Genomic DNA, 66,375 nt, shown 5'->3' with positions numbered 1-66,375 from the left:
TGTACACTTTTATAGATATATTTAATTCAAATGTTAAACATATCAAAAAAATTTGTTTGTCCTTATCTCCCGCTTCTTAGTTTGTATTTTTTGTATTGTAACATGTATGTATGTATGTGTGTATTTGTATTGTTATTTAAAAATGTGTATATTGATTTGTAAATACATGATATACTGGACATATTCATTTGATGTAACATCTTATTTTTTTTTGTTTAAATTAATTTTATTTTCTTTCTACTACTTTTTTCTTATAACCATCTTTTGCTTACTGTTTTACCTATATACTATGTATTTTTGTTGTATTACCTGTTTATATTGATATATATTTTTTTCTTCTTCTCACTATCTGTAATTAGGACTTGTTCCTGTTGGATAGTTTAGTCTAAATAAATAAATAAATAAAATAAATAAATTAGATTAAGTTTTTCTTATGTATTAGCTTAGGTTAATATATAGTACAGGGTGTCTCAAGCTTTAATCCGAAGATTTTAATAGTTGATAGAAATCATAAAAAGGAAGAGTTTATGTGAACTTGTTTGTATAGCTGCAGTTTCGAGATACAGGATGTTAATGTTAATTCAAATATCTCAAAAACTACTTGGTCGATTTTAATAAAATTAGGCACGATTTTAGTAATAAGTAAGGGGTTAATTTGATGTACCTTAATTCGATATAATTTCAACATTCTAGGTGCCGAGTTGGGGTATGGGCAATGGGCATCGTAACTAGACATTTTAAAGAACAATTTGAGCACTGCACAGTTTTTTTAACATTAATTTTAGATTGGGTAAATCGAAATACAATTGTTTTGTCGCTTGCATTTTTATTATCTTCCTTCTGAACATCTGAAAAGGAATATTTCCGACGGAAGACATTTTAAATACAACATGGTTTAGTGTTTTTTATATCTTATGTACTTTTTGAATTTTAGTTTGAATTATTAAGCATTAAAATGACACACGCCTCCTATGTGTTTCTATTTATTGTGATTTCCAGTTTGAAAGGGCGGTAATTGATAAGAATTTTGTTTTTGCTCAGAAAGTATTAATTTTTTGGAAAAATTGAAAGAGCAAGAAAAGTTTCTAAATTCATAGGGCCACAAAACCGTAATTATCGTTCTCGAAATTTCGACTAAAATTATAAAATATCACATTTTAGTCACACATGTATTCAATTCTGAGAGTGAAGGCAGATAATATTTTATTATAGATTTCAGACCAGGTTAAAATTAAGGACAACCCCTTGCTGATCCCGTGTGGCAAAATACCCATGAGGAAAATTACTCTATATAGCTATATGTTTATACATGAGATGTTGATTAATAACGAATGGACTTTAATAAACTAATAGCGTAGCTACACACAAAACAAACATCGTTGGTGTTTCATTTATTAAGTGAGCTCAACATGAACTTGACATACTGCAGACAGAGAATCCGATTTTTAGAAATTGCTTATAAATGCCTAGCATACATAGCATTTGTCCCAAGATATAACTTTGATAAAAAAATAGTTGTTACATCGAAATTTCATAAAATGTATGGTTCAGCAGTGACCATTGTTGTCATTTTTAGCTACTTGTCCCACCTGTATATTTTGTGGAAAAGTGAACACAACAGATACTTTTCAATAATCCTTATGCAATTTTCGACATTTGCAGCTGTTCTAATATGTCTGATGTCTATTTTAAGCTCGACATTCTGGACTAGCAAGAAATGGGAAAAATTGTTTCAATGTTTCTTAACGATGGAAAAATATCTTGCCGTAAAAGATTGTAAGGAGAATTTTGTATTGAAAAATTTTTTCTTTCAGTTTATTTTAACCAACCTAGTGGTTATAAGTGTTTTGATCAACTCATTTCTTTGTAAGATTATATACAATCCATCTCAAAATTTGTGTGTTGCTGCAATAGAATTATTTAATTTGTTTCTAATACAAATCGCATGTATTAAAATAACTATAGGCTACAATATAGTTCTTGCAATGAAATGCAAATATCAAGATCTAAATCGTTTGCTACTTAGCAAATGCTGTGAACAGCGCTGGGATATGCTGAAAACTATCAGAACTATTTCCTATTTGTATGGAGTATCAGTTGAAGCTATCAGTATATACAGTAAACTGTTTGGTTGGGAAATATTTATGTCGATTGTACTCTCGACCGCAACAGAAACAGCATGTTTTAATTATATTACAGATTTATATTTTAAAAGAATACCTGGAGTGACGACAATTCAATCGGTACATCTACTCTCAAATTTTGTCAGTGTATTCATTATTTCAATGGTAAGTAACAGACAAGTTGTTTTATTCGGCTACTATTCTTCTACAGCATATCCCTTGATCAAAATTAACAATAAACAATTTTATATTGTTACTCTTAAGTAAATATAAGATTAAAATTGATGATACTTCAGTAGACTTAGATATAGAAGACATTTTTTAAAAATAATTCTTAGCAAGTCGTCTTCAAGGTCCTATAATCTTTTGAGTAAAAAAGTAAATCTAGACTGCTATAAGTGAACTATTTGTGTTAATTATGTCTAAGGAACATACTATTTAAATTTGGATACTCTCTATGCATTCTGATTGGAATACATGTATATGATCCCATGACAATCAAAATATAAGATCAGCATTTGTTGACATACTTTTACAAATAATATCTTTTTTAGATTGGTCCCATTCTCGGAATGTTCAGTTTCAAATGGACAGCAGAAGAAGCGGATAAGTTGACAGCCATTTGCTACAAGTACCAGGTCTATTTTCCAACCTTTTCCGAAGAAAAACAAGAGTTAATTAACCTAGCAAACCAAATTATTAATAACAAACCGATTTTTTCCGCTGCAGGATTTTTCGAAGTGAATTGCAAAACGCTGATCGCCCTGTATGGAACCACTGCAACCTATTTCATTGTAATTATACAGTTCAATCAAATGTAACTAGTCCATGATATCTGTATCTAAAAGATTTAATTGTTAAGTGGGTGTGTTTTACTGAAAACAAATGTCTAGTTTTAATTGTACTTAATAAATTTTAAACATCATAATCCAGTTAGTTTTATTTTCTCCTATCTGAAAAATGTTGCAAGAACTCTTTACTTCTGTTATGTTTCATTAACAAGAAATCTTTTACGTATCAAAAAATTGACAAAAAAGCGTTAACTTAAAATTAGTGAATGTGATATGATAACTTTTATCTATCAGAGATGTCAGTTTGTAAGTTGCAAAATTCAGTGAGCTGTTTTTCATGAAAAAAATAAAATAGTCAGCACGGGACATTTCTGTATTATTCCTATAGATTTGTAATATAATACAATAGATGTATAATACAATATAATACAATATATAATACAATATATATAATTAGGTGACATTATAAGTTTTATTTCTATTTTCAATATCGATTATGATAAAATTATTTATATGTGACAGTAACGAATTGTTTAATTAATTAACTACCTACAAATAACTAAATACAAGTTATAGACTATTTATTTCCGAAATAGTATTGTTAATATCTACATTACCTATCTAAATAGGTTTTTTTTCTTCATTAAATGTAATGGCATTTGAATCGCTATGGTAATGATACAGGTCTGGTAAAGACAGTTATTTAATGAAGGTTTTATATTTTACATTTAAATACATGAATAAATTACTTATGTTATGCATTTAAATATATGAGCAAATTACCTTTGTGCATTTGAAACTAAATTGTTGATAACCAGCGCACCGAATCACTGCCAGTGGCCGTACCTATCATTAATGTCTCGCAATCGATATTAGATCTATATAGATTTCTTGGCGGCTACTTTCATACTTTCCTATATACGTAAACATGATTGAAAATGCTGATAATTATTTAAAACAAATTTCCAAATTTGTACTATGTATATTCATTGGCTGATAATATTTTACCGATGTCAGCGCCCTCTCGGGGGCTTTGTGGATAGCATCTACTCTTTTAGTTAGTTGTCTTCCTAGATTTTTACCTTTGGTGTTTTAATTTACATTTGAAAGATAGATGGGGCACGGTAAAATTGAAATGTCAAAAGTTAAATCAGTATTATTACAATCGTATATTTTTATGATGTTTTCTATTTTGTACTAAAATGTCAAAGTTTCAAGTGGTAAAGTGAAATTTTCTCACATAAAATTGTTGTGGAGGTTATGTAGTAGTTAAATTTAAAATACGTATACTGATTCTAACATCGATTAAAGAAGTCGTATAAAACAGGTTAATTTTCATATTCTTCACTTATCAGTCGTCGGATTTTAATTGAAAATGGAAAATTTAAGGTATGTTATAATTATACGTGCGTGTTAGTAACAATTTATTATCTTATATTTAACATTGTTTAGGATTTACATCGCAACATATAATGTAGGAACCAGTGGGCCAGATCAAGACCTACGAGATTTGCTCTCATTAGTAGATATAAAAAATGAAAAACTACCGGACTTCTTTATTCTTGGCTTTCAAGAAGTTAAGGCTCAGCCCCAAAATATGCTCTTAGACTCTATATTCGATGATCCTTGGACCTACGCTTGTAAGGAAATTTTACAAAAAGATTATATTAAGCTGAAGTCTATGCGTTTACAAGGCTTGCTTATTGTTGTGTTTGCCTTAAGAAAACATTTATTAAATGTAAGAGAAATTGAATCTGAGTATACTAGAACGGGATTAGCTGGGATGTGGGTAAGTACTTATCAACAAATATTTTGGTGTATGTATATATCCCCAAATTGTAAAATTTTCCATCTAGAAATTAATAGATATATTAAAGTTCACTATGACCTCACAACATGTGTAACCAGTTTAAAGAAATCTGCAAATTAAAATCTTTTTTTCAATTGTAGTGTTATAAAATTACTCCTATAATAGTCCTCCAGAAATCTAGTTTGTCCATAAACAGTAGGAAATACATAGAATTATTTTTTTAAGTTGTATGAGTTGATATACCTACTTACTGAACTTAACACATTTTTTTCTTTAATTTAATCGTTGATTAATGGTTGTTTATAACTTAATATTAAAGGTATTTAAAAATTAAATATTTAAGTATATAAGATTTTATGAACCTCTAGTAAATAACAGTTTTTGATTAAATTTACATAATATAAAAGTTTATTAGCTTGTTAGTCGCCAAGGTATCTACATAATTGATTTCTTCTGAATATTTCAACATATTTCTCTATTTTTTAATAAACATCCTATTTTGGATTACTTTAAATTCCTCTTAAGCTGTGATAACTATCTATTCATCTGTTAGATTGAGTTGGCTTATTTTTAAAATTGATTTTATTAAAAAATATTCTTATATTCTTGATAGCCTAGGCATTTTAAAACCAAGCATAATCAAGCAATAACAAATAGGTAATAAATATAATTTTAGAGACTATTGTACTCAGATTCTTTAATATTACATAAATTTCATTATATTGATATGTAAACACATATGTATGGAAAACAAAATTGTTGTGTAAGATTGGTGATCTAGCTGTATTTTATGTAATATCTGACTACCACAGTTGATAATCGTTAACGTAAATAAGATTACCTTATTTTAATTATTATTATTCAAATTAATCTAATATGCATATCTATGCAATCGTTTAAAAAAATTGAGATTGATAAAATCATTATGTATAAATTAGTCAATTATTTATCGTCTTACAATATTAACTATAAAAAATAATTAAAAAAAAAACACATGCATACATTGTTTTTGTCATTTTCTAACAAAAAATTATTTTCAATACAGTGGAACCTCAGTTATTCAAGATGGACTTATTTATTTGAGTTTTCAAATACTGGAACTGGTTTAAACAGTCCGAGTCTTGTATTATTTCCTAATTATTCGAATTTTACGACAGATTTCCTGCTCTGAGTGTTACTTATTTGCGATATAGAACAAAATAAGCAAAAAAATGTTATGCCTATTGAACAAAAAAATCTGTAGTATCCAGGTTTCCTGTTATCCAGCATAGGAATTGCCCATTTACCTTGGATGATCAAGGTTCTACTGTACTTGTTTTTTATAGCGATATGATAGTGATTGTGAAGTTTCCAGATCGAAAATTTGAGCCGTTGCATGTTTTATTTTTTGAGGTCATTAATGCTAAGTAAGATATTATTTTAGGGCAATAAAGGTGCTGTCAGTATTAGATTAAGTATTTATGGATGTTCATTGTGCTTTGTAAATTCCCATCTTAGTGCCCATGATGGACAATTGAAAGACCGTGTAGAAGATTACAACAGTATTATTAAGGATCAACAATTCCATGTGGAAGAAACATCGAAGATTTTCTACCACGAGTAAGCAAAACTGTTACTCAATTTTATGTAGTTTTACTCTTATACTTGCCTTTGTCATTTGAATTTTGCACGTTTAGGTACTGAAATTTAACAATTTAATAATAGTTAATAAATATCTACAATCTTATCAGTTTATTAGAGAGGTGGATTGTTATAACGTGTGTAGTTGGATAACGACTGTATAGAATTCAAGGATTAATTGAATGATTGATATGAGTATTTATAGACAAATGACTGAACTATTGAGTTTTGTAGAGAAACCAAAAATAATTGTTTCCTTCACAAAATATTTAAATATTTATTACAGTTTTATTTAGAGCTTTGGCTTTAATTTGATACTAATATTTGCGTAATTCAGATCAACTTAAATATTTAGATTAGTTAAGTATTTTGATTTCCACTTGAGAACAAGCTTCAATATGTTATGCGCTAACCTCAGTGCAAACTTATATAATTTCTAATTTTACTTTTCTGTGAAAAGTTATACAGAGACACATACTAGACTGTAATAAGAAATAATGACATGATGATTCAAATAATAAGGAAAAAATGTGATCTATACAAACATTTCATTTCGAGTAATTGTAATTTTTCATACACATCTTATGATTTTCCTGAGAAATATCGCAGAGAAAATGATTGATGCGTATTTTATTGGTTTATTGTAAATATCCACAAAGCAAAATTCAAAACAAGTATATGAAATAGTTATTTTCAATTTAATTAAACTGTAGCTGTATTTAACTTATTTTCAGTTATGTGTTTTGGATGGGAGATCTAAATTTCAGATTAGACGAGAAGTTTGATAAAACTCCCGATGAAATAGAGAAGGCGATAATAAAAAAAGATCACAAAAAGTTATTTGAACACGATCAACTTAGAAATGTGATGAAGAAAGGGGAGGCTTTCAGTGAATTAACAGAGCAAGATCCCAATTTTCCTCCCACTTTTAAATTTGTCGTGGGAACACCATTCTACGATCATAAGTATGAGTATATAATTTTTATACGGACGATTATCTAAATTATATAATTTTAGGAGACGTCCAGCTTGGTGTGACAGAATACTGTATTGTGTAAATTCCCATAATTATGAAAACGTTACTCTGAAAGTTGACCAAATGTCTTATAGATGTCACCATTCGTATACCCTCAGCGATCATAAACCTGTATCAGCGGAATTTATTATCAAAGTAAGTGGAATTGTTTATTTATCGTCTTCTTCAAGCTTTTAATGTGCTCTTCTTTATTGTAACTAATATTTCTACAACTGCTTCTTTAATCACTCACTGTTTGTTTAAGTTACATTTCGTTGCTGATATTTTTGTCTTGTAGTAATTTGATATTTTTTGGTTTTGTAGCAAAATATAATAGCTAGAAGTATATGTATGTGCAACATATTTTTTTCCAATGATAGCATTGTAGGATGATATTTAACAAGATATCTGTAGAATTTGGTTCAACCGAAATTATTTGGTGTGTCTTTAAATCTCTTTTATTAAATGATTTTCAACATTGTGATGCCATTTTATGAATTTTGCAGAACCCCTGAAGGGCTTTCACGGATTTTAGCACAAAAGTACTGCTAGTATTAAAGTCGTGAAATAGAAAGTAATATTTTTGTTTTAAATTGGGTGAACAATTTGATAATAATTGATTGTTTATTTGTCGATTGGCATTAAAACGAAAAATTTTAGCAGCAATTAACTTTTTGCTCATATCACTTTTTACTACATACTTTCTGACTGTATGTATACTAAGTAAATGAGGTGATATCAATTTTATTTATTTTTTTTTAAATTGCACTTATCTTAAGCTTTTATCAAATAATTCTTCAGCTTCTGCAGTTTGGTGGAACTTAGAATATAGACAACACCAACATTTTTAGAAACTACCAACCCATGTTTGTTTATTTTTTGGGATTAATAGGTGATAGCTCTTATAGAAAGAATAAATAAAACTGTTAGGTACTCATCCATATTTAAAAAAAAATATTTCAACATTTTATTGAGAAAATTATTGTCATTTTGGAGATATACATGACAATTCAGTATTTTATGTAATAGTTGTGTATTTAACTGAAAACATAACAGACTTCAGTGGTGGGAATTAAGTAAGACTCATATTTTCTGTTCATTTAGTGTTATGACCTATTATTTTCATAATTAATATTAAAAAAGAGGCCCCCCAAGAGACTGTGAAAAATATTTAATAATTATGAAGTATGTGGTGGGCCAAGTTGCAACAAACTGACAACGAACTAAATTGTGTAGTATAAACCGAAACAAATTACGAAATAAAACGAAAACAAAGACTTTTCAGTTGGATCTCTGTTGAATACATTGCCATAATAATTGTTGAGAAAATAGTAGGTTTTAGCATTTAAGTGATACAATCTGTTGGTACCTAACAAGAAGCCAGCTTTCGCTTTGCAGTGCTTGTGTTAGTGTAACATTTTGAGTAGAGATTTGACATGCTGCATGTTATTAGATTCCTCAGCAAGTGCATAAATTGGATCGTTCCTTACAAAAACCTGTTGCTCAGGTGTTTTCAGAATATGCTGAACGTGTGATCGAATTCGAAAAGATTGTTAGTTGGAACGAGCGAGAAGAAAACAAGGTAGTCTACAGGGTGACTAAAGATATCTTGCCGACGAAAGAAGATTGGATTGGTCTGTTTAAGGTAATTATAAGACATAAACGTAATTTGTTTTTGTCAAGTCAAGAGTTTTTAAAAAAAAATATTTTTTTTTACAATAATTTTTTACTTTTCGTATTTTTTAAAAAAAGATGCTACACCACCGTCATCTTTTGCAGGATAATTTCAGTTCCTTGGACGACTATATAACTTACGAATATGTAAGCAAATGTGCTAGTCCTTGTCAGGATCGCAAAGGAGGTTCCCCGAAATTGCAGCGGTCCCTCAAATATGAAGTCACCTTCTCCGAGTTGCCGAATCGCTGTAACGGCAATTATCGCTTGGTATATTTCAGTCAAACTGAAGATAAAGTTACCAGTGTTTTGGGGTTAAGCGATCCCTTTCCTATCGTTAAAACTGGCAGTGATTGAATTATTTAGTAGGAATTAGTACTGGTTGGTAATTTTGGAGCTTTGTTATCTTTAAATCAGTCTCGTCGTTATCGGTAATAAAACGCTGAAGATTACCTTAGGATCAACATAATCCAAAGGAACCTTTAATTTTGTAAATAAGTTGCTAATTCTGTTTTAAATATTTCCATTAATGTTTGTCTCACATTTAAAATTTTTCAATTTGTTTTTTTTTAAAGATTTTAAAATTATTTTTATAACTTTATGAAAAAAGTTCACCCTGTATTTTAAAAAAGAAATATTTATAGGCCAAACCTCATTTTCTTTACTTTTATAAAAATAAGGTCGGTAACATTTTGTCAAAAACTTGTTTGTTTCTAAGATGCAGGATGTTGAAATAAAAAAAATTAAAATATGTCAAAATATTATTAATACGCAAAACGCATGCCTGACATATTGAAATTTAATTATTAATAGAATGGAATCTTTCAAAGAAATGTCTTGTATTCTTAGCCACAATAGCAATATCTTACTGTTTTCAGATTTTACTTAGGTTTTTCCTTTCAGTGTGGTCTTCTTGCGATGGAATTAATAAATATTAATAGAATAAAACACAACTTTTTGAAAAAATTCAATTTTTTGCTAATTTCTCTTAATTTTGCAAACAGTCTCCAGAACAACTTTAGACTAGACTGTCTCCAATTTGTATAAATATTTGTTAAATATCTTGCTCTGAGAGTCAGATATCTTTTTTTCAAATTTTTTTTTTTTTCAATTCAATACTGTATCTAGCAACATTTTCATTTGAACTACCCCCTCTTGATTTTCATGGTAGAATATTTGTTGACGTTTCTCCTGTTAGTAACTGAACACTGATTTTATTGACAGATTTTAAAAAATTAAAAATTTATAAATTTTTGATTTTTTTGGTAGTAAATTTTGCCTCAAGAAATTTTTTAAGTGTCTCGTGATTTTTTTTTTTCATCAAATTCGACAAAAAAAATTATTAGTTTGTTATTTATTTTTAGAGGTCGCTCGAAAACATTTTAGGTACACTACTTTGAAAGTTAAAATAGTTATGAGTGACCTTTAGAAATTAAAATATAACATAGTTTTTTTCAACCTAGAAAATGATAAAATAACGAGAAAAAAAGTTTTAAAAAAAACAAATTTTTGACGATTTTGGAAATTTTTAAAAATCTTGAGCGACCTCTAAAAAAATTTTTTTTGAGCTGATTTTTTGAGGGGGCTCTTAAAACATGATAAATTAATATATTTTTGCAAGACGAAAAAAAAAATTTGTTTTTTTTTGGGCCACCCAGTATAAGTTTTTTTTACTGGAAGTCACTTTGCACTGCCAGAAAAACTAAAGAATTTTTATATTTAATGAACAGTGAAAATTTGAGACGAATATTAGAATTTCNCTGTTTTCACATTTTACGTAGGTTTTTCCTTTCAGTGTGGTCTTCTTGCGATAGAATTAATAAATATTAATAGAATAAAACACAACTTTTTGAAAAAATTCAATTTTTTGCTAATTTCTCTTAATTTTGCAAACAGTCTCCAGAACAACTTTAGACCAGACTGTCTCCAATTTGGATAAATATTTGTTAAATATCTTGCTCTGAGAGTCAGATATCTTTTTTTCAATTTTTTTTTTTTTTTTTTTCAATTCAATACTGTATCTAGCAATATTTTTATTTGAACTACCCCCTCTTGATTTTCATGGTAGAATATTTGTTGACGTTTCTCCTGTTAGTAACTGAACACTGATTTTATTGATAGATTTTAAAAAATTAAAAATTTATAAATTTTTGATTTTTTTGGTAGTAAATTTTGCCTCAGGAAATTTTTTAAGTGTCTCGTGATTTATTTGTTTTTTTCATCAAATTCAACAAAAAAAATTATTAGTTTGTTATTTTTAGAGGTCGCTCGAAAACATTTTAGGTACACTACTTTGAAAGTTAAAATAGTTATGAGTGACCTTTAGAAGTTAAAATATAACACAGTTTTTTTCAACCTAGAAAATGATAAAATAACGAGAAAAAAAACAAATTTTTGACGATTTTGGAAATTTTTAAAAATCTTGAGCGACCTATAAAAAAATTTTTTTTGAGCTGATTTTTTGAGGGGGCTCTTAAAACATGATAAATTAAACTAATATATTTTTGCAAGAGACGAAAAAAAAAATTTGTTTTTTTTTGGGCCACCCAGTATGTTTTTTTTTACTGGAAGTCACTTTGCACTGCCAGAAAAACTAAAGAATTTTTATATTTAATGAACAGTGAAAATTTGAGACGAATATTAGAATTTCTTTTAAATGACATCAATTACATCATTGATATTTTTTTCAAGGTAATTACTGATAATATTTCACGTTCGGACTAATTTACAATTTTATTTAATTTTTTTCCTTCTAAGAAATTAGGCAGCTTTCTAATTAAAGTACAACTACCTGTCACACTCCTCCATATTTGATTCAGTTAAGTCGTAGACATATTTATATTATATCCCCTCTATTTGTTACTTTCTTTGAAACTCCAATTTAAGACCCAGCACGGACATCTGATATTTATTGTATACTTATTTATTCGCTTCCTGTGATAGCAACCGAACGCAATCACATAGTTAGGGTTTAAAGTAATTTCTTATATAGCAAATTGCCGGTAAGTAGTGTCTGAAAACTGCAAACTGATGATTTCCTTGCAGTAGAGGAAAAGAACGGTTTATAAAAAAACATGTTTTTAGAAAGCACTAAATATGAAATTGCAATGATCTATTGAAATCTACTGAATTTTGATCCCGAACAACCCCGAGATATTTTTTTATTTCGATGATTATTTTATATATAAATTAGTCTATTGACTTTTTCTTGTACTATCAAAATTAACTGCAGAAAAATGAGTGAATTTTATAATTTCTTTTCAATCTACTCTAAAAAATGTAAACTATCTTTTCAGAAAAATATATGCGTTTTTTTAATTTTTAATAAAAAAGATAACAATTTCACAAAGCGAACGTGATTTTTAATGGAATATGCTTCGTTTCCGAGATACAGTGTTTAAATTTTAATTTTTTATTTATTTTTATTAATTATTTCAGTTTTAAATATATAGACTCGAAATTTGATGGTTGTATTTTGTTTGGAAATATTGACAGCAACCTACTAGATAATTTATCAATAGAAATTAAAAAAGACACAACTTGCAATAAAACGTTTTATTTTTTTCCTACAAAAACAATTGAAGAGACCAATTTTATTCAGAATTGATGTCGGATTTCTAAAGAAATATCAAAACGGGAAAAAGTCAGTGGCGTACCATTTTTTTATTAAAAAAAAGCTGTGGTATTCTCGCAGGAACGCCACTGGATTCGGATCACCCCAAAAAATGCACATTTGTCCCCCCAAAGCCTTTTACAAATTTCGAGTCAATATCTTTAAAATTCTTTGAAATATTTAATAAAAATAAATAAAAAATTTAAATTTAAACACTGTATCTCGGAAACGAAGCATATTTCGACCTACGTTTATATGAACTTTTTTTTATAAAATAACTTCGGCAACCACCCTCTAAAATATTTCACACTTATTTACAAACACCTTGTATAAATATCATGTCGTGTTGGGTCAATTTTGGTTGTACCTATTACAAATTTATTGAAGTGGTAAGTACAATTTCATAGTTTAGATTAGATTGTAGGTACATTTAATACCTCTCACTTATATTTTATTATAAAAATTTATCATTTTACGTATACCTTTAATCATCGGCCAGTTTTATGCTTAAATTAATCTAAGGTAATCTAAATGATCCTCAATTTTATTGCTTTTTGCTATTGCCAAGTAAAAACCTTTATTACTATTGCCAAGTAAAGACCAGTGAATAATGTGTTTCTTTAATAAACAAAGTAGTACAAATAAAATTAATTATTAGTTTTGCTTTTGAGTTCTTACTGATATTTATCATTTAAATATAGTTATCGGATTGTAATAATTATTAGAAGCGAGAAAGACGAACAGTTAAATTTATTTCCTCATACTCTCGCTTCAAATCGAGATTAACAGAATTATGTAAATGCCTATTAGGGATCTTAAGTATTGTATAAAAAATTTATTTTAGGAAATGCTAGTACAATACTGTCTGAAGTTTTGTGAAAAAATTAATAAAATAACTCTGAGACCAAGGTTATTTTTATAAAGTTATTTTCGCCTAATCAAAAATTTTACACTGAAAGAAGTAAACAAATTAGAAATAAAATTACTTGTTAGTATATCACCCAGTTGAATATTTTTTCTCTAATTATTGAAGCACATGAATAAGCAACTTTTAAATTCTCAAACCTGTTTGAAAACCTCAATCATAGTTTTAGAGACGAAAACAGATTGTTTTTCAAGGTGTTAACTAATTGAAGTGTAAGTTTTTTTTTTGGTGTGTGATTTTGTATTAAGAAAAATAATTTAATAAAAATAACCCGAGACTGAAGCTTTTTCATAATTATTTTTTAAAATTGTTCACAAATAAAAAAAAACTGCAATTGTAATATTAATATTCCCAAAATCTGAACTAGGGAGTCGTTTCAGGATCAGGATTCAATCCCGTGATTTCAGGACCAAAAATTGTGGTTGTGGGAATCCAGGATTGGATCTTGATCCCGAAATTTAAGTAAAAAGTGGCGATACTTTTTGTTAACAAAAAAAAAATTATAAACCCATTCTTCAATTACCTGCTTTAATTCAAATCAAAGTTCTTTATTGATCACTTAAGACCAGATTTATTTGCAAAATCTTCATACATACGCGTTCCTAAGATGTTTGGAGTCATTATAACCTGGCTTGAGGTAATAAATAAGAAAGTCAGATACATTTTGGTCACAGAATTATTTTGGAACTTTCAGGATGAATCCTGAGGATTGAAACTTACAAAATGTCCTGGTTTCAGGACTTTAGGTTTTATATATAATAATATAATAATTTTTTGTTGGCAAGGAAATTGAATATATTTGATTTTACAATATCTTCATGCATATGAGATATTTAAATATTTCATTCATTGAAATAGGATCGTATTAAAGAATTATATGTGGCTTTCATTTGCATAAGTTTTATGTTAAGTGCCTTTATCACTGACAGAAATAATTTTTAATCTGCATCTTCACGACATTAATAGTTATGACAATCTTTTAAACAAATGTAAAAGTATGTCTTGTACAACTGCAAAAACTTATTTTCTGCTACAAACGTACTGTCGAACATAGTATTTTTTTGCGTTAATATTTAAATAAAGGAAAACAACCCTGCAATATTACTTTATATATTTCTCTGTATTTAAATGAATTCCATGCCTTTTACTGTAAATGTATAAAAGATGTATACATATTTTATTTTTCTAATATGGAAGATTTAAAGTAATATGGTTAATATTGCTAGATTTAATTCTTGATTTTTTTAAAAATTTTAATATATTTCGTGGTTGTTAATGTTGTGTAATTTTATTTTTTGTTGAAGTAGATATATTTTTGTACAATTTTAATTACATTAAAATTAATTTCATATAACTGGGAATAAGTGTTTTTTTATTTAAAAATTGTTTCCAAGAAGGCTTGATCGGTTTGTCTGTCATTACTGACATTCAAAGAATTTGTATGTATATTCTATGTCAAGTTAAGAATTATTATTTATCAACGAAAAACAGACCAAGATTTATTTTCTTTTTTTAATTTGTGCAATAAAAAATATGAAATATGCATTGATTTGTCTCATTTGACTGATTTTAAATCTATAGACTATCATTTTAGGAAAGTATAGTCTTTCCGATATCAATTGAAGGACCAAGAGGTTGGCATGTACCAGGTTCGGTCGCTGACGCATTGGAATATTTGAAAAACTTGTTCCCATTTGTATTTAGCTATACCCATATACACGTCTGTTCGCCCAGTTGAAGAACGAGCGCGCGGGCAAACACGGCACAAACACAGCCGCACTGGGCGATCTGGCCATAAATTCAGTTATCAACAAATGGCCTAGCAGTGCAGTGCAGCAATGCGGAGTTTGGTGTGATTCAAGTAATTTTAATTTGTTGTAGGCAGCTTCTATTAGTCATTCATATTGAATTGCGAAATAAATTGTTTACTAATATTATTACAACATGGCATTACAATCAATATAATAAAATTATTTGAGGACATAAATAATTAAAATGTGTTGTTGGTCAAATTAATATATAATAGAAATTTTCTACACATTATATACAAATTATTATTATGTTTTACCTTTAACAGAAAACTTTTTTAGGGACGCCTATTAAATTTTATTGCTAGGCGTTTTTATACATGTTCAATTGACTTCGGAAAGACTATACAGCTGCGGATAATAAAAGATTTCTAATTTAAAAACACAAACAAAACTAAACCCTGTTTTATAATGGATGGTAAGCAATTTAGGTAAAAACCATAGAAAATAATTAAATTTTGAAAATGGTGTTAAATTTTCAATGGTTGCACTCAAATATAGGATAAAAAATATAAACATTCGTTTTTCGTTTTTTTTCTCATAAACACTTATAAAAAGCTCTTTGTTGTAAGACATATTTGGCTATATTTAGTCTTTTTTTATATTTTCAACTGTTTTCAAGGCATTAATAGTTGAAAATGACTTTATAGAAAATTTTCTTGGCATATAAAAATGTAATAATTACTTTGTCACCATGAGATGATAAACATAATAATAGTGTTAAATTTAATTGCTTTTTTATTCCAAACAGTTTGGCAGATATGTTGAAACAATAACTTTAAAAGGCTGTAATACCTTTAGGAGACACTGCTCCCTTTTCGAGGCACTCTGTATATTCTATATTTGAGTGATAACCACTGAAAATTTAACACCATTTTCAGAATTTAATTAAATTCATTTCGTTGGTTTAAAAAAAGCATTGGTTTGTATAAATCGATCGATAAAGCTAAATTTGTTGCACTATCTGAAAGTGAAAATGGAAGAAAACATCATAAAAAAATTGTGAAGTACAGGTAAAGCAGTTATAAAAGATAAAACATTACAAAATGATTAACGATTTTCTTTTTATTTCAAGTGTACGCCATTTTTTGAACATTGATATGAAATGTGAAATAAATACATGAAAATGTAAAAAGCTAAACTAAATTTAGTGGAATACAATAACGTGTTGTATATGTTAAATGGGAAATAAAATATAAAATAAATTGAGAACATATCTTAGAACCTTGTATCATTTTCCTCATCTGCTACATTTGGTTTATCAAGAGTTTCTAATAGATCTTGAAATTTCTGTTGCTGTTCTATTTTAAGTTTCTTCATACATATCACGTTATAAATTTCCTTTCTTATGTATTTGTTTAACACAAAAATTGTTATTACGTAAACTCCCTGCAAGGCTTCAATTAAGTGAATTGCAAGGAGAGCAGTAGTAGTCTCTACTAGCATATTTGCTGCTATTTCTATTAACCATATGAATGTTGTTACCCAAACTAGGAAGTATGACCTCAACCTGCAACAGAAGTTTTTATTAAGAACATCTTTTGTTAAAATTTTTAATAATATTCAAACAGAGATAATTAGAAACGAAATATTTAATACATTTTATTTTTTCCATTAAGCACCTTGTATATTTAAAAAATTCACGTTAATCAACGGTTGGACTATGGGAATTGCACGATCCTTGATGTGTATGTTCTAAGCTAGGTAGTTGATTCATGATTGGAATATGGAAATATTACTTACTGAAATTTAAATTGGCTCTTGTTCTGTATCCAGGAAAAATCTGCAGGGTCATCGTTTTTATTTATAGTATAACAAGTGTAACCTAGAGCAATTGCTGATAGTAACATTAGTAAACTAATGGGGATTAGAAACGTTTCGTTGTTAGCTCCTAAAATATATTGAGAACGAGTTAAAATGTTTAATATGACGCACACAAAAAAGTTTACAGGTTCAATATACATTTAATTGGTGTTGCATTAACATTTAAATTTTAGTCTGATTCTTAAACAAAATTTTATAAGAATCAAATCCTAAGAGTAGAAAATTATATCATTTTGAAGTAATGTGAAATGATTAGATATGACTATGCAATTTGTAAAAATATTTAAACATTAAATTAGTCAGGATTTAAAAAATTAAGGGTTTTATCTGGTTATTTTAAAGTTATACAACTTCACTTGAAAGCAGTGATAAAGAAAATAGACCAATTTTGAGTTAGTCAGTCATCCTTCATTGTCATCATCGTCATTATCATCGCCATCGTTATCGTCGTCGTTATCATCGTCATCGTCTTCTCCATTGTCATCGTCTTCATTGTAACTATCGTCGTCGTCGTCTTCGCCGCAATTGGCGTTATCATAATCGCCATTGACTTCGAAATTACCATCAGCGCTACCACCACCACCACCATAACGCCGCCGCCGCTATCTAAGTTTAGTGGTCGATTGGTAGTTTCAATTACATGAAATATTTAGACATTGTATCTACACTTTAATTGTACGTGTAATGTTGTTTTCTTCAGGTATATTTATAATCCAGAATTGGAATTAAGAAGTGTTTAAATTACCTACTTACCTTTAAAACGACAATAGTTAGGTCCAGAGTAATCCTTAACAAATGACTGTGGTACATCAAGGGTTCCATCTGGTATAATAGAAGCCCCTAAGATTAAAAGAGGGATGGCCAAAGAAATGGATAGATACACATAAAATCTTGAGGTATCTTCTGGTACACTCTTGGGTGTTCTGAAAATTTAACATTCTTATATTGATAAAGTTGCTACAAGCATTTAAAATCTACTACATTTTCCAACCAAAATTATCACACCTGTCTCTAATTGATTTAAAATCTTAAAATTTATCCATAACGACACTATGTAGATATTCCAGTCTGCGACTAAACTCTTGTTATGCTGCTACTATTAAATTTAAATTAAATTGAACCTGGTGCAAACAGGGGTTATAAGTTATTCAGGAGAGGCAAACAAACCTGCGATTTTGGAAGAGTTATGGTAGACAAAACACTTGGAAATTCAAACGAAATATGAAACATTTACTAAATACGTTGAATATATTGTTATTTAAAGTTACAAGATACTAGAATTGTTCACATTCATTTGAGTTCTACAGAATATGTAATTTGAAATCACTTTTAAAAATTGCCATTGAAAAGTGATTCTAATTTTGATCCTGACACATCAAATAGGTATAATACTCAAGAATAATTATAAATGAGTTCGTAATAAATGCAAAACGTATTGAAAATATCAATAATCATCATCAATGGTGAGTACCTATTAAAAAAAAACTTCCCTCAAATTATATTTACATATTTAATACTTACTTAACCAGAAATATTAGGTCTACACATAAACAGGCAAACCATACGTATGAACTCAGCAGAGACAACATAAAAAATGCACCTGCAACAAAATCCACTGTAGACATATTTTCTGCTATAAATAAAATTTTGTTAAATTATATTTTTACATAAACATCTTTATTTATAATTAGAAGCAACTGCAATATGAATAGTAACTTATTGATTCTACATAAAATAAAGAAGTAAAGACATTTTTGATTTAAGACTGGCGTTCTATAGATAAAAAAATCGCACTTTTAGTAAAACAATGATGGAACAAGTAGATCCACCCAGTAAGTGACGAAATGTAACGCTAAACTAAAGCAACTTCCTTTAATATTTCTCATTGAAAGATCACGGAGATCATGTAAACATCAGAAATATACTTTTTCTGTTTTGTCTGGCTTTGTAAAGACTCAATAAGCATTCTGCTGGTGTGATTATGTTTATAGTACTGTAGATTTTCTATATACTCAATAGGCGTGCAAAATTTAGGAAACGTAAGATAAACATGCCTGGTAAAATTTTTGCTTTTTTTATCTTTATTTTGAATGTATTGTCAATTGTCTTATATCCCGAAGAAAACTTACATAACTGGTATAGTGAAGCGATATTGTTTCCTACTTGCTTAGATTTTCTAAATTACTAGACAAAAAATTGCGCCTAGAGATAAGCAATGGTGTAACGATAAACAAAATAATTTTGGAGGTTGGTTTCTTTATTGTTAAATTGCTAGCGAAATAATAAAATCATTTGTTTACTGCATAAGCAACTCGTTATTAAATAATTTTTGTTATATATGATTTTCCCTCATAAATATTATAAAATTTAAAATTCCAAAGTAACATTTTTACTTACCTAAGCTATCACAAGCGGGACTCTTCTCCTGGAGACATGCAAGAGTAAAGAATGCAATTATCATGGAAACTGAATATCCCATAAAGCATCTCCTGTGCACATTTTTTTCTTTTATAACAAAAATATACACCAAAGTAGTTATAATGAAACAAATTGTTGAAATAATTAAAACTGAAAAAAATAACATCGAATAAACGAATAAACTAATAGTTGATGATCAAGGGGAATATGGAAAGGTTAAATGCACGCATAGTTATGGTATTTTTGTGACAACCTTTTTGCAGAAGTTTGGCGTTACATGGTTACAGAAAAATTCGGCAATAAATTATCCTCACGGTATATTTGTAACAAGAGAAAGACCGTAACATTTTCCGTCTTGATTTTTTATGAAAGACGAAATGCTAAGTTAGTGCAGGTAAAATTGAAACACGTTAGTTTTAATTTTTTTTAGTAAAGTGAAACAGCTGTAAAGGAAATTAATGCTTATCCGAACCGTTCTTGGCATGTTATTTTTGGATAGCTATTTTCTTCCTTGTCTTTGTCTCTTGTTGCTTGAGAAGGAAACATTTCTTGCGGCTCCGATGACAATTTTTCAAAAAATTAAGATTCTTTTTCTGTTACTTACGAGTGAGGACAGTTTCATGGGAGTCGCCTTGTTTAATTTACTTTAAATAAAACAGATAATATCCAACAAATGAATAGATTCATTTCGATAAAATACAATGTACTTACAGGGCTTATACCACATCGGCTTCAAACCATACCACACGCAGACGTGAACAACTTGTTGTTCTCCATCATATGCAATACAAAATGATCCATGAGAAAAAGTTCCTGGTTCATTTAAAAGATATAGAGTACTGTTATACACAAGTCCATATGTATCATTCAGTGAAAGTCTAAAACAATAGTATATTGTTATATTAGGATTAGAAGTATAACTTTTGTGGCGAGCAAATTTTGTGCGAGACAAACAAGACAGTTTTAATTGGAATAAAACATCTTCAATCGAAATCCCCCATTTAAATATTAATTTGTGCTTTGAAATTATTCAAACCAAATTTGGATAACAATGCAAAGTAGATAAGTAGGATATATCAATGTACTCATGGATGATACTTTGTCAAACTTTAATCACCATATTGCTAATTGAGTTCATTTGTGATCGTTTGTGGTTCAGTATGCTGAAAATTCTGTAAAAATGGAATCTAACGAAGATTTAGGTGTACCTGAGGAGATACTGGAGTGTGCGAAAGAAGGTTCTTTGAATCTTCTCCAAAGAAATCTCCAGAAATTTGTGAATGTGTCTACCATAGATCTAATATAACCTATGAGGTCTACCAACATTTGATGGATTGGTGCAAAGAAACATACATTAAGTTGTGTTCAGAAGATGTATTGATAGCGTATTTCTCAAACTTGGCAAATAAAATGAAACCGTCAACGCTTTGGCCACAATATTCAATGTTGCGGCCAACGTTTATAGAAGGGGATTGATATAAGCAAATATTCAAAGTTACAAGCTGCCTCGAGAGATAAAATGAGGGATATGCTCCGAAAAAATCGCGAGTATTTACAAAGGAGTAAGTCGATTGTTTTTTTATTACAGCACCTGATAATTTATATTGGAGGTTGCAGGCGCATTAGTCAATTTAACAATTGATAATGTCGAAGATCCGCCTTAATTATAAAAATTCCCAATACCAAAACCAAGAGATCACGTTATTTTACTGTGCTGTTACTATTATCGAAAATATGTTGCTTTACATCCACCCGGATTGGTATAACGTCGATTTATTTCTCAGATATGTTAGTGGAAAGTGCCATCGAATGGTTTTACAATTTTGACGGAAAAATTATGATAAAATTATAATGATGACATTGTATTTTATACTAAATGTCAATAATTGTTCAATAACTATTAAGAACTTACGGAATATAACCAGGTTCTGTACATTCCAGCGTATATTTGTAAGGAACGATTTCGACATTTTCCAAGACTGATTCGTAATCTACAAATGTTTCATTGCTCTCGAATACCGATAAGTTAAATGGCAGATCTGCTGGCACCTTAGTACAAGTTCCACCTTCATTGTAAATTTCATTCACCTCACAGCAGAAGGGTGCTCGGTATATTGTTTTTCCATCTTCCTGTTTACATAAAATTTACTGCATTATTACACTTTGACATGTGGCGTGAATGGGATTATTTGAGGATAAGCTCAGATCCAAGTAATGTACAGAATATTAAAAGCAGGAAAATCAATAGTTTTATGTACAGCCCCACAAAAAAAAATATGTGCATCGGACTACACTACTATATCCTTATGTTTTCCGTCTGACCGTGTCAGGTCAGGTTAAAGGTCATTTTAAGGTTAAACCAAAAAAAATCCCCTACGGTGGAGGCAACCATGGTTATTATTCTCGGTTTGACTTTGAAATGATCTTTATCGTGACCTGACAAGGTCACGCGGACCTCGGATTCAGATTCAGCGATCTCGAAAACATAAAGATATAGTGATCCAGTCCGATGCACATAATTTTTTTTATGGGGCTGTGTAATTAAGGATACATTGGTTATGATTTGTTAACTTAATCAAAAATGTTGAAATTATCGAATTATTTACAAACAACAGGTTAGATCCTTTTTGTTTGTGTTACAAAACCAAGCAAATGTATTTATTTATTTTGCTTTAGTGTTAGTTGGTATGTTCTGATCATACTCACAGTTCTGTTATGATATCCTAAGGCATCTGGTATTTTTCTCCTAACCGTAGGGTTTTTATAGAGCATAACATGCCCTAAACTTATTTTCCTCTCGATAGACCACACGGAAATGTAGTCTATTTTATCTGCACTTAAATTTTCCGGCAACTGCAAGTAAATATTTCGCCCTTGATAGCTCTTCAAAGGACTGTTTGAGTTATTTTCATCTGGAACTAATACACCACTTGGTGATGGTTCTCCTGCTCCTGCCCAAAAATACGTATCTTGGTCTTCGGGGTCGTAATTTAAATTTGGAATAAATATGTTTTTTTTATCAATGACCAGAAGAGGTCCAGATTTGACGCTATCAGTAAATCCATCTGTTTCATAAACGTTGTGTCTTGCATCCTAAAATTCAATAGTATTAAAGATATCAGCATAATTTAACATAGATTAGTTGGAAATAATTTTTTGAAAGGTCATTCGGTATTTGTACCATCCTTAGAATTCAAAACATTGATACAAAATTAGCAACCTTTATAAAATCTGGATAATTATTCCCATCGCGTTTACTAATTGTCACATTTTTCTCAAAATGATTTGACTGCTCCATGTCAGTCATCGGAGGTTCAATATTATCTGACTGATCCATTAAAACAGCATGATGCGACGTACTTACTACTAGTTGAAGTGTCATTGTAAAGAATCCTGTTGGCTATTTAATTTTTGTTACTTAAACTGTCAGCAACATAACTTTCTGCAGTTGTGGCTGATTTCCACCCACCATGTTTCTTGATTGCTAATACATCAACTCCTGTATTAGCCTGTAACGTTGCTGATGTTCTTCGGAATGAATGGCCTGTATATGTTTCAGGATGTTCTAGTTTCAAAAACTGTGCAATCTTATTAGGAATCACAGAAAGGGTATTTTTGCCGACTATAGTTATAACATCTACCTGTTTGAAATTTATTTCAATTTTAGTTTCTAATCTAATTGAAATTGACGTCCAAAGTAAGTTTGCATAACTATTCGGAATGGCATGCTCCTGCAATGCCTAAGACCGTCACTACTTTCATTAGCAAATATGTGTTATCGGGTGCCTGAACGAGAAAATCGTTGACTTGTTCTCCTGTAAAAACGTTTGACTTTTTAGGTGTATAGCCGTCATTCTTACGTTTCTAAAATGCTCTCAGCTTGGGATATTTTTATATATCCACGTTCTCCTCTATGAAAATAGTTGACTTAATCATTGTCACTCCACATACTCGCCGGTGACTTTAAAGTTCTTGACTTCTCCATGATATATGCTAGCAGTGACATTTCAGAAACACCAGTATTTTTGTTCTTTGAAATTTCTATATGCTCGTCCGTAGCGCACTTTCGACTTCTCGGGCAATAAAAATTTGCAGGCAGCATTTGCTGCACTTTCTATTTGAAAATCACTCATTTAGAAATAATTCAAAACCAGCAAAATTGCAATTTTTATGTAGCTTAGAAACGACAAAATCGAAACAACTAAGGTGACTTTGCAGGATTTCGAATATCAATGTTAAAAAATAAATCTTAATCTTTATTTCATGAACCATAAAGAACTGTGGGAACAGATAAAGTGTTATACACCACGCAGAAGGTAAGTATAATTGACCAGTCTCGGACTCTTATTGTCAGCCCTCGCTCCGCTCGGGCGCAAAATCGTCCTCGACTGGTAAATAATACTTATCTCCTTTATGGTGTAAATAACTATATCAAATAATTACATTGGTGTTGTAGCTTTGATTTTTTCATCTATTATCAGAAAAGGAAGTATACTGTGCATAAATAATTCACACCACAGCCAAAATCTCTCCAATCATTCTAAGATTACCACATCCAGAATCCTAATTTAGATGTGTCGTTACATTCAGGGGAAAAAATAACAAAAATAGTATTTACTTCAAAAGAAAAATTTCAAAGTTTGTAAGCTTTATGTCTCAAGCATAAAATAATTGCAATACTGACAAGTTCACAAGTAGCGATATTTAAATCACGTTTCTCTTAGACCAATTTACGTCATAGAGGTGTACCACATATCCTGGATGTAGTCGTGGCTCTTGAATTATTGAATTATTTAATTTGAATTTAGGTTAAAAAAAATTAAATAATTATTTTAAGTACTATTGAAATACAAGCAAAATGTACTCAACACTATTTTTAATAGTGAATTCTGCTTTTGTCCGAAATAAACTTTTCAATTACTTTTTCGTTAAAGTTTGGTATTTCTCGCGCCATTGATTTTTACAAGTGTTTCAATAAATTTAAACTTTTACAATTGTTTAAAAAAACACAAGAAACAATGTAAGTAACAAAATTTTACACCTTACCTGAACAAATTACGTTTATTAAGAAAAAAAAAACGGTGAATAGTTATTATTTGGTTAAAGTCGGTCTAAACCATCTTTCATTGCTGCGCCACGGTAACCATAACCACCGCTGTAAACACTTTATAGATGTAGAGGCGAGCTACGAGGAACTCACGTATTCAGAGTATTGCAAACGAATATTGCAAGTCGAATTCAATTTAATTTATTTAATTATGTAGATAACATTGTGAATTGACAAATTTGAATATTAGTGACGTACAAGACGTTGGCAGTTACCTACTTGTTTTAATACCTGACACCAAGACGGGCATTTTAAGAAAATTTACAATTATAGAAGATTTTGCGTGAATGCTCTTGAAAAAATGTATGTACTTTTCAACCTGTTAGAATCAAGACATTCGCGAAGGTACCCTCAGTAGTTGCTTCATTCCTGAATATCGCAAATCCAGAAGCATATACTGACCATTGTATGAGACGCACTTCAACAACTTTATTGTCCAATAAAGGTGCTGATCTTACAACCATCACGGCATGGTGGATGGAAGAGCTCCTCTGTATCAGAAAGTTGTGTTGAGGTGTCTATATCTAACAAACTTGATATTGCAAGGAAAATATAGCTGTTCTTTACAAGAAGAGACATCCGTAACTTGAGCAAATTCTTCACAAACTTCGGCAGATGTTATGCGTTCCGAAAATGATGGCAACAATGATACAAGGCTAAAGTTTTGTTTTCTTTATGAGAAAAAACATGTGCCCATGTTAATGATATCTTTAAATAACATTTACTGGAATTCCTTTAATTTTTCGCGGTGAAAGATCAACAAGTCCAAAATTAAGAAAAATTAGTTGATATTAAAAATTAGTTCACAAAGGTGATCTACAACTAATCCTTGATAATTTTGGAGCAAAAGTTAACTATTATAGGTACTCTTTTATAATCCTAGTAGGTAAATCGGGCTTTGCAGATCCACACTTTTTTTAACAAAAGTCTACATGTCCATATCATTTTTTTAAGATAAAACCCAAATTAAGATTATAATGTTGATAATATTTCATTCCCATATTCTTACTATGAAAAATGTGCCGTATCTATATAATTTCGCTACAGACGCTTAGGTACCTATACTTCGGAAAAAATTTGTATAACTGGTACAATGAAGAGATATTGTTTCTAACGCGCACATATTTTCTAGAACCCTCCTCAAAAGAGTGCTATAAATTCACTGAACATAAAATCGCCCCCCTTAAAAAAGAACCAATGTGAAAATTGCCCATATCTATGAACGAACAATATAATTGTACCCTACGTATTCACACTCATTCTGTCATGATTCAATAATAACTTGTGTTACACATACCTTGTTTCTTGAAATCTCTGAAAGCGATATATTTGTATTATTTTCCTGTCCGTCTATATTCGTGATATACAAACATAATATAACGATGTAAAAGTTTACAGAACGTTGAAACATGTTTGTATAACTCTTTCTTCGATCACTCACAAACAAATGATTCTATGCGTTTAAAATTACTTTTAAGTAATCGAGTTATTGCCACTTTTTGGATGTTGATAGCGGCTTTAGCCGTGATAAGTGTTACGCGCGGATATCCAAGGAATGCTTGACTTTGCGGTATAGTCATTTGACGCAGAGGTGATTCACATTCGTGGTAGTGATTGTTACTTTTATTAAAATGCAGGGTTAATTTAATGTGCCATATGGGTAGAAACCAGTAAATACCTGGTACGTACGTGTAGTCTTATACTAGCAGCAGCGAAACTTGGAAAATTTTCAGCAAACTGTAGCAACATTCATAGTGCAGAATTCGAAAAACTTGTATTTTGTATTGGTATAATTTTTTTATTTTGATTTATTTTATGTTTTAACGTTATGTTTTGGGCGCCTTTATGATATTTATAATTTTCTTGTTATGATTTGAATATTTCAGTATTTTAAATATTTGATTATATAGAGCAAACTCAATTTCAGGGTAAGGGTTCCAAATTTTTTTATATTTATTTATTTACCTTTTATGTTATTTATTTGCTTATGTTGAGTTGAAATGAGATATTTTAAAATTTGAGGATTATCGATATATTACACTTTTGATTTGTAGTTGGAGTTTTATAATTGACAATCGTCGTACTAACTTTAAATAGATGTCCCATGAAATTTCCCCCATTAAATCTATCATTACAGTGCTAAGATATGTTTTTTATACTGCAAACGTGTCAGTGTTTCAAAAATTAAATTTTGTTTTCTTGTCATATGCATGTGGACGAAAATTTTTTTCGAATTATTATTCGATTCGAATTCAAAGTTTGTAAATTTAATTGGCCAAATGTATACAACTTACTAACGCGTTGTCTTGTAACGTTGGTTGTATCTCCTTTCTGGAATTTCTATGGTTTCCTTGGGTGGAATGCCCGGAAACTCGTTCTGGACGTAATCTACCGGGATAATTCAAGTCGACGATGAACTTCTTCTTTTTTTCTTTATCCTTCTTAATAAATTTTCACTTTATTCACTTTTTATTGAATTTGTAACCAGTTCAAATTTGGCGTTGCACTTTTATTTACTGCTTGTTATCGATAAGTCAGTCTCATTTAATCTATTCTTATAGCTTGCAAAATCCGCCTAAAAATCAGCTATTTGATCTATTATTATTTTCCTCACAACACTCTAACAACTTATTTGAGTATCTTGGAATTCCTACGTATTTTCGAATGTATTTCGCGCGTTATTAGAAATATTGATTTTCCCCTTCACCATGGGCTAAACCGTTGATACCAGATGCTCAACACATGGCTCCGACGGTCTGTCAACTTGTTCAAAAACATTGCTAAATTTCATGAGGCCTCCTCCGAAGGACGGCTTTGGAAATTTATTACTCCCGGTGACAAAAGGCACTAGTCTTTTATGGAGACGCTAAACCTACTTGAAAACTCGTAACTTTTCAATAATTAGTGTTGACTGAAATATTTTACTGTTTGAGTTCCGTTGCGAGAATTAACAAATGAACTACTAGCGGCCCGGCTTTTGTTACACATCTATTCCCAAATTTTTTTGAATAAGTTGTGGATCACCATGTATAAATATTTTTTAATTTACTCTCAAAGAATATGGCACAAATACTGCTCACAAAATACCTAAATTAGTAAACAATTTACAGTGTAATTCAAAAAACAATCCACCAAGTAGTTAAAACAAAAACAAATTTATAAAACCAGATTAAACCTTAGTTTTATTAAAAAGAACTAAACAATATTTGAGGATGACCGAAATTAATTAATAAAAACCTACCTTACTTTGGGAATTCTAGGCTTTAAAAAGGAGGTATTAGGGAAACATTTCTTTAAAATTCATTAGAACAGCTAGTTTAATTTATATTACAAAAATGTTATTATTAATATGTGGTATAAACAAATACTGAATTGTTATGTACATAAAAACTATATTTTCAGTGTATTTCATTTATATAAAAATAATACAAAAATCTAATTTAATAAATATATTAGTACAACCAGTCTTAATACTACCATTAATAATAATAATAATATTGCAAGGAAAATATAGCTGTTCTTTACAAGAAAAGACATCCGTAACTTGTGCAAATTTTTCACAAACTTCGNTAATAATAATAATAATAATAATAATAATAATACGTATAAACTAACTAAACAGTTCTAGGATTAATATGTAATTATTATTCTTTTAAAGTAGTGAACAGAATTCTTAAATATATACAAAAAATTGAAATACTATAACATATTCTTTATATGAATGATCATACTTGTGAATATTTAATCTCTAATCTAGGTACGTTGAAGTTAAATGTAGACACCTATAGTTAAAAATACTACAGCACGTACATCTATATAAAATGTAAAGTGAAGTTTTATAAATAGCGAATGTGATGACATTTTTCTAACAATAAAAATAAATAAAAGTGAAAATAGCTACATAGCTCGAAATATATTTTGGTGATTAAGTACTTTAACGTTCGATTGCGCAAAGATACTCCATAGACGAGTTTGTATTTTCAAAATATGTTAATTATTTACATAAAATATTATTTATCTGCCATCCTTTTATTTTCATTTGTAGAATTTTGATTACCGAAATCGTTTAGCACATCGTCATACATTGATTGCATCTCTTTTTCATTTTGCTTTTTATATATGACCCTTTTAATTTCTTTCCTTGTATATTTATTTAGCACGAATATTATTGTTACAAAAGTCCCCTGTAAGGCTTCAATTAAATCAATTGCGTATTGAATTGCAGTCCCCATTATTATAACGTTTGCCAGTGCTTCTATTAACCAGATGAATGTTGTTATCCAGACCAAGAAGCACGATCTCAACCTGCAAAAGAAGTTTTCGTTTAACTGATTAAGTATCGCTAATAAAGTTCTAGTTTGCACTGTCTGAGGGTGATGACAAACTGAAATAAAGCAAAATAACACAACGATAGTTATGAACAGCAATCATCTACCTAATTAATTATGGCACTAACTGTTAGAATTATATAACTCTAGTAAAAATTCTACTTAACAATTGATATGTGTAGGGAATGCCAATAGTTGAAAAAATTACGATATCCTATGTTTAAAATTCAGTTCTGGTCATACTGTAAGAAATTGGGAAGTAAAATCATTCCCGTAAACAATATTAGATTTTTTTCACATTCATACCATGAGAATTCATCTTTCCATCATATGAAACAAAAAATTCTAGAGAGTCAAGTACTTTTAATGTTCTGGCAAGGAAACATTATCATTATGTCAATTAACCATCTTGTAAAATTTTCCTAGAAGGCTATGTCGTCTACGAAACCTACAAATATTTTTTTATCCATATTTGGCGGTGAAAAGTAAAGAGTTTGTTGGCAAACGCTGAATATTATGAGTGGGGCTATAACTCGGCTCTCTCATTACGAACATAAGAAACAATTTAGTAATTACTTGACCAATGCGTTCTTTCATACTTTCAAATTAGTGTTATCAGATACCAAATAAAGTGCAAAATAATAAATTAATTGATAAAGAAAGTGAGTGCGTACCAGGTATGTTACAAAGAAGATTTATGCCGAAGAATAGAAGACAAACAGTTTCTGGAGACGCTCGTTATAATATTACTAAATGAATTCTGCTTGCTTTTTACGTAGATAGGTAGGATAGCTGCAATTGAAGAAAACGGAGAACATAATCCATTGATTTTAAATATTAATAGTAAAAAAATAAACAGTAGGTACACATTATAAACGACACAAACATCCATTATGGTGGAAATTACCTCTTATTCCTGAAACAGATCCTTGCCCTGATGCAATGGTTTCATTTCATTGCCGTTTTGTTGATTTAAACTATTTTTACATTTCCTCTTTTCTATTACTTTGCTACTGTAGTTATGACCAAAAATTATGAGAACAACCAAGATTCCTTGCATATACTGAATCAAGACTAGGGAAAGTAAAAACCCATCTTTTTCGTCGACTTGTAACAAATTTAATACTAACCATGCAACGAAACTGAGAGTCATAATAATGCATATCAGTATGCACTGTATTAACCTGGAAAATTACGGTTTTAAAATATAACAAATGCTGGCTTTTCAAATGATTTACTAGATATATTTCCAATAATTAAGTTGTTCATATGTGGACACAAGGAAACCTTTTGTTTTTTAGTTTGGTTGTGGGTAAAACACATTCCTCAAGTGAATTTTAAACTCTATATACGAAAAGCTTTGTTCCTAACATATTTGGTACCCTATCTTCTATCAATTTAATCAAACAATGAATCTTTATAGAGAAACATTACCTCTATATACTTAAATCTGTTTTCAATGATGTTAAATGGAAATCCTATCGTTTTACAGTAATAAATTCGCGTTTTAATTGCAGAGCAATTAAAAAATGCTTAAATAAATAAAACATCTCTACATCAATACCGTTTTGTACTAACAATTTCTAAATAAATCTAGTAAATCAGTTGTAGCCTTTTGTATTTTTAGCAATTACTCCAAATGGAAACAGAAGTGAACATCTACAAAAAAGCAATACAGAAAACACTACTAAAGAACTGTTACTAGCCCTGGTCCCACACAGCTAAGCAAAACAGTGTATGTACTACTATACTGCATACAAAAACGTTTTGTAAAGATACAACTAAACTAAAGCTCTTTCAAACCAAAATAAAACAACTAAATATGCCTCAGTACAAATATGGTTATTTAAAAAGTTACTATGTATTTTAGCGACATGTAAGGTTTCAAAAAACAACTGCGTTCTCTCAAAATTTGTACCAACTAAAAGATACAGCAAAAAGAATAGTTATTCTCGGCAACTTCAATGTTTTAGATAAGAAGCAAACATATCCGCATTGACTATCACAAATACTCTGTGCTAAGTTTGATTGAAATATATTCAAAAAATAATAAAAAATAATGAGGTAAATTCCGTTAATTGCTTTGCCTTCATATAAGGAAGCTTTGATTAAATTGTTTACATTCACCAATGACTCTCCAAGCAGTGTGTGGAAATGGAATTAAAAAAGTGTTCAATATAGAAAATTTGAATGTTCGCGCATTTGATAAGATAAATTTTATGAAGTAGGAATTATGTGAACTGAAAAAAACGTTTCATTTTTCTGAAAATTAACTAGACGTTAGAGACAGAAGACATGCTAATGTAACTCACATTTTCCATTAAGCTCCATAGCTTAGTGGAAAATGTGAGTTACATGAGTATGTTCTGTCTCTTAACTTAACATGTACTATTTCCCATAGTTCATGTAAGGGTACGATGAATCTATCGTTTTTATATTCTAAGAAAACACAACAGCAACATCAACTATTTTTTTCAAACAGAACAGGTTTTACGTAAGAGAAGCACACCTAAGCTAGATTTAATATTGCTACTTACATGAACTTAAAACGGCTCTTGTTATGCAACCATTCGTAGTCTTTCCGGTCGTCATGGGTATTTATGATGTAGGAGGTGTAGCACAGACCAACTACAGATGCCAATATTAGTAAACCAATGGGAATGAAGAACACCCCTATCTTCACTTCTGTCAAAATATTTGAATAATATACATTATAGTAATGAGTAGAACAATGGTCATATTTTAGACATTTTCAAGGACTAAAATTCATCTAGATTATAGTCTTAGTGGTTAAAGCGAATTGACTATGTTTAAAAAATGTTAATATAGTGGTTTATATTGCTTACCTCCAAAGTTACAAGTGTCAGCTCCTGAATAACTCTTAACGAATGATAATGGTATATCAGGTATTCCATCTGGTATAAGGGAAACTGTTAAAACTACAACAGGAACTAGCAATGAAACAGCCATGTAGACATAAATTCTTGTGTCATCTTGAGCACGACGACCCGTTGATCTAAAATTAAAAATAATATTAATATAAATATTAACAAATTATTTGAGTTGAATAAGACAAATTTTGTGAATATTGGACATTTTTATTGTGCTTAATTTTGTAACTGTTAAAACTAAACTGCAGATTTTCTCAAATTTTCGAATATCGATCCTTATGTATGCTATAATTTGCTTTTCTGCGTGTTTTGTATTGGTTATGATGTATTCTGCTACATACTAGAACAACTACTATTGCCTAGTTGATGCTCATTATTTGTAATATACTAACAAAAAATACAGACTAGCTACAAGTGGACAAATTTCAGTCCATGAAATGCGATAATTAAAAATAGAACGCAAAAAATGTTTAAAACCGTCGAAAACCGCATATAAAAGCAATTAGATTGTTTTTGGGTTATCTAAAATATACGCCTATAAAAATACATTTAATAATTTGGCATTGGCATAATGTATATATCTTTCCTTATACACTATAAGAACCAAAGTGATAATCAAGGCGGGCCTAGCGGCTCTAATAGCCGGTCAGCCCCCACAAAGTTTAGCTGGAGAACAACAAGGCAGGTAAAGGCTAAGGCTAAGTGAAAGGTAGTTCAACTAGCGGCGACAAGCCACAATATAACAACCATCATATTTTAAAATTTAATATTAAAATCCTTAAGATCATATGAAATACCCTTGTATATTTTTTGTACTTACTTAACAACATATATCAGATCTATACATAAACAGGCCAACCATACAAAGGAGCATATCATGGAAAACATAAATAATCCTCCTGCAATAAGAAAGAATCCAAAATAGAGTTTATATACAGGGTGTCCCATAATTAATGTGCAGTAGATTCTACGATCAAAAATAAGATTATTTTTTCCCATCAGGAGATCATATTTTTCAAAATATTTCCAAGACCAGTTAACGTATCATTATGAATTTTGGTATGTTGGACACTCAATGAATATTCTAACGAAGTACACGAAAACTGTTTAAAAACTTTAGTCAGGGGTGTCTCAAGCAGGGGGGCTCACGGGTAAAATGCGCCCCCAATTTTTTCGCCCCAAATATTTTCAAATTTAAACATTAAACAATGATAGATATGAGTTTTTCCCAAAAAAAAAAATGTACTCTGTCTGAGAACCAAAATTCATAGTGATACGTTAACTGGTTTTGAAAATGTTTTGAAAAATATGATCTCCTGAAGCCCCATTTAGGGGGTACGCAGCTCTCATAGGAAGAATTTTTCGACCCTTGTTTATAGGAAAAAATAATCTTATATTTGATCGTAGGATACACTGCTAAAGTATTGCATACTAATTATGGGACACCCTGTATAGTCTAAAATTATTATAGCCTTGTAAATTAATATAATCACATTATTGTTACTCGAAATAAGTACAAGCATAATTTGTTCAAAAATTTGCAAATGTATTTTTTACTTGTCTGCCTTTTTTATTTAATAGAATTTACATTTGTAACTACAAAATACTATAGAGATAAATCTTTCTATGTTACTTTATGAAAATAAACCTTAAAAGAAAGTAAAAAATTGGAACTGATTATTTTTCTTAAAGAATTTTAAATACGACTGCTGTATTTTTATCAATAAATATAATTTTTCAGCATCAATTGGATGACAACAACAATTAATTATAGTACAGGGTGTGCCATTAATACTCGCCAATTGAATATTTCTAAAATTAAAAGAAATGTTTATTTTGTAAAATATGTTGTGAATTACATTACCTACTTTTCATTCTTCAAAATTAATTTTGAATTATAAGAGCTTAAGAACTTCTTCATAATAAATTGCGGGCATAAAAATGATAATGAAACTTTATTTTTTCACTCACATTTGCGGAAGAAAGGCTTAGACGATACGAAAATGAGATGTTTCCTCTCCTAAATCAAAAATGTTCGTCTCGTAAGACAAGAATTACAATTAAAAAATGTGAGCCACTTTCCAAAGCTTCTGCCATAGAAATATTTCTTGGTTAACTACACCATATATGAAGTAATTCTTAAGAAATACACAATTATTTTACAGATTTTATGTCATTAGAGATAATAACCAAATAACTTACCCGTGAAATTACAAGCCCCGCTCATCTTTTGAAGGCATATTAGAGATATAAATGTAACTGTCATTGATATCGAGTATCCCACAAAACACTTCCTGTGGATATCTCTGGCTTTCAGAATGACAATATAAATCACAGCGGACGAGAAGAAACAAATCGTTGAAATGATTAAAACTGAAAATAACGTTTTTCTTAAGTTAGCTAAATTCATACTTAAAATATGTGAAATGAGTTAGTTCTTACTTAGTATACTTATATTGCTAATAATAGTTGTGCAAGAAAACACTTCATTTGAGACAATTCTGGACTAGCGCAAATTATTGATAATTTGAACTAAAGTTCAATTAATGCCTAATTTCAGCTTCATTGATTCAAGGCAATGAATGAATAAAATTCTCAAAAAATTTGTATAACTTTATCATTATGTAAAATATTTACAAGTAATAGATGTATAATTTTCCTTTTCTAAGAAAGTATAGTCAATGAATCGCAAAATTCAAATCTTGCATGAATTTAGGAAGACACTACATTTTCAGTTCTCAGAATGTCTTTTAATTCCAACACTGTTTAATCAAAGTTTGAATTAATAAAGGTGTGGAATTAGAATTTTACTCACATGGAAGATACAGATAACTGATACTAGCACCCTCTGTAACTGGAAGATCCGTGCATACAACAACTTTATGTTCGGTTACGTTGCGATACAGTATACAAAACGATCCGTGGTGTAAAGTTCCATAATCGTCCGGGGTGAAATAATATAAAAGACTACTGTTATATATGAAACCAAGCACTTCTTCTTTTTCCACTATTACCCTGAAAGATATCAAAACATGTACTTTAAAAGCAAGCGAAATTTACAACCTCTCCAATAAATTAAATTTTTTATCTGAACTTTTCACCTTCAGCAAACAGAATATTTTTAGAAGTTCAGTATCCTAACATTTGTAATAGGTAAAACATATATTTATTCTAAATGCAGAATACCGTGAATATAGTTACGCTTCGTTACTTCCTAGGTAGATCTACCTGCTCTATCATTGTCTTATTAAAAGAGCGATTTCTTGTCATTTAAATATTAATTAAACTTACCCAACAGAGTTCTTCCCACATTGTGCAAAATATCGGTAGGGTGCAAACTCCACATTGTCCAGAAGTCGCTCAGGATCTATATGTGTTTCGTTACTATCAAATACTGCCAAGTCAATTGTCAGATCCGTGTCCACTGATGTACAAGTTTTTGTTTCGGAAAGATAAATTTCGTTTAATCCACAGCAGGTGGGTATCCGATATATTGGTTTGTTGTCTTTCTATATAAAAAATACATAAGATTAAAATTTAATTTTTGTTATTCATTAAGTTAATCGCGTTTACTTGAATTTGTGCTATTATGTATTTATAGTATGAGTAACAGATGATCGACATGGTATTTCAAGTCACTATTAATTAAAATCTGCTTATTTCCGCAATCAATAAAGAATTTCGCATTGACATGTAATTACATTGCAAACGCAGTCCAATATTCTACACCAAAAAGATATTTTTGTGTGATTGTTAGGTACTAACCGTCATCTTATGGTATCCTAATGCTTCAGGTACATTATTCCTCGCCTCACTGTTATTCTTATAAAGTAAAATATGTCCTAGGTCAGTCTTCGCTTCTACAGACCACACAGCGACGTAGTCGATTTTATCATATGTCCATCTGTCCGGTAACTGCAAGTAAATATTCTGTCCTTCATAGGTCCTCAAAGGACTCGTCGTGTTATTTTCATCTGGAACTAATAAGCCGTTTGATGATGGTTCTCCCACTCCTGCCCAGAAATACGTATCGTTATCTTTGCTAATGTAATTTAAATTTGAAATAAATATATTCTTCTTGTCAATGATCAGGACAGGCCCAGATTTAACGTTGCTACTGTTGAAACCTTCTGTTTCATGGACGTTGGTTTTTATAACCTGTAAAAATTAAAAAGTAATATTATGTATATTAAACAACAAGTTTAGATTAGTAAAGTTTTACTAAACGCACATCGCTTTTGAGTACGAGTGAGGGCAGTGATCAAGTAACTTAAATTCATTTAAAAATAGTAATGGACCTTTTTGTTGTAGAATAAACCGCAATGTAAAAAAATATATTCATTTTGAAAAATTTCCGTTGGCGTAGAAATTATATTAAAAATAGGTGCAACCAGAACTCCTTACGGTCGCCTATGATTGATCTCTATTCACAATAATTTGCAAAATCTATAGAACATTTCATTCCTACACTACATACTAAATATAAAATGACTTTCATAGTGTAAGAAAAAGTAAATAAAAACCAACAAAATATTTTTTTTTCAAGATCTTATATCTCTAAAAGGAAGCCTTTAGAAGAAAAAGTATATACTTCAAGATAACATTATTTTGACACGATCTATCGATGGTTAATGTCCTAAAAGTGAATCACCCTGTATACTATGACAAATTCATATTTTTGTATCAAAGTATTTAACTATTTCATCTTCGCCCTTTCAACTTTGTTGCCATTGCATTTTATGGCATCGATATTAAAAGTGGTTCACTTTTGTCGTTAACAGTTTGCCGATGGTAAAAGTTTTAAGACGAATATTCATTATTTTAGTAACATTGTTTTTTTTTTTATATTATCACAGAAAATTTTATCTAGGTAACATACATTTTAACAACTTACAAAAGATTTTTTTTTCTATACTTAAATCAAATTTAAAACCCAAATACTATAATAACTATGATATTATTTTATTGTGTCTATCCTTTTTCAGTGGAATTAATTTACTCATAGGTTCTATTTATGCGAAGAACAGATTTGAAAACTATAAACCGCTTAAATTTTTCGTAATGAAAAAATAAAACCAGTTCATTAATTGGTCTCCATTCATTCGGTAGTTTGTTTACCTTGATCTGATTGCAAATTTCTCTCGAAGTGGTTATAAAGTAATCTCGCAAAAGAATTATACGTACTTTCATTCATGTTGCTTTTACATGTCGTTGATAATGAAAAGAGGCGTAAGCACCAAAACCGCTATTTGCGTTATTTCTCAGGAAAACAATGTGAAGAAACGTCATTACTAGCGAATTTTTTGTGGTATGAAGCGTAGTACTAATTATACCATTGTCGTGATTCAAAAAGAAACTTTGGTCAATTCCTTTTTGTCTCTTACGTCCATTTGCAAGATCAACTAGGTCAGGAAAAAGAGCTGGGAAATTACCATTTCGCGACTTTTTATTTCGGCAAGCTGAATTTATCACTATAGATGCTAAATATTATGTACAATAACATATTAGTTTCCACAGTCATAAAAATGGGGGGAAGATTGTTTACAGGGTGGTTAATTGTAGATTTTTTACGTAAATTCACGTTTTTTGCTTATAACTTTTTTCCGTTCATTTCCACGAGATAATAGTAAAGTACTTTTTTTTCGCCTTCAAAAGACCTACAAAACTAGCCCTCGAGCGTCAAAAAATATTGATTAGATCAAAAGTTATAAACAGAAGAATTTTATTTTTGACTTTTGAATTAAACATTTATAAACTGCTATTAGTTTATAAATTTTAATTCAAAAGCCTTAAATAAAATTCTCCTGTTTATATCTTCTGATCTAATCAATATTTTTTGAAGCTCGAAGGCTAGTTTTGTAGGTCTTTTGAATACGAAAAAAAGTACTTTACTGTTTTCTCGTGGAAATAAACGGAAAAAAGTTATAAGCGAAAAATTAAACAAATAACCAGTTTGTAAACTATCTTCCCCCATTTTTATGACTGGAAACTATAATGTTATTGTACAGCAATTGCGTTGTCTGTATACATTTTGCCTGACAAACCTCTACGAAAAAGAAAGTCTACATTATAATTGTTATAGTCGAAAAATTATTATTATTATTTTAATTATAATGGTACTACTACAACAATTATATGTAGACTTTCTTTTTCGAAGAGATTTGTCAGGCAAAATGTAGTATCTTCCACATTTCCTTGGATATAATCAATCTAAAATAACACCAACTGCTGGTTTTTTCAGTGCTGATAAATTACTTTCTAAGAAAACTGGAAAATATCCATTTTAATGATGCTTTAAGTTTATTGGTACAGAGACAAGAACAAATTACCATAGATACACTATTAAGTAGAATCTTTATTGTCCTGTAACACGTTTTTGTTAAAACGTTCGTATTTACATTTTATAAAGTACTGAGGATGATGGTTATAGTATACATAAATGTAATTAATGCATTTCAAACCGTTAAATTGTTTGCCTTGCTTTTACAATGTGCAATCTGTAATATGTAATAAAAATTAACCAACTTTAACAGAATGCAATGACTGATATATAAGAAAATATTGGGTTCATATAGAACAATGTAAACATGAACCGTATTTGTGACACATTTATTTATAGCATGATAAACGAAGAAGGTGAGTCACATAATAATTAATAATGCACTGGGGCCATTCAATATTTCGATCTAAATTGGTACAGAAGAATTATCGGAGGATTAAACAGTTGAAATTTAAGATAAACGGTTTATAAACGTACAGTATGTATCAGTCAAATGGAATAAATTCAATAAAAAATAAATGTGTGCGTGTTCGAAAAACGTTCGGGCACGTCGATAGGTATTTTTAGTTGCTCATTTTTTTCACCAAACACTTTTTATGCAAGATGTGTCGTGTGACAGTGTTCAATATCAACTTTCTTATTTTAAATGCAACACCCTGTATATTATTAAATTTTTGGATTCTTCAGAAAATTTTAGACATATTTTATGTACAATGTCCTATACCTATCTTCAACTATTTCGGAAATATTAAGTGTTTTGAGATTTCTTGCAAAAATTAACATTAAAAAAAGAAAATTATTTGATTGTACATGAAATATGTCTAGAATTTTCTGAAGAATACAAAAATTGAATAATATACAGGGTGTTGCGTTTAAAATAAGAAAGTTGGTATTGACCACTGTTACATGACACACCCTGTATAAAAAGTGTTTTTTGAAAAAAATGCGCAACTAAATATACCAATCGCCGTGTCCGAGCGTTTTTTCGAACACGCCCCCATTTATTTATTATTGAATTTATTTCATTTGGCTGACACACTGGCTAAGCATATCTAGGTATACGTATGGCAGCTTATAAAAATATAAAAAATTTATTTCTGAAAACAAACTGTTCTTAATTTTATTTCAAGCTAATTACAGGCTTTTTTTAAATACATTTAAGTTGGCTACTTGGCTTTTTTAAACACTTATTTAGGTACTTTAACTTGCAATGGAAATCAATTTAATTTCTTGCCATGAAAATAACACAATAAGCAGTGCGTGTGGTAGCGAAACAAAATACGAAAATAGACTGCATCAGAATTATAAAGGTCAGTCATCAATGGCGCCAAAAGTCGCGCTGTCAGTTATTAACCATACTTGTAGCCGAAACGTTAGAGTGTAGAACAAACAAAAACTGTTATACCAAAAACTGGCATTAAATATTCAGTTTTCAAGTTGTCCTTCTTAGAATCCGTGCGAATAGCTATATCATAACCATAACCATGCATGCACTAATGGAACGTAGCCAGAATTTATATAATGTAATTGAGAAACATGTCTTTCGGAGAAAATTTGTCGTACATATTCCAAGGTCGCCATTTGAAATGAAAAGATTAAAATAAGCAAACCCGTGTTAACTATGTAGTATTATTAAACATAAAAGAATTTGTATAAAAAATGTTCCATAGTGTGTATATCGTTTTAACATGTTATTTTGATTTTATTTTTATCCGTCCGTGTATGAAACATCAGTTAATATTTAGTAGGGTTTCTGATTTCTCGGCCTATTTTTTTTCTCGGGACTCGAGAATTCTCGACTAGGAATTCCCGGGAATTCTCGAATTCTCGAGAAATTTCTAAAACTTAAAAAAGTCATAATTTTGGTATTGCAATGCGAAATATAAACATGCTATTATACTTAACAATCATCATTAACATTTATTATTTATTCAGTATTTTTATTAATTACTTATGTTTCTACTTCTACTAACAAAACTAAATTAAACTTTGAGTTTCTTCTTAAAAACCTTTAACTTGTTTTTTTATTAAACACTTTCAATATACTTATGTTTATTTCAATGTTTTTGAATCGTAGTTTTCTTCCAATAATAATTATTAATAATCATTAATCATGCAGTCTTTTAATTAAATAAATAGTAAATAAGGAATTTAACCGAAGAAATCTTAAAAAAAAACAAGCTTTAATTTAAAGATACAGAAGCGTTCTTCATATTAATTTATCATTCAACATTAGGTATCTGTTTATAATACAATTTCTACACAGACTTATTAACTAGGTACAGGGTTGTTCACTATATTTTGACCCCTTTTAACTTTTTTGTTTTAAGAGTTATAAAAAAATACGAAATACAAAAGTTACACGATTTTTTATGAAATTTTCGAATATAATAGTAGAAAAACAAATGAAGTTCAAACAAAATGGCCGCGAATATTAACTTTGTTAATTTAAATGGAACACCCTGTATATTTTTATACATTTGGATAGAACGTTCCCTGTCGAGCACAGTCATATATGGTTTGTTGGGTTCATCTCTAGCAATAAGCGAGATAATATTAAAAAACGAAAAGAACGTTTTTTATTAAGAAAATAAAATATTTTGTAATTGTTGGACGTTTTTCGGGCATTTCTGCCTTTTTTCCAAGTACGTAATGATTTAGATTTATTTGCAATATATTTTGATATATCGAACACTGATATAGTCCAAAATGGGTATAAGTATTTTAACTAAATCGCACTAATTAGTCCGTGAGGGGCTTATTTACTCCTGGACAATGTTATATGGTAGGCCGTGACAGTGACAGGTAATATTATGACAACATTGTTATTGTTTGACAGTTTGTATTATTATTTATTTAAAATGGGTTACACAGAAGTAGAAAATTTAAATATTATAGGAATTAAGATTTCTCCATAGTTTATTTTAATTCCTAATAATATTTCAATTTTCTACTTCTGTGTAACCCATTTTAATTAAATACTAATACAAACTGTCAAACAATAACAATGTTATCATGACATTACTACCTGTCACTGTCACGATCTACCATATATAAGATTGTCCATGAGTAATTGGCCTCACACGGTCTAATTAGTGAGATTTACTTAAAATACCTATACGCATTTTGGACTATATCAATGTCCGATATGTCAAAATATATTACAACTAAATGTAAATCCTTACGTAATTGGAAAAAAGGCAGAAATGCCTGAAAGAGGTCTAACAATTACAAGATGTCTTATTTTCTTAATAAAAAACATCATTTCGTTTTTTAATATTATCTCGCCTATTATTAGAGATGGACCCAACAAACTCTATATGACTATGCTCGACAAGGAACGTTCTATCCAAATATGTAAAAATATAACAAGGTGTTCCATTTAAATTAACAAAGAACATCCGCGGCCGTTTTGTTTTAACTTCATTTGTTTTTCTACTATCATTTTCGAAAACTTCATAAAAAATCGTGCAACTTTTGTATTTCACATTTTTTTATAACTCTTAAAACAAAAAAGTTAAAGGGAGGAGTCAAAATATAGTGAATCACCCTGTACATTAAAAAAAAGAATCATCAAAGTAAACTAAAGCCGTAAAAACTTAAAATAAATAAATCATGAGCTGGTAGAGAAACCACTTTAACCGCTCAGTTATTTGTCGAGAAACGAATTGAACGCATGAACGAAACGAACTCCAGTCAAGAACTTAAGACGCGCGTGATTTTTAAATTTCTCGATTTCTCGACACTTTTTTCTCGTCTCGAGTAAGGCCAGATTTCCCGGGAATTCTCGCTTCGAGAAGTCTCGACCAGAAACCCTAATATTTAGGTATGTAAAGGGTATCCCAAAATTCACGAAAGAAGTAATTTTAAATAGAAAACATTGGTTTTTAATTAAAAATTGTAATTTTTTTATTGAGTCATGAAGTGTTCCTGAATTTATTAAATTATGTGAGTAATACAATAATAACGTACAAATATTAGAGTTAGTTATAGCAAAAAAAATCACTTATTGTCTAAAAAGTCATTTATTTATAGTAAAAAGTAAGATATTTGCTGGTATTGTCAAAAAACTAGTCATCCTAACAACGATAAAAATTTTTACTAGGGTAAAAATTGTACTATAGCTACCATAAGAGGAAGGTAGTCTCGCAACAATAAATAAAAAGTTGGCAAAACATTTTTTAATTAGTAGTAGACTCGTTTAGCAAAATATTTTTTCTTATGGCAGCATGGTAAACATCCTAGGGCATATTTAAAGCAGAATACTTCGTTAGGGTTAATCAATTTCTGGTTGTGACTAGATGCTGTTTCCCTCAGTATTTATAGCCAAGTTCTAACTTTATCATTAATGGACTATTTTGATAAGGAAAATTTTAATGTTCTTCTTTTTTTATATTTAACCTATATACATATGAAATTTTATTCTAAAATTAACATTATTCTACTTTATTATTCCAAAGTGCTGTTATTTAAAGCAATGTTAAAATTTTTACCATGCCATCATCTTACAGTTTACAATTACAACGATTTTTTACGATATAAATGCAAAACAGAAATTTAATTACTTTTCATTCACGTTTGATGGCTCTTTTGGTAGATCAGTAAAAGTAGTTCATGTAAATGAAACCTGCATTATAAAAATACAAATAATAATTTTCGACCTTAACAAGTAAGATGAACATTGTAATCAAATTAGTTGGAATCTACTGAATAGACGATAGAGGATGTTGTCAAATGTGACACTTCAAAAATTGACTTTTTCTTGTTTAAAATGAGTCTCAAAGATATGTCCCAACAAAATCTGAGATAAAACTGATTGTTATTTCTGCAAAGAAATTATTTGCGTCTTAACCAATTCGGTACTTTACCCTGATCTCCCCTAATAATGAATTTAGAAGCGATTTGCGTACATTATATTTCCTTTAGACATATTTATATTGTTATTTTCTACATTAGGCGTATATTATACTGTTGACAATTAATTTATCCACCCACAGGCTAATTTCGACGATTCGTGATTTTTTTATCATCACGACCTGTAGTTCTACGAAATACTTTAAGTATGAGAAATTTGAAATGCCATTAATATGCTGAATATGATAATTAATCTTGAGGGCCATACTAACTAATGGAGTATTTAATAAATTTATTACGTTGAAGGTTATAGTTAATTGTATGCAAAAGATGTAAGTTCAAGATCATACACCACACTTTGGGCTTGAACAAATATTTTAAAAAAAATTATCAAGTCTGTTTTAGCAAATTAGAGAACTGTTAGTAACAGTAAAAGTAAAAATAAACAGCAAGTATAATACTTATAAATTATAATAAGTACGTAGTTACACATAATATAGAGAAATACCATAGAGAAATGACATTTAAACTGTAGATAATAATAACTTTTATTATACAATTAAACTTGAAGGTAATGTAATTGATAATTATTATTAAATACGTTGATACTCTATGCGATTTTATAATGATTTTATAAATAAAATCGCGTCTTAATAAACATGTTTTTACAACAAACGATAAGAAAAACACACTTAGAATTCAGTATATTGTTTATCAACTAATGAAGATTTCGACGAGTTGAAAACTGATTCAAAATTAATTTTTACGTTGCAAAATATTAGTAATATTCAGTTTCAAATGTTACTGTTTCATTTCATTTGATTTCGGAGATATCTGGAAAAAAACTACTCTCCAGTGCTCATATTTGAGGGGCTATCAAAGCCATATCTCTGCTTATCTCTATATGCCAGTACATTCATTTTTTCTCTTATTTTTAGTTGTACTCGTAAGTTAATTTCGGGATACTTGATAAGAAATGTAGGTAATGCCACTTTGGAAAGAACAAAATAAATTGTTACCGATGCAAAATATGTTTTCAATCATTATAGCTATATAAGCATAAGATACATTCAATATGTAACAGCATTTACACATTACGATTACTGAAAATCAGTACCACCAAGTATCATTTACAAATTATGATAAAAATATAAAACTAATGAACTTTAGAATATTTAAACCCGCAATCGATACCTCATTCCAAGATATCGAAATACAATAAATCTACAGTCTCTTATAAAGTCATTAACCTAACCTTCGTTCCAATAAGTGGTAAAAGATATTAGGTTGTTTGTTTAGATATTAGGTTAGAATGTTTTTCCTCAGAATACCAAATTCACCCCACAGAACTACTAATCTCTTTCCTAACACAAATTTATACACAATTTTATTAATTGTGATTAGATGCCTTAGATTAGGTGTCAAAACAGTTATTGCAAACGTCATTTTGAAGAAAAATTCAATTTTTCCATTGGAGTAATATTATAAGTAAAGCTCGGGGTTTTCGTCGGCTAGTCATAGGCTTGTTTGTCGTAAACAAATAAATAAAGAGGTAGGTATAAATAAAAATAAATAAATTTGCTTACTTTATCATCGAAAGGTCGTTTTTTATCCCTTGGTGCGTTCGACATTATTAATATCAAAACACGTATACACGAAGCAAACGCGAAGCCAATAACTACCGTTATTACCGGTTTCGTACGGTGCGCTGTAGCGAAAGGCCGCCGCGACGGCTATGATCATCCGACCGAGTCCCGAGTCCATCTATTGTATTGGGAATAAATAACAAATACATATCGCATTTAAATTATAATTTTCACTATGAACCTAATTTGTCAAATTGTACAGGTATGTTTCAAATGCTATAGAGGCCATAAAATTTCCTTTAATTTTATCTACTTATTAAGATTAATATTCTTATTTCAACATTACACGTATAAAAATAAGAGCTATTTGAAATCAAGAAAAATATGTCACAATTTTTTTTTGGTGATTGATGTATGTCTTAAATGGTTTAATAATATGTTATTATTATACTCACGAATATATACTTGAATCAAGTTTAAAGTTTTAGGTACCTATACGTACATACTTAAGTCAATTTACAATTATTTATCTGTAAAAGGTTAAAGCAGAAGCTGTAGTAGTAGTATCATAATATTACAACTACGGTTGTTGCATTCCTTTCGAAGACAAGCAGCGAAACGTCAAGGTAATTTTGACGACCTCCGCAACATCCGGATGATTTGGTAAGTGCCGGAAAATGTTGCACACAGGTATTGCAAAAATTAAACAATCGCTATTACCAAAGTTAAACTAATTTTATATGAATTAGTGCGCATGTTTTAAAAAATTCAAATCTACCATATTCTGTAATGATAATACCTATTTCAATATAAAGAACCTTGCGTTTTTATTACATAATATATATTATAGCGTTCCTTATCGAAATTCTTAGAAAATTATTTGCATCCTATAATTTAGAATAACAATTTCTTATTAATGAGATTATGCGGAAATGAAAATTATAAGTAGTTACGTCCGCCTTTAGATAGCTCTCATTGATTTATTGTAATTTTTTATTCAGTGGTCACCTAAAATTTTGTACTTCTCTTTATTTCCGTTTTTTCCCATTCTGACAGCAGTAGTAGTTTTTGTTAATGAATCAATTGTCACCTTGAAAATATAATTTATAAAAAAATTGTTACTTCAACTTAAAATACTACATTCCTGCGGTATTCTTACAATATTGCACTAAACAGAAATGTATCTAAATACATAAACTGTCAGCAGATAAATATTTCCCAAAACAAAAGGTAAAGGTGAGCAAATGATGGACTAAATATAGAATGTGTAAAGCGTAAACGTAAACAATTATTGTTCATACCCAAGTTTAATTCAGAAGTTTAACTGCTGCACTTATTTTCTGTTACATTAGTAAATATTAATGTAAAATCTTAACAAAACTTTTGTGAGACTTATAAGTCTATACTTTACAGTCTCACAAACACGCTTAATGTTAGAAACTTTAATATGTCACCTACATCTTTAATAATTATTTAGAAAGAACAAATTAGAAACTCAATTACATAAACTATAATTTTAAGTATATATGTTTTTAAAGATACTAGAATAATATTTTTATAAAATTTGTACAGTTCCATACGCTTCCTACAATAATAAATTATGTAAATGTTCTTAATGAAAAGAAACATTTAATTGTATCTATTAGTTTTATACATACGAAATAAATTACTTTTAGAGAAAGTATGAATAATTTAAATCTAAAAATCATTAACGTACTAATCTTATAATTAAAATGTTTTTTATAAATTACATTTTCTCGAGTTGCTCACTCTTCATTCATTGATAATTCCACCACGATAGTAGAAATCTTTTTTAACGGTAGTTGTGAACCTGAATTAAATACTGGAGGTCATTATTTTAGTTTGTTTATTAGGTAGAAATGTTCACATAGCTTTAAGTCGGCTTCTCACTATTCGATATTAGTTGATGGTTGACTTTTGTTGACGGTAAAAATTGACTATCATTTAATTAACTGTCTGTTCACGCATTTCAATAAAATCTTATCTACAGTTTCTGAAAGAAAATTATTGGATATTAATTGAAAACAAAAAAGCGTGACGAAAGTTAAAAATGAATAAACCGGTCTAGGTGGATTCCATGTTTAGATAAAAGGAACACGCCTACACTAATAAAATATTTTAAAATACCATGGAAGTATGTTTCCATGAAATTATTTTTCTTTGAAATGGAATAATTCTAAGGAAAGCAGAAACAGTGCAACATTGTATTAAATCTAAATCTAACTTCTAGTTTTGATTGAACAACAAAAAATAATATTGGGATGGGTTAAAAAAGAACCGTTTGTTTCAGGAATTGAATATTAAGGAGAAACCAATATGTGCTTTATATAATAACTTTCAAAATAATACCCCATGATTACTTCAACGTCTTTTGTCACCCTATTTAATTTTGAACATATAAGCAATGTAGAGGAAAAGCACCAGATTTGGATGAATGGATGATTCAATTTGTCTGACAATTGTTTACATGCTTCAAATACGTTTTAGCTCGTTCGAAACCCAATAATGACTCATTTGCCCAATAAAAGTTGAAATACACGTTTTGGAAGTAATTTTTCTACAATTCATCGTTAAATAACTGGGTTTTGGTGACAGCACCCATAAATACCCAGACCTACATTTTGTATCAATCACTGACACTGACCCTTAATTAAAAATCTAAATTTAAATGGATTTTAGAGCAGAATAAATATGGTTTTGATGAATTGTGCGTTAATTTGATTTGTTAATTTTATGTAAAAAATTTCTACAAAACAACAGTTATCTGCATATTTCTATTGGTTTATTATATACACATTTAAAAAACTAGGGTGCAGTTATGCGTTATCTTCCTTCCCCTTTCCATTTGTCCATTCGTTTACCGCAAAATAAACAAAATTCTCGACATAGAGTGTGAGCGACAACGATTTTCACCACGTGATAAAGAAAAAGATCTCTGTGTATACCGATTGTATTCACTCTTTCCTTATTTTATTCAATGCCAGAAAACACATTCAATTGATGTTTCTAAAAATATTAAAACAAAAAGATATGAATATGTTGCACCGCTTTGTTAATTCGATTTGTTATCTTTTTCTATATTTACTCATTCACTTTATTCGACGAAAGATAACAGATTCGGTTGATGTCTATTAAAGCATTGAAAGAGATAGGTAGCAGGTATTAGGTGTATGTTGTTATTGTTGTTTATTCAATTTATTATCTTTCTCTTTAAAGAATAATACACGAACGAATTCATACGATGATTTAATGATAAACTTAATTGATAAAATAGTACTATACGGTGGATTATTATTTTTTTAGAGGTTACCGCATCCTCTCTACCATACAGTTCTGCTGCAACGGGATTTGAATCAGCTGCTGAATACCTAAATTGATCTCGAATGATTATTGAGTCGTGCCCTTTGATACCTCGACTACTGTAAATCCTATTACTGCATTACTATGTTATAATTCTACCTAACCTAATCGTCTCATAGCCATACTGACTCAAAATTATATTAATGTAGATTATATAGGTACTGACATAACATTTTTTCACCATATGCGTAACAAATCTAACAACATTTCTTTTTCATACAAAACTAAAGTTATACTACAGATTATTCACTTTAAAGTGTAATTACCTCCTAATCAGCGTAGCAGCTGAAAGTTCAGGGTTATTAAATATCGAGTCGGAATAGTGAAGAGATTTATTGAAAAATTCAGTGAGATTGGATCAATTAGTGATCTTAAAAGATTTTGTCCGTCCTTCAACAAGTCGTTTACACAAAACATCGAAGCAGTTCGAGAGAGTGTTGCCAAGAGTCCAGGAATGTTAATTCGGCATTGTGGTCAAGAATTGGACATTTCGAGAGGCTCTGTACCGCATATTCTCACGAAAGATCAGCATCTTCATGCTTACAAGTTCAATTGAGTCAAGAAATGAAGCCTACTGACCACGCAGAACGAAGAGGATTCGTTAAATGATTTTTTGAACATTAATCGACAAAATTATCGCATTTGGGGTTCAGAAAATCCACTAGTGACTGTTGAGAAACAATTGAATAAACAATGTATCACTTTTTGGTACGGATTTTGAGCTAAAGGCATCATCGGATCATTCGTCTTCGAAAATGCGGCTGGTCAGGCAATAACAGTTAATAGTGCTCGCTATCGCGACTAATAGTCCAGTTTTTTTGTGCCTATATTCCAAGATATGGTTGTAGACGACATGTGGTGTCAATAAGACGGTGCCACATGCCATACAGACAATTTCCCAGATCATGCGCCTACACCTTAAAAGAGGAAAGTGAACGTTGTTCAACCGCCTTTAAGCAAAATGGTCAAGGAAAATCTCGACATGTGCCAGGAAACCTAAACTGATGAACCAATAAAAAATTACAATGTTTAATTAAAAACCTTTGTTTTCTATAAAAATTACTTGCGTAAATTTTGAGACGCCCTTCACTAGTTAAATTTTATAACACTAAGAGACAGTGCTTGTGAAAAATATAATTTTAACTGCAATATTTAAAAATCCTTCAATAAATGTAGTTTTTAGTATAAGAACATCTTTCATTTTATTACACTAAACATCTAGTTGTCTGTACAATTTCGCATAAAACTTAATCATCAACAACAACAACAACAACATCTTTCATTTTATTACACTAAACATCTAGTTGTCTGTACAATTTCGCATAAAACTTAATCATCATTCTGTATTCTTGGTATTGATATAAGAGATATTGATTTAACAGATTTTTTATTTTTTCTGTTCAGTTCTAATGTTCTACAAATTTAAGTCAACTTGACGTCTATAACTCTATGCTTAGTGAACAAGTTTAGGTATATTCTAAATGTTCCTAGTCTGTTGATAACAATGTCACATCAAATACTGAAAACGGAAGCAGGAAAGGATGATTTTATGCATGGGGGTTTTCCAATACCGCGTACCTAATATTTAGGTTAACATGTACCTCGATAGTTCAAATAAATAGGAATCATTAATCTTGGACGTACTAAATTTTTTTGAAGATACTTTCAATTTTGATGTTACAGAAATAGACCAGTACGGATCTGTCGAAATGTTCCACTTCTTGGATGTAAGAGGGGGCAAGCTAATTTTTGCTGGAATACCTTCAGTATAACTCACATAATAAAAGTGTAGGTCCCTAGATCTGGCCGAAGTCCGGAATATTTTCAAAATTGCAAAAATGATTAAAAAATTTAAAAAATACCGATTTTATCTAGTTTTTTACTTATATCTTGGAACCTATGCATTTTGGAAGAATATTGAAGAGGAAAAAAGTTTTTGAATTTAATTTTGCACAATATACTGTAAGTTGAAAATGTCCAGAAAAAATTTGCTTGCCCCCTTTAATATCCACCCCAAACATAACAACAATATATTCTGTAGTACTCGTGTCTCAATCATATATTTTAGAATTAGCTTTAATTATGGTAATGCATTGCTTGAGTTTGTTTCAAGATAAATAATCCGTAATATATGTCTTATGGAAACATTAATTTATTCTTATGAGAACTACCTGTCTTGTTTATACACTATTATTTTACTTTTGCATACAATATTTTAGCATCACATTTGGGAAAACGTCTATCAAGGTCGGCTTATCGAGGTTCAAGTATGTAATAATTTTTTTATCATACAATGATTGGGGGATATAGTCTGTACAGATAATATATCAAGCGTGGCAAGCCAATATAAAATTATTTTCTTCTAAGAACGAATTATGTTGGCGAAAGGTTCTTTAAACATATATTTATCGTTCTTCATCTAACATATTTATAAAATCGCACATACCGGTTTTGTGTTGTTCGCAGGTCGAGTCGTATTTGATATAATTTCTGTTTGTCCATTTGCATTCCTGATATACAAACTTATTAGCACAACTATGCACAAGTTTACACAATACCCACGCATTTTCACTTGATTTCCAGATCACTCAGGTATTTAAATCGAGTTCCAATGATTAACACTGACTATGGATGTGCCGCAAATGTAGTTCTTGGATGCAGTCCTAGTTCACCGGGGGTCATCATCACTAAGGGTCATCATTTATTTTTAACTGAAATTCAGAAACTATTGTAGAGTACAAACATTCCACGACGAGAAACAGCGACCGGCCTCAGCGAAAGTTGTTGACGAATTGACTCGTGAAACGAGTTGGTATTTGGTATTTATTCATGGGAAGTCTGATAATGCGGCCGTCATTTGACGCCAATCGCCTACCTATCTACAAAGTGTCTCAAAATACAATAAAATTTATCGAAGATATGGATATAGATCATATTGATGGGGCGGTGAACAAACTTTAAATAACAAATAAGCAAACAGGTTCTTATAAATCTTAGTCGAAAACGAATAATTTTCAATTTGATTTTGATTTTTTTTAACTTTTTTATTATACAGGGTGTTCTACCGATTAAAATAATCAACTTTTGCCCTATACAATTTTTTCCTACGGAGATACAGGGTGTTAAAAGTTTCAAATATTTATATGATTTTTCCTGGCAAAAAAGTGATAAAATTTGGGGGATGACATTTTTTGGTAGAGACTATTTTTTCATGGATAACTTATTCCAAAATACACTCAGTGACTTGGTTATTGGGGAAGTAGGGCACCTTTTTTGAAAAAAAAAAAAAATAATCGTACGCCACTGGTTTTTTAAATAATGTTAAATGTTTTTAAAATTTACAATCAATTTGTGGCAATAAAGTATTCTTGTAAAGTATTCGTAAAATTTACTGGTCTTTGGAAAATCAAATAAGAAGATACTTTTAAGTACCTACGTTGCTATTTATCATTTTCTATTAATTGCTAAATGTATAACAATAAATTCAATACCTAATATTTTTGAGAGATTTCAAAACACTATACAACGCCACTGTTTTGTGTGTTGCAACAAGTTCGTTATTTTTTCAGACTAAACTAAAAACATATTTTAATAAAAAAAAATATGGTATTCGATTCATTTCAACTGTAAAATACCAGTACCGAATTGTCATCATCATCATAAAAACCACCAATGGGCGGATGAAAATCCGCATATTATTTTCCAACGTCGATTCCAAGAATAGTTTTCTCTGAGTGTTTGGGTAGGTATTGTGGGCGATTACTTGATTGGTCCCTACTTTTTACCCAGAACCCTCAATGGTAGAACTTATCGAAGGTTCCTACAAGAAGAATTAACACCACTTCTAGAAGAAGTACCATTGAGGTTACATCAATTATTGTGGTATATGCATGATGGGGCGCCACCTCATTACATCTTACTGTTAGACAGTTGCTGAATAATCAGTATCCCAATCACTGGATTGGTAGAGGAGGACCCATTGCTTAGCCTCTTCGTTTCCCCGACCTGAATCCCTTGGATTACTTTTTTGGGGCTACCTCAAAACTATGGTATATCGTACTCCAGTTCCCAATGTAGAAGTACTTCGACATTGTAGAGGGTTTCGCAACCATAAACACAATACGACTAGAATTATGGGGCCTGTAAGACGATCAATGCGGAGACGCTGCGCAGCATTCATTGCATCCCAAGGACAGCATTTTGAACATTTCTTGTGATGTTGTATAGTGTTTTGAAATCTCTCAAAAATGTTTAGGATCTCGAAATTACGAAAATTGTACAAAAGTAACTTTTTCATAAAAATTGTTGTCATTACGCGTTTTTGGAATACTACTAAAAATTTTAATACTACCTGAAAAATATCCCCATAAAACTCGTGCACTTTTTCGCGAGACATCCTGTATATACAGCTTTCTATTCGCAATCTATAAAATTTTACTTTTTTAGTAGTCGCAATAAATTAATCCAGTAACATGAAGTTAAAAATGAAAAGTTACCGCATTATAATAATAAGGTGCGGAGGGTGCTACAAGGATAATAAAGTGAAGAAGTCGGGAATGTATGGCCGATCAAGGCCATTATCTTATAGCACTCGTGGCGACTTCAATGTTTAATGTACTACCAATCCATTAGTTAATTCGAAAAATTTGGTTTCATTTACCTTAGCTTCTTATTATGTTAAAATAAACATTTACCTTTCTGGGCGATTTTTATTGGAACACGCTTTACAATTTAAAACAGGCAGCTTGCAATATTTTACTTGCATATTTTGCGACTAAAAATAAGAGAAAAAGTATGAATTTAAAACAAGAAATATATCCCGAAAGTTATTTTTTTCCAGATGACTCCGAAACCTTCCGATAGAAAACAGTGAGATTTGTAATTGTGCAATACTGTGTTGTGTTGCAAATATAGTGTTAACAATTATTTCTATAGTGGATTGATAAATATTATTCCAGCTCTGTAACTCGAAACTTAAAATATTTCGGCTATGGTGGTGAAAAAGTACTATTTTAAATAGATTGCACAGTTTTAGAATTGATCTAAAAATTATTATTAATAAAACCTAATCAGCGTTCGATATCGATCATCATTCACACTAACAACGTTTCCACCTTCATTTTCGAAGAAGAGTGAACCACTCAACCAAACCAAAAACCACATCAAACAGTTGAATTTTGTAGATGCCTTGGTTGTTCCACTATTATCTACTCGGGGTTTTCTCTACCCCAGATACGTCAATTTTGTTTGTTTACATATCCACCAATTTCAAAATGAGCTTCATCAGTGTTATTACTTGGGTTGGCCTACTTATAATTGATATTAGATGAACACATATAAAGAAAATAAGCAAAGTAAGACTTGAAGATAACAGTTATTAGGAAATTATTATTAACTACCTCGGTAAGCCAAAAAGGTGTTGTCACCGATTGAATCAGTATTTTATCATTGCGTGGGTACTTAAATTTTCTCACGGCTGGCTAGCCAAAGGCATTAGTCATTATTTATAGAATTGGGTTATCCTGAACTTATGTTTCTCTGTTGGAGATGGGGATTCCCGTTACATCAGTAACCAATGCATACATTTTCCTCAAAAAATGCCATGGTTAGGATACCTGTAACCTTTGGATTATTAGATGTAAATTAATTAGCAACAATTTTGTTATAAGTACCATATTTTCCATCTGTTAATATAATTTATCTTTAAGATAAATAACAACCTTTTATTATAACTGATATGATGTAAAAAGGAAAACCTCATATTGGATAAACCAAGATATGTACGTATATAATGACCTCAAAAGGAAACCAAACAAACAAAATCTATTCTTTTTCAGTTTAAGGGCTAATATAATATACAAGGTGTTTTTAAATTTGGTGCCAACCTGAAACAAGGAATAGGATAATTAAAAATGACTCGTCGATTATAAGTGAAAGTCGGTACAAGCTTATAGGTTGCTATAATCTCAAGATCGAGAAACTCGATCAAACTTATTTGGTAGCAAAAAAATTAAGAGAACAGATAAATTTCCAAATTTTTTTTAGTGATTTTTGAAAGGCTATAACTTTGGTTAATAAATAATGGTCGTATCAAGAAAAAAAAAGCATCTTGAAGTTTGAAGATTCTAGTTCTGAAATCTTGAGATAATAAAATTTTTTGACGCAATCAAAAAAAATAATGTAATGCATGAATATGGGTATTCATTAGACGTTTTGTCTTATTTTTTCATGTACTATCTGCCCTAGAAGTCTGTCCGCGGTTTTTTTAATCACCCTGTATTGTACCATTTAAAATAAAAAGAAGAAAACTCACAAGCTCATAAGAATATTGGTGATAAACTTATTTTTTTTTTTTCAAATACGAATATTAGCTCCCAAAATTTGAACACGGTCTAAATATAACATTAAAGGATTCCATCGCTCGTTTGATAACTTTTTATATTTCCTTGTACTTTTTCATATAATCATTTATTTGAAAATTACTATTATTTAGAATTATTTCCTATTCGTTTTCTCATTCCGTATAAGCAAACAAACGTAACCATAGGGAATTTTAATGAATACAGATCTATAAACCATTAAATATTTCATAAGAAATTATAAAAGTGCAGATCGTTTCTTTAAAACACGATAATTTCCGCTGCGCTGCCATTTCCTGGAGTATAAATGTTATTCGATGAAAGGATTGCAAACCCATCGCATTATTTCCCAGTAACTCTGCGCCAAATATTAAATGAAATTTTAAGGTAGGTATACGTATGCGATGGTTGTGAGATTAGCAACATGTTGAAATATAATTTTGTAAACAAAAGTCGTAGATTTTTACATAACAACATTCTGAATAAGAATAAGATAATAAATTCGTTTATTTACAGATGAATACGCGATTTCGCATAAAATTACTATTAAATCATTGATCAAGGTTTTATAAGAATGAAATTTGACGAAACATTGTAGCTTCTTGTTATTACTGTGACTTTACATAGCCATTGCGCTTATAGCCGAAGGTTATTTATATAATATCTTTGCAATTCGACACTGATAAATCTGTTCTAGGAAATATCCACCCATACTCGACAAAGTGTTAATTTTATAATATTTAACGCCTATCACATTTCAGCTGAAATTGCAAGATTTACCAACCGAATTTGTCACCCTCTTCTGAACACAATTATTTAGTTTTAACAGTAGCTAATAATAGATCAGCAGTTATCTTTAAATAGATGTCTCTATATGAATTGCGTGACTGTTGAAGCGAAAACAAGCCTCTTGAATCGCAATAAGTATTAATATAAAAGATATATGGCGTCGCTAGGTATTAATTTAACAAGCAAACTAGAGAAACCAAGAACGACAACACCTGATAGACTAAGGGTCTGTATGACTGAATTTTTCCATGGATTCGGCAAGAGGGGCATTTGCTTGGGGAAAACTTTTTTGGGACCGCTGACTTCATCGAAAGCTCTGCCTTTGTTCACAAATGTTGGTGCAGGTCAGTTTGGAAACCATGTGCACTTAGATGTGCAGCTATTATCACTGTTACTGTGTTGATGGGCCATTTTAGTATATTTATAAAACTAGCAATTCTGTTTACTACAAAAAACGGAACAAAGAAGTTCACGTCTTTTTATGTAGTGTGTAAGTCGGTGACGATTCCAGAAGTTCTCAATAAGTTTCAACAATTTTGAACTTAATTTTAAACCCCTTTTTAACGATTTTCAATGACTCTCTAGTAACATTAATCGTAGTGAAGCTGTCTTTTAGTTGCTCCTAGCACAAATGGTTGTTGGGAAATATTTAACAATGCTTGAAAAAGTGAGAAAATACGTATCTCCTTATGCTTTAATTTTACCAGATTTTATAAATAAATTTGAAAAAGCGAAAAAATTTAATGGACTATTTAATAATAATTGTAGAATGGAGAATACAGAAAATATTTTAGATCCTAATCTGAAGATTCGTAAGATATTATTATGAAACCCTTGAAACCTTAAACTCACGACAAACAGGTGTATTAAACTCACTTTTCTAAGATTATAGTACTGATGATGAAGCACCTACCTATCCATTCATAAGTAGGTCTTAAATGGCGTGAAATTTTCAACTTTCTTTATAATTCAACCAAGTCTACATCTAATTAATTAGTTATCATTATTAACTATTGACAATATTGTACTAAATAATAGAACTATTATTTATTTAGATTTTACACTAATCATTATAGTAATTAGAGCTGATAAATGTTTTAGATAATCATTTAAATTCATAAATAATTGCCCATAATAATTTAAAATCTAAAATATTAGACACAATGTAGGCTGATAACCCTAAATTATCACGAAAATTCGATTTCCTGCAATTAAAAAATAATCTCTTTTCTACTATAAGTCAGTTCAAAATTATGAGATCACACAATATCATCTAGGTATTCTTTGAAGTAGGGGAGTGACGATTGATAAAATTTATTAACAAATATCTTTTCATATCGAAGAAATGTAGGTCGATTAAAAAGATTATTTTTTTAATGGAATTTAAAATATCTATAGATTTTACGGTCTAGCCAACCCATGTTAAACTTAAGACTGAGAATATAAATGATAACAATTCGTGTAGATCAGATATCTGTTAACAGATTCTCTGAATAATATGAACATAAGAAAAATTTACAAATTAACATTAAAAAAACAGAAATATTGTATTTTCCTGAATATTATATTTTAAACACATTTTAAAAATATCATTGATTTACTCAGCTTTTGCTTAAACGGAAACTGTTATCCTTAACATTACCTCGGTTAACAGATAATATTTGCTTCTAAAAATATTAACAATTATTTTATACTTAAAAACAGAAGTTATCACAATATGTATATATTTAACAGTATGCAATTTTATTATACTTAATTGATACTGCCACTTTTTTCATGATGGCGAAAATAGTTGGACAAATTTGTTCAACTTATCTAAAAGATAACATTTAAGATTTATTATTACAGGCAAGATTTGTTTTTCAAAATCTATCCTTTTTTTATCAACTATAAAATATTAATATTTTCCAAGCGCGTGCACTATCATTTCTCAAACAGTTAGCTTTTAATTATTTCATTTCTATTACACTTTGTGATGTTTATCAACCCTTTTCAAGTATTTGGATAAGTTGAAATAAATCACAATGAAGAGAAAATAAAAGTTTATTTGCAGAATATAACTTAATTTTATAATCTCAAAAAATACCTGCAGTAATTCAAATCCGCTAAATCAGGGAGTTTCAGAAGTCTTGCATTGACAATGAGATCGGGACCGTTTTCTGGCCACCTAAGGTTTCTAGTAATATTTTTTAGTGTTCGTTGACGGGATTCTTCCTCCAAAGTAAATTTGCCAATATTCTTGAAGAACTTTTGCACATTATTGTTATTTGAATAATACAGTTAATTATGGTTTATTTTTCGTCATCAGAATAACCCATTGTAATTTTTTTAATTTTTTAAATTAAAATGGGTTATTCTAATAATGATAAATTCCATGTACATATTTTTAAAAGAAGGTTCGTTTCTGTCGTTTTTGTCTGATTGTGTGCGAGAGAGATAGAGTTATAGTGTGCGATAGAGATAGAGGGACCCTGTCCTCATAGAGATAGAGTGACTATGTCCTCATAGAGAGCTTATATCTCTCTCTCTGCTGTCTTCAGGAGTCTCCCCAGCAATTTCAGGACACCTAGAGAGGAAGCGTGGGGTAGAGCGCGTGGCCTTTTTAGCCTTCGTTATCGATGTCACACAGTATAAGAAAAAAAACGCTTTTGGCTCGTAACTCGGAAATGGCTGGAAATATAAACAAATTTCTTCTTGGTTCTGAGTAGAGCACTCGGTGGGTCAAAAAAAAAAATCGGGAGCAATGACGTGTGACATCATAGGATAAAAAAGTGTTTATAACTCGGAAACGGTGCGTTGAATCGAAAAAATAATTGAAAAATGCCAACCCCTCCCTCCCGGGTTCTGTATGTTCCTTCTGCGCAGAATGCAAAAGGTCCGAAGTCCGTATGTCGAAAATAAATTTTGGAAACAAGAGGTATGTCGTGTTATTGTAAAAAAGCCGTATAACTCGGAAACGGTGCGTTAAATCGAAAAAATAATTGAAAAATTCTGCGTTGAATGGAAAAGGTCCGAACTCCGTATGTGGAAAATAAATTTCGGAAAGAAGAGGTGTGTGAGGTGATATAATAAAAAAGGTCTTATAATTCGGAATTCGGTTGAATTGAAAAATAATTAAAAAAATCTCCCCACTACTCTGGTTCTGATTGTCCGTTCCGGTCCGTAGTCAGTATGTCGAAAAACAAAAAAAGTTAGTCAAAAATTGCAACAGCAGTAGCGAACGCATTATCTTATCTCTGTATTGATTGATGATTTGTTGTTTTTTTTAATAAATTTCGTATTCAACTACTCCTTGAGGTTCCAGCAATTTTACATTGTGTTAATTTTTTTGGACACCTTGTGTCACAAATATGAGCACTACCAATGACATCCATAATATGCAACACTTGTGTCAATAATTATTTTACCTATCTAAAGAAATCAACAATAAGAGGCAGTACCCATCTAAGGATACACAACCTGTATAATGCAATATTTTTAAACATAGGTGTTAATATCGTACCATATTGGAAGTCGACGCACAAATCTAAAAACATTAATTTCGAGTTTTTGAATTTTCCCATTCCAAGGTGATATAAAATAAATAATTAATTAGGTAAATTCATAGTTTCAATTCTAACTTGATTTATTTTATTTAACATTTTAGGCAAATGTGATTTCCAATCACAAGACAAGTTCCTTATCTTTTTAATTACATAACTGAAAGCATTAAATTTATTTAGCAGTTATTATTTGGCAACAAAGCTACCGCTGGAACTGCCGCCTATTACCAAGTAGAAGAGTTACCACGCTAAATTTTATAGCTGGAAGCCGGCTAAGGAGACCCTGCTTCCATTTCGGGGTGCCAATTTCCAGCATTTAAGTAGCAGTCTGTAGCGATACGCTATATTGTCTGTGTTTATACTTTGAGGAAATACGGATTTCGTTAACAGAATTAAATTCCCATTGACATTTATTAAGAAGGATTTGCACAGTAATGGATCATGGACTTATTTTGTTTTTCTTAATATAACTGTTTATTTTGAAACGATGACTTGAAAAAATGATTGATATTTTAATTTTACACAAAAATATGGCGTTATTTGGTAGTAATTTTATTCAGCCTATGATTGTCATGTTTCTTTTTCTTCACGACGGCATATTAGCCGAAAGTAGTAGGAAACGAAAATAAACGTTTACATTGAATTAAAAACGACTTTAATTTATTTTATCACACTTATCACCATTCAGTATTTCAACAGATTTTCAAAAAAAATTATTAATTGCTAATCATCTTTTAAAACTTGAAAACAGAATTAGATCACGACGCTAAATAAATTAATCACAATGTCATTTTAAATTAAAAAATCAAATAAAAACTTTGTTGTTAAAAATTAAAACAAAGAAAAGCTATGATTGCATGTAGGATAGTCGCATAATTTTTTTATTCAGAAGAGCAGAAAATTGACTAGGCATTAATGATATTGCTTCTCAGTTCAGTAATAATAGCACAAATTAATTAAATTAATTTCAGGGTATATTAAAATATTGTAACGAAGTACCTAATAATATACATTTCCTTTTATTAGTATTTTTTTTAATAAGATAAATTATAAATCAGTAGGGAGATAATGGATAGGGAGTAAGAGATAAATCGTATATAAAAAAGAATACATTCATTGTAACAATGCAGATGGGGACAAGTTCTAAAAAAATTGAAGACAATGTTTAATATTGCGTGAAGGATTAACAGATTAAGTAACTTCAAGAGAAATATTTTATCTTATATACTTTACAAATAAATATTTAGCGCAAATAGTGAAACAATTAAAAAAATTGAGTTGCAATACTTATCGTTCTCGTTCGTTTTTACTACTTTTAAGTTTTCTGCATATTAAAGTCGTTTAAGGCGGTTGGCTTAAGCTTAGTCTGAAATAAGTGGTGAGTTTAGGTTTTAGGTTATTTAGGTTTCGATGAACACTTTTTTCATTAATGTCGCTTAAAATTTTTGAAAAAGGAAAACAATTGTCTCTCAGACATACTCGTCGTTCAGCATTACTCATATTCCATTGTTTTAATTTTTTCGGGTATTTTCGAGTAAAATATCAAATAGGTAACATATTTTCTCTGATTAGATTTGCTTTATATAAAAAGTATGTCATTGCTATTATTAATCCATTGATGAACAGGTAACGCAGGAGAAATATATAAAACATTAAAGGCGCCTATTATTTACTTATAATCTTATCAATGATGTATAAAATATTATTCAGAGATAAGGTAGATTACACAAATTAGTAATATGTACGCGTATTTGTTATTAAAACATACCGGATGGAGGTTTTGAAATAAAATAAGTTAGGAACGGTGACTCAAAATCAATTTTATGATCTCTATAATAGAATACATAATGCAGGAAGTACTTTTATGACCATATTCGGAAACAAATGATTTCGTGTCTTGTGATTGTACACGGTAGGGTCGGTAGGTGATAAATACAGAGAAAAAAACTGATTATAAAGAAAAATAACCGTAATGATATGAAATGTAACCCAATTCCGAAAAAAGAAGGGGTATTAAATAGTGATTTTACCCGTCGTTATTTAAAAAAATCACTCGAGAGGTAATTTTGATCGAAAACACAGTATAGAATATGTCGGGTAAATGACTTCNTTACACAAATTAGTAATATGTACGCGTATTTGTTATTAAAACATACCGGATGGAGGTTTTGAAATAAAATAAGTTAGGAACGGTGACTCAAAATCAATTTTATGATCTCTATAATAGAATACATAATACAGGAAGTACTTTTATGACCATATTCGGAAACAAATGATTTTGTGTCTTGTGATTGTACACGGTAAATACGGTACACGGTGATAAATACAGAGGAAAAGACTAATCATATGAAATATAACCCAATTCCGAAAAAGGAAGAGATGTTAGAGATTTTATTTTACCTGTCAAGTTATTTAAAAAAATTCACTCGAGAGGTAATTTTGATCGAAAACAGTATAGAATATGTCGGGTAAATGACTTCTTCGGCTTTGCTGGCAGATACGCACTGTTTTGTCGAAATTCCCCATCGCCTTTTAATGCGGCTTAATTCTATCTTCCTCCAAAGCGTAGGTGGCCGTGGGCTTGTTAGCAAAAACCTTGGACTTAAAAAAAAAACCGATGAAAAAAATTACATGACCAGGAAATGACTCGTGCAGTAATTGAATTGTTTCTCACACTGGATGGCATGTGACACCATCTTGTTGAAACCGCATGTCCTCTACATCCATATCTTACAATTTAGGCACAAACAAACCCGATCATCCTGTCGTGATAGCGAGCACCATTAACTGTTATTGCCTCACCAGCCGCATTTTCGATGAAGAATGATCCGATGATGTCTCTAGCCCAAAATTCGCATCAAACAGTGATCCCCAAATGCGCCAATTTTATCAATTACCGAAGCCATCAAAATAAAAGAGCCTCATCGCTAATGATTTTGTTAAAAGAATCAGCATCCACTTGTTCCACAATCTATTCAACAAACTGTCTTCACAATACAAAAACCAACCATAAATTATATCCCGATTTTCTTCAAAAACCATTTTTTAGGCTACAACGTTTTGAATCATTCGTGAATCATTTATTAAAAATCACAATCAGATTAATAGGAACATAAGCGATGTAGGTACTTAAAAATTAGAACGGAAACCGCTTGAAATTTTGTAATTGTAAAGTAATGGTTTTATTTTGTTGAATTGTTTTATTTTAATATTTCTGTGTAGACGCTTACATGAGTTCAGTAGTATTTACAAAATGTCCCGTTTTGTTTACATAAGTATAAGTTTCATTTACCGCAAATTTTAGATAAAATAAAATGTGTGGTTATGGTGACTTCCTATTAAAATAAATGTAATATTAAATACCGCATAATGAAAATTCGAACTAAGGGCCTGATAGTTGGTTTGTAACTCACATTTCTCATAAAAGAGAGATAAAATTGATGGATCTACGATTTATGTAACTTCAATGCATAATATAAACATAATATTCAAGTTAGACAACCAGTAAAACTAGTAGATATTTAACATCATTTGCAGTCGATAGTTATTTGTAAAGCACAATTAAATATTAATATTAAAATATAGAATAGAACAAATAATTTTTCTATAATTCTGTCGTTCAGTGTTTCCTTTGTTTCATATTTTTAAGGCTTAGTAAAAATAATGTCATACTCAATCAGCGTCATATTACTGGAAATGTAATTGTAATTAATGTTAAATATACCTATCCATTACTTCCTATTTATTTATATCTTGCAGTTTGTTTGTAGGTCGTATTGAATTAAAGAAGTCATCTTTGGCATTTGTCAGAAATGGTCAGTTGTGGATACAATTTATGTTTTTATCTAACTACTCTTGCACAAATCCACTCTTAGTAATATAAGAGTATAATACAATAATATGTTTTTTAAAAGGCTTTTTTAAATAATACTTATTTTACTTATTTATTTTATCTTTCTTTTTGACATAAACTTTGATGTGTCATTGTTGCATTGTAAATTTTCTCAATTCTTGAAAATTTCCTCAAATGTACTACTATGGCTTCTATAAATAAGTATTGTACTTGATGTATGGTGATAATGGTAATTCACAAATATCAGTGGCCACTAGACCGTGGTGGTAAGTCACGCATATGTATTGTGATTCGTGGTTAAAAAAATATAAAACATGCTGATAAAACACATGCAACTAGAAAATATGGATCGTGGATACCGAGCTCAGGCAACCAGTTTTACATCTTGTAGAAGAAGTACTTACAATCAGATTAATGTAATATCGATATTTGTTGAATTTCATTTTAAAAATATGATACCAGATATATATTTTTTTGTGAATGTACTAAAGTTACAGAAACAAATATATTACAATGAAACTTAAATAACCAATTTATAAAATTTAACCTAATTTATGCTTTTCTGGACAAACCGTTTCAAGTTCCGCACAAGGCGCCGTGGCTTAGTTGGTTAAAGCGCCTGTCTAGTAAACAGGAGATCGAGGGTTCGAATCCCTCCGGGGCCTAGATGTGGTAGTCTTTTTTTTTATTTTTTTTGAACTATCTGTGGTGAAATAATAATACATAATAAAATGTCAGCATACCGTTTTAAAATTATGTATTTTATTTAATAGGAGACACAGATTTTAGCTACGTGCTCATACTTGCTTTATGATTTAATTTTTTTAACTAACTACGTACTTGTTATATAACCCAAGTGAAGGAACTGAACACTGAACTATAAAACTGAAATTTTAGCTGACAAAATAGATATACTTTAGTAATTGTACCTCAGGATAATATAAATAATAGAATATGTTGTTTTGTTCATTTTTCCACCCTTCTGTCTAACCCTTGTAAGTGCTTTCCATCAACAGCAACAACTCCGCAGTCCTAATATGTACCCTATAAAATAAATCCTTTTATATAAGTATTTTCCCATTAATTCTTGTGCTCTCTTTAAACATCATTGGATTATTTTTGATCTGCTATTTCCTAATCTAATATGTACCTTCAACTATCTTCAGATGACCTAGAAAATAATTTAGTCTACAAGATACGAGGAAAAGTCATGAAATAATAGTGGCAAATCTGCTTATAGAAATAGTCTGTCTCATGTTTCACATAGTCATCCTGCTTCATAACTGGACTTTGTCATTTGCGTGCGAAATCAATGGCGTTACTCAAGAAACTTAAAAATAATTTAACTGTGCTATATATATATTATAATAAACTTACCAGCGTCTGAGCTCTGTTACCGTCCTTTTTTTTATTTACGCCTATACGCAATGAAGTGACAAACGCTGTTAACAACACACTTGATGTACTTGTCTGTAAGTTTTGGATTTCGTCACTTGTGACACTGGCAGATCCAAGTGAATGAAAGTCTGATGAAGCCGAGGGCGGATAGCATGGTGGATATTACTGGAATATCTTAAATTTTAAAATGTAAATATCTAGTGTATACAGGAGCAAGCATTATCAAGAGACGATTATAGTTTTGAGAACTTCCGGGTTTGTCGATGGTATCTCAGGTTTTGTTCTAGTTTATCAATGTATCAAGGCTTCTTGGAAGGGTACCAATGATATTCCAACAGATACATCAACGCACCGTGATGTGAATCTTGAGATGGGCATCATGACGACTTGTGAAATGTTTTCATCTCAGTAACTGTTTCTTACCATTTGGTTGACAATGATGATCCTAGAAGACTTGTCTACTGTTTGAAGGAATATTAGAAATGTTGACAGTTTACATGTGAAAATGGTAACAGAGGTTGTGCAAAACTGGTAAAATTCGCACTAAGAAGCTTTTTCGTAAACGACACTCGCAGCAAATTTGGACAAGTGGACTAAGGTGGACTTCAACTGAAATTATCCAAAAACGTCCACTACTGACACAAACACATCCGATAAGCCTTCGATTGTAGTACAATTTCAAAAATTCCTGGCATTTGTCTTACTTGCCGACATCCATTTATGATCTTTGTCTTTTTAATTTTCTAATTGATTTGAGATTACCCCAAAAAAAGAAATCAGATGGATTTAAGTCTAGAAATCGAGCAGTCTAAAGGTATGATCCATTTCGTCCAATCTATCGGTTCAACAATTTTTCATTGAATCAGTTACTGGTAACTCTACCGAAATGAGGGTGTTGCTCCGTCGTCTATAAACACCATTCTTTGTTTGGCTGCAATTCGTACATCTTCCGGGAGTTGATTGATTTTGATTTTATAATAATTATCTAAGTATAACCATTAAGTCTGAATGGTAGAAAAGCAGGACCAATTATACTGGTTCCTGCTTTGAAATATAATGTCAGGAATTAAGCATGGTTTGCAGTGTACTAGACTAACTTTCTTTCTCTGTTTAGACGAAAATGCTAGTTTCATCTTGTACAACAAAAGTGAAATATGCTTCATGTGTTCCTATATAGAAACTAAAAGAACAATTAATGATTTAATATTATATAAGAGTATTGCAACTCTACAGGAAGTACCTTTATTTTATTCGTGAACTTATCCCACTCCTGAAAAAAACTGTATTTTCATCTCATTTTGGAAAATTCTCTATATGTCGTCTATTTAACCACTGAAGATTAAATCTTTGTAATTATAATTTCGATAAATATTAAAAGACATGTTATTAACACAAATAATGCAAATTCTTCTTAATCCGTATTAACGCACAGAACTTTTAACCGAAATCCTTTGTTGCAGGATCAATAAATTATTCATATTCTTACATCATCTGCCCATTTCGTTTAGCTGTCATGTTCGGCGTTCCTATTTGTACCAGATACGTATATCTGATCCCCATTACGTCTACTATCTGTCAGCTTATAATATATGTCTTTCGATGTTGGATTATAATTATGCTCATAAACATATTAATAACATAAAGCAATTAGTTGCGCAGTTTATTTATTGCAACAAGTTTTTACACACCCAGACGTCCTACTTCAACAGACGTCCTTGTTGGTTTGAGGCCACGACTGGATTTGCCAATTATGCAAATCCGCTGTACGAAAACAATTAAAGACGTACTTGTCAGACGAAATATCGTTTAACAAACCTTACGGTGGTTATGGTAAGGTGTTTTGTATTGCCTGAAGATTCTGTTAATTGTTAAAAAGCTTGCCGCTAATAAAGTTAATGAACTAGCGAAATAGATTTACCTTTGGTTGAAGAAATGCTAAAAAATATATACATATTCAGCATAAAGAGCAGGCGTCCTATTGTTTCAGTAGTAAAATCTTGTTAGCAAGATAATGTTTAATACATTTGGTATATGATATTGTAACACTAATAAGAAATCCCTATTATAATGCAGATTATATCAGCAAAACTTTCTTATTGGACGATTTCCTTCAGAGTAGGTGGTAACAAATGAGTGAATCTATTTGCATTTAAGGTGCATCATTTAAAAACCCAACGTTTAACTTAAAATTAACTTAAAAATGAAGAGAAATAAGAGAACTCTTATAGGTTTGTGGAGATCTAACATAACTAGGCCCAGCAGAACATCCGCAGGAATTCCCGGACCCCCACACATCACAGCTACTCATAACTCCACACCACGGGAGCACACGAAATTGAGAAAGGTTGCTGCAAGTGCATCCCGGCGGGGTGTGCGTGCTTTTGTC

The 66,375-nt window shown here is 30.2% G+C and overlaps 3 protein-coding genes and 1 non-coding gene across 7 annotated transcripts; 2 read left to right on the top strand and 2 right to left on the bottom strand.

The window, feature by feature from the left end:
* Window positions 1-4,074: 4,074 nt before the first annotated feature.
* LOC108907929 (phosphatidylinositol 4,5-bisphosphate 5-phosphatase A-like) lies at window positions 4,075-9,581 on the top strand. 2 transcript variants are annotated; one of them, XM_018711775.1, is made up of 7 exons: window positions 4,075-4,303; window positions 4,367-4,703; window positions 6,148-6,323; window positions 7,079-7,309; window positions 7,362-7,515; window positions 8,867-9,004; window positions 9,139-9,581. In XM_018711775.1, exons 1-7 carry the CDS (start codon window positions 4,290-4,292, stop codon window positions 9,388-9,390), a joined length of 1,302 nt encoding a protein of 433 aa, XP_018567291.1. In that variant the 5' UTR covers window positions 4,075-4,289; the 3' UTR covers window positions 9,391-9,581. The 2 variants fall into 2 exon arrangements, with proteins under 2 accessions (XP_018567291.1, XP_018567290.1); XM_018711774.1 differs by having other exon boundaries at window positions 8,813-9,004.
* Window positions 9,582-16,065: 6,484 nt separating this feature from the next.
* LOC108907941 (G-protein coupled receptor Mth-like) lies at window positions 16,066-26,171 on the bottom strand. Of its 2 annotated transcripts, XM_018711792.1 has the most exons (9): window positions 26,026-26,171; window positions 22,328-22,714; window positions 21,534-21,751; window positions 20,333-20,499; window positions 19,601-19,771; window positions 18,725-18,803; window positions 17,957-18,126; window positions 17,123-17,270; window positions 16,066-16,889 (listed from the first exon to the last, which is right to left on the bottom strand). In XM_018711792.1, the coding sequence occupies exons 1-9, from the start codon at window positions 26,137-26,139 to the stop codon at window positions 16,598-16,600; spliced, it is 1,746 nt and encodes a 581-aa protein (XP_018567308.1). In that variant the 5' UTR covers window positions 26,140-26,171; the 3' UTR covers window positions 16,066-16,597. The 2 variants fall into 2 exon arrangements, with proteins under 2 accessions (XP_018567308.1, XP_018567309.1); XM_018711793.1 differs by lacking the exon at window positions 17,123-17,270 and having other exon boundaries at window positions 16,809-16,889.
* Window positions 26,172-28,348: 2,177 nt separating this feature from the next.
* On the bottom strand, window positions 28,349-50,826 carry LOC108907923. 2 transcript variants are annotated; one of them, XM_018711762.1, is made up of 10 exons: window positions 50,495-50,826; window positions 35,713-36,105; window positions 35,239-35,456; window positions 34,763-34,962; window positions 34,150-34,320; window positions 32,768-32,846; window positions 31,903-32,072; window positions 31,594-31,741; window positions 29,964-30,240; window positions 28,943-29,033 (listed from the first exon to the last, which is right to left on the bottom strand). In XM_018711762.1, the coding sequence occupies exons 1-9, from the start codon at window positions 50,612-50,614 to the stop codon at window positions 29,967-29,969; spliced, it is 1,773 nt and encodes a 590-aa protein (XP_018567278.1). In that variant the 5' UTR covers window positions 50,615-50,826; the 3' UTR covers window positions 28,943-29,033; window positions 29,964-29,966. The 2 variants fall into 2 exon arrangements, with proteins under 2 accessions (XP_018567277.1, XP_018567278.1); XM_018711761.2 differs by lacking the exon at window positions 29,964-30,240 and having other exon boundaries at window positions 28,349-29,033.
* A 12,356-nt stretch (window positions 50,827-63,182) lies between these two features.
* On the top strand, window positions 63,183-63,256 carry Trnat-agu. The gene has a single exon. It is a non-coding gene; the product is annotated as a tRNA-Thr (tRNA).
* The last annotated feature ends 3,119 nt before the right edge of the window (window positions 63,257-66,375 follow it).

The sequence above is a fragment of the Anoplophora glabripennis genome, unplaced genomic scaffold (assembly GCF_000390285.2).
Source record: "Anoplophora glabripennis isolate ALB-LARVAE unplaced genomic scaffold, Agla_2.0 scaffold78, whole genome shotgun sequence".
NCBI lineage: Eukaryota > Metazoa > Arthropoda > Insecta > Coleoptera > Cerambycidae > Anoplophora > Anoplophora glabripennis.
Note: the sequence above shows the minus strand (reverse complement) of the source record. Positions and strands in the feature narration are given on the sequence as shown.

Bases quoted from the DNA above. Each gene is read 5' to 3' on its own strand.
- LOC108907941 (XM_018711792.1), bottom strand. From the start codon at position 26,139: ATGTTTCAACGTTCTGTAAACTTTTACATCGTTATATTATGTTTGTAT. The intron at 22,715-26,025 runs GTATGTGTAACA...ATTGAATTTTAG, and splicing joins CAGAGATTTCAAGAAACAAG to GATGCAAGACACAACGTTTA. The intron at 17,271-17,956 runs GTAAGTAGGTAA...AATATATTTTAG, and splicing joins TAACTATTGTCGTTTTAAAG to GAGCTAACAACGAAACGTTT.
- LOC108907929 (XM_018711774.1), top strand. The intron at 4,704-6,147 runs GTAAGTACTTAT...ATATTATTTTAG, and splicing joins CGGGATTAGCTGGGATGTGG to GGCAATAAAGGTGCTGTCAG. The intron at 7,310-7,361 runs GTATGAGTATAT...ATATAATTTTAG, and splicing joins ACACCATTCTACGATCATAA to GAGACGTCCAGCTTGGTGTG.
- LOC108907923 (XM_018711761.2), bottom strand. From the start codon at position 50,614: ATGCGTGGGTATTGTGTAAACTTGTGCATAGTTGTGCTAATAAGTTTG. The intron at 34,963-35,238 runs GTAAGTTTAATT...GATATCTTTCAG, and splicing joins TGTGGGAAGAACTCTGTTGG to GGTAATAGTGGAAAAAGAAG. The intron at 32,847-34,149 runs GTAAGTTATTTG...TTCTTATTGCAG, and splicing joins CGGGGCTTGTAATTTCACGG to GAGGATTATTTATGTTTTCC.